Raw genomic sequence first — 72089 nt, 5'->3', positions numbered from 1 at the left:
CAACCCCACTTCTCCTTATGGCTAACTCTTTTAGGGTGCTAAGCCCCTTTTGGGATTTAGCCTGCCAACTAAGGATATCCCTGAACCTCATGGGGTGCTCCCTGTCTACTGAATAATTTGAGTTCCACTGAGGAACACACTTTTCATATTTGCCATTTCTGGTGTCTATTATAACCCATCATTTTGTCTGTAACCTATTCCCCTACATAAATCTACCTTTTGCCAAACAGAATGACCATTGTGAATTCTTTACATGACTTAATCCCAACTTTTGATGCTTCTAAAGCATATTATCCAGTGCCTAAATAATAACATTTCTTGCTCTATCAGCCACATCATTTTTGTTTGTATCTTCTAATTAAATAATATTTAGGCTGTTATGCTGTTTTCTAAATCATATATTGTGCAACTTGTAAAAATTGTATGAACTGTGTTTTTAAAAATTCTGTCAGATGTATACATATATTGTATTTAATTTATACTTTAACATATTTATCATGTATTGGTCAACCTGCCATGGGGGGGAGGGAGGGGAAAAATTGGAACAGAAGGTTTGGCAATTGTCAATGTTGTAAAACTACTCATGCATATATATGGTAAATAAAAACTATTAAAATACAAAAAAAATTCTGTCAGTCCTGTTGGATATGAGTTTTTTTTAAATGAAGTTTTCACTCTAAATTTTTTAGTATCACCTATGTTCTGAATTCTCCCTTTAATAAAAAGCTGTTAGCTGAATCTTCTCCGTAAATTTAACTGGTGAGTGTATGGGTTCTACAGGTGACAATTTGGCTATCATTTAAAAAAATTATTGATTAAGGATTTTTGGTTGTAATCTGAAATTAAGGATTGAAAACTATATTGTAGTTTTATTTTAGATTAGTTGGCATAACTATATATGAAGGTGTAGTCTACCCTTTTTTCATAGGATGTAGCTGCTCCTTAACTTAGCCTGATCTCTTCCCCCACTTTACTGATTATTGGGGAAGATAGAAAGAATCTCGTTAATGCTCAGCTCTTCTCTGCTCCTGACCTTGCTGGTTAAATGAAATTTCTTTTTTTTTTTTTTAATAATTTTTTATTATATATTTTTTAATAATATTATCCCTTGTATTCGTTTTTCCAAATTATTCCCCCCCTCCCTCTACTCCCTCCCCCCGATGACAGGCAATCCCATACATTTTACATGTGTTACAATATAACCTAGATACAATACATGTGTGTAAATACCATTTTCTTGTTGCACAATAAGCATTAGATTCCGAAGGTACATGTAACCTGGGCAGACAGATATTAGTGCTAACAATTTACATTCACTTCCCAGTGTTCCTTCTCTGGGTGTATCTACCTCTGTCCATCACTGATCAACTGGAAGTGAGTTGGCTTTTCTTTATGTTGAAGATATCCACTTCCATCAGAATACATCCTCATACAGTATCATTGTTGAAGTGTACAGTAATCTTCTGGTTCTGCTCATTTCACTCAGCATCAGTTGATTTAAGTCTCTCCAAGCCTCTCTGTATTCCTCCTGCTGGTCATTTCTTACAGAACAATAATATTCCATAACCTTCATATACCACAATTTACCCAACCATTCTCCAATTGATGGACATCCATTCATCTTCCAGTTTCTAGCCACTACAAAAAGAGCTGCCACAAACATTTTGGCACATACAGGTCCCTTTCTGCTCTTTAGTATTTCTTTGGGATATAAGCCCAGTAGCACTGCTGGGTCAAAGGGTATGCACAGTTTGATAACTTTTTGGGCATAGTTCCAAATTGCTCTCCAGAATGGCTGGATTATTTCACAACTCCACCAACAATGCATCAGTGTTCCAGTTTTCCCACATCCCCTCCAACATTCATCATTATTTGTTCCTGTCATCTTAGCCAATCTGACAGGTGTGTAGTGGTATCTCAGAGTTGTCTTAATTTGCATTTCTCTGATCAGTAGTGATTTGGAACACTCTTTCATATGAGTGGAAATAGTTTCAATTTCATCATCTGAGAATTGTCTGTTCATATCCCTTGACCATTTATCAATTGGAGAATGGTTTGGTTTCCTATAAATCAGGGTCAGTTCTCTATATATTTTGGAAATGAGACCTTTGTCAGAACCTTTACTTTTAAAAATATTTTCCCAATTTGTTACTTTCCTTCTAATCTTGTTTGCATTAGTATTGTTTGTACAGAAACTTTTTAGTTTGATGTAATCAAAATCTTCTATTTTGTGATCAATAATGATCTCTAGTTCTCCTCTGGTCATAAATTCCTTCCTCCTCCACAAGTCTGAGAGGTAGATTATCCTCTGTTCCTCTAATCTATTTATTATCTCCTCTTTATGCCTAAATCATGGACCCATTTTGATCTTATCTTGGTATATGGTGTTAAGTGTAGATCCATATCTAATTTCTGCCATATTAATTTCCAGTTTTCTCAACAGTTTTTTCCAAATAATGAATTTTTATCCCTAATGTTGGAATCTTTGGGTTTGTCAAAGATTAGATTGCTATAGATGTACCCTTTTTTGTCCTTTGTATCTAATCTGTTCCACTGATCTATCGGTCTATTTCTTAGCCAATACCAAATGGTTTTGGTGACTGCTGCTATATAATATAGCTTTAGATCAGGTATACTTAGACCACCTTCCTCTGAGTTTTTTTTCATTAGTTCCCTTGCAATTCTCGACCTTTTATTCTTCCATATGAATTTTGTTGTTATTTTTTCTAGGTCATTGAAATAGTTTCTTGGGAGTCTGATTGGTATAGCACTAAATAAATAGATTAGTTTGGGGAGTATTGTCATCTTTATTATATTCGCTCGGCCTATCCAAGAGCACTGAATGTCTTTCCAATTATTTAAATCTGACTTTATTTTTGTGGCAAGTGTTTTGTAATTTTTCTCATATAATTCCTGACTTTTCTTTGGTAGATGGATTCCCAAATACTTTATACTCTCAACATTTATTTGGAATGGAATTTCTCTTTGTATCTCTTGCTGTTGCATTTTGTTAGTGATATATAAAAATGCTGAGGATTTATGTGGATTTATTTTGTATCCTGCCACTTTGCTGAAATTTTGAATTATTTCTAGTAGCTTTTTAGCAGAATCTTTGGGGTTCTCTAAGTATACCATCATGTCATCTGCAAAAAGTGATAGTTTGATTTCCTCATTTCCTACTCTAATTCCTTGAATCTCTTTCTCGGCTCTTATTGCCGAGGCTAGCGTTTCTAGTACTATATTGAATAGTAATGGTGATAGTGGGCAACCTTGTTTCACTCCTGATCTTACTGGGAAAGATTGTAGTTTATTTCTATTGCATATTATGCTTACTGACGGTCTTAAATATATGCTCCTGATTATTCTAAGGAATAGTCCATTTATTCCTATACTCTCAAGAGTTTTTAGTAGGAATGGATGTTGGATTTTGTCAAATGCTTTTTCTGCAAAATGAAATTTCTTTAACTTTAAATTGCTTCTATTGTTTAATATTTGGTTTTATTCTTCAAGACTGTGGTTGTTTTAAGAGCAAAATCATTTCTGTAGTGCTGAAGACCTACTTAGATGAGATTCTGTAAGTTTTACTACTTAGTAATGCAAAGAATTCCTAAAAGAGGTTTGTTAGGTTTCTGGTTAACAGCAAATTTTCTGAAAATGGTTATTTCAAAACCTGTTACTTCTAACATGGTTAACATTATTTTCAGCAAATCATTTAATATTTATTTGGTGTATAGCTCTGACAGAATCTCTGTTTTAAGTTTTTTTGTTTTTGTTTTTGTCTGTGCCTCTGCACAGTGCTGGGGAAATGAAATCTCTTGTCTTCAAGCTCATCTGCTTGTGAAAACAAAGCATAGCATGGCAATGCCTACTACTATGTCAGTAGGTTATGCAGAATGATTCATAAGTCTTCTTTTTAGATTTGAAGACTCTGATATGGGACGTGGCTATTTGAGAGAAAATTTCTTGGGACTGTGACTGATATTCTTTTGAGTTTAAATTTGGGGATGATTGTCTGATGATCATTAAATTAGTAATTCACTATTCAAGAGAAATACCTTAAATTACTTAGAGGGATACCAAGCTGAACTTAGAGGTGGATGCAAGAGTTGGGAAAACAATCTTAGTCACTGTTAAAAGTTGGATCCTTCTGACTCAGTTTCCCAGTTTTGTTCCTTTGAACAGGAATGTTTCCTACCTGATTATTTCTGAGTCTGGTATGAGGTGGAATTTTTACTGCATGATTGGTTGTCAACAGAAGTTTGTTTGGTTGTCAACCTGAAGACCTATAGCTAAGTTACTTTGTACTGTAATCTTGTCTTCCCCCCCCCCCCCCCCCCCCCCCCGCTCCCACCTCCTTATAGTAAATCTCTATATTTAGATCAAATGGTCAGCTTAAAAAGCAAAAATCCTTAGGCCAGTTCTAATCCCAAAGGTAAGCCAGTGGAAATTTTCATAGGTCAGGCTACAAAGAATGTCCTTTAGTCTCTTGTGAACAATCTAGGAAAACCTTTTAGGCATTATTAGCCATGCCCAAAGTCTGACATTTTATGCCCAACTAGCTCCTGAAAGTGCTGGTGAACCCCGCCATTAAACTCCCTCTTCTAAAACCTATTCAGAGGAGAGATGCTTGTCTAGAAAAGATTGGTAGAGAGATTTTACATCACTGCTTTATAGGGGTTTGAGCTAATTTTTATATTTCAAAAGTTCTGATTTTTAACAGAGGGTCATTTTCAGACTCCCATTAATGAAGGATTGGATGCTTCCATTAGTCTAGTGGGACCCTCTTTTCTGAAAATTGCTTTTGGGTCAAATATAACTTCAGCTCCCCAAAGCAATCTCCTTCATGGTTACACACTTTTCTTGGCACATCACTTTCAATTAACGTCCCCTTTTGACAAAAGGATTTTCAGTGGAGGCCTCTGGAAACTGGGATATCTAGAGAAGTGCATTCTATTAGTTCTTCTCCTTTTAATTGTTATTTCTGGGTTTTCTTTATCAACTGAATGCAAGATAGTTGCAGATAATGTCTCTCCTAAAAGAGATCATGCCTCATTTTAGCCTGTCTAGCTCTTTACAGAATGAGTAGCCTTCAAATCATAAGTTCCAAGGCAATTAAAATGATTATCTCCATTCTCTCTGGCATCCTTAATATTCAAGGAATGTGGAGAAAATTGATCATACTCTCTCCAAGTGAGAGTATTTTCCACATTTCTTAAGCCTTTTTTTTTTTTGCTTCTTTAATCATATATCCCTACTCCACCCTATGGGCTCCTGTCTGTGAGGAAGATAACTGGTTAAACTAAGATTAAGCCTGATTTCATGCACTATCTATATCCTTAAAGTATATTCTCTCTACCCAAAGTCTAAATCCTTTTGAACTTTGGCACATGCACTCTTGGCCATCCAATCAACCTCTCTACTATTTGCAATGCTACTGTCCCGAACCTCTGTTTATTAGGTATGTTTTCCTGTAGACTTTAGTCAATTTACCTTCAAATGACAAGTGCTAGACAGCTGTTTTGGCCAGTTTCAGGGATCTGATTCAGAACCCACTTTGATTATCTCTTGATCCACTTCTCCAAATCAGCTCCATGTCCATTCTCAGCAGGAAGTAGTTTCATAAGATGAGATCATTGCTTCATACCCCAAGGCTCCATTTGTTTGGAAGAAAACTGGTTGTTGGGGTGAATAAATCTCAGCAAAATACTACCCGGTGTCTGAGTGGACTCCCCAGTAAGGTGTAAACTGACTTTTTGCTAATCTCTGCTATTGTGCCCTGATAACCAACTTTGTACTCCTGTGATGTTACCATGCTTTGGCTTCAATTCATCTCTGCAACACTTCAATTCCATAAACCACTGTATTTCACTTTGCTACCTAACAAATGTCCCAGGATTTAGCCCCTAAAATTTCAGCATTGGTGAGTAGACCAACCTTTTGTTTAGGGATGCCCAATCTACTTTTCAAAAGATTTCTTTAATAAACTAAAAGAGTGGGGAATTGTTGAGGTTCTGAATGTTGGTTAGCAGAAACTGAATAACTGATAAAAATAATTCCCTAGAGCAGGTAGGAAGAAGGCTCTGATGATTGAGATCAGTTTAGTTCTGTGGTCCCATCCTCTGGAAGTAATCCAGTCAGATATCTGAGTTATGTCAAGTCTCTGAGGCTAAATTTTCCCTATAAAATAGATTATGGGCTATGGTTTTGCTACTGCCTTCCTTTTGTTGTGCCACAGTTCCCTTTTAATGTCCTGACTCAGTTTCCCTAATTGTCCTATTCAGTTACTCTGCCTCAGGTTATAACCATTCCCTCTTAATGTTAGGATAAAGATCTTATATCTTAGAGCTTAGGCTATAGCATTCCCTCTTAATGTTTGATGGGATAAAGGTCTTCATCCATTTTAGACATCATTAGAATATCAGGAGCCTCTCCAGTACCTCCCTCCATTATTCCTGTATCCATTATATCATCCCCATCCAGGTACCTCCCACATTATGATTGTTCTTGTTACCCTATAAAAGAATCTTGTTATTGGACATTCAGGGCTGGATTCTTTGAGATGATAGTCTCTTTCAGCCCTGGGACCAAACCATTGGTCCCAGTAAATCTCTCCATTTAATAATTCTGTATTGAATACTCTCTAATCTCTATCTTGCTCAGTTTCTCTGGCATTATGCTTTGGGTCAGTCCATCACTGGCACTTTGCCTCATGGTATTTTCCCCCTTATCCCCAGGCCACGTGGTATCTCCCCTAATCCTACTATACTTTTCAACCTCACCTCTTTTTTATGGCTAACTAACTCTTTTTAGGTGCTAAGTCCTTTTCAAAATTTATCCTGTCAGCTAAGGATGTACCCCAACCTCATGAGGTACTTCCTTCTTACTAGATAATTTGAGTTTCTCTAAGGAAATTGTCTTTTATATATTTTCTCACCTCTATTTTATATTTACCATTTCTGATGTCTATTGTATCCCATCATTTTCCTAAATAAATCAACCTTTTACTAAAGAGAATGGCCATTGTGAGTGCTTTACATGACTAACCCCAACTTTTGGTGATTCTCCTAAAGTACATCATTTGGTTCTTAAATAACAATATCTTTTGCTGTATCAGCCACATCACTAACTGTCTGAGAAGGGAATGATGTGGTAATCACCTAGCTACCTGGCCAGGGAAATTATGATCTTAAGGGATGATATGGTGCAGATTCCAAGTTGTCTTGTTTTCGGAATACTGCCTCTCCACCTTTAGATTACTTTGTCCCAGTTTATATTTATGGCCAGGATATTGGCTCCAAAATGCTAGTTGTATTGACTTCATTTACATTTCATGGCCCGGATGCTGATAGTTGTTTTATCTTAGCTGATATTTGAATGTCTGGCTATCATGAGTAAGTAACAATAGCAAGTTGAGATGCCTAACCTTACCCTTGACTCCAACTAACCTCTAAGACATAAAATTGGCAATCAGTGACATCTTGGAGCTAACGAAAAACAATTGTAAAATTCCTAACCTAAAAGCCCCTTACCCCAAGTAACTGGTTTTTCTCTCCTTTTTCCTAATTTTTTGCTAACTTCCTTTTGGAACTTAGTTCACTGTCAAAAGATAGTGTAATAATAGTGAATTTTGCCCCCTTAACTTATTTGACTATTTGAACCTGTGAATTTTTTCATAATGCCTGTGACACTGGTCTGGGAACTCCAACATTTTGGGAGTACCACCACACCCCCAAAACACCATCAATGCAATAGCAATATTATTTATTCTTGAATAATATCTACTACTTTACAAAATGCAGTCAGTGATAGTATAGTGTAACAAGTTATTTACATTAAGGATATTTTATCTACTAGAATGCACACTTATTAAGTAGGTTCTTAAATAATGCATTGTGACTACTGAGAAAGGAAGCAGCAGGCAAGGGAACATAACAGAATGTGTAACTGCTGTTTTAAAGTTTATATCTCACATACTCAATTAAGCCTTTGCTACTCACGTCCTCAAAAAGCACTCAATAGAAATTCATAGTCATTCATTCTAGAGATGGCAGGCCTGCTATTGATGTTATTGTTGGCTCAGATACCAAATGTTGGGGTTGGACATGTGAAGAATTCCTAATGGCCATTGTCTTTGGCAAAAGGTAGGTATATTTAAAAATAAAGATTACAAACAAAATGAAGAGATGCAATAGACACCAGGAATAGTAAATATGAAACAGAGTTGGGAGAGCACATAGCAAGGAAAGGAATTTTAATAATTAATGATGGAAAAGACAAGTTCCCTAGTGGAACTTAATTAACCAGGAGAAAAAGAATACCCCACGAGGTTGGGGCACGCACTTAGCTTGCAAGCTAAATCCTAAAAGAGAAGTAGTACACTGAAAGAGCTAGATAGCTATAAGAAAGAGAAAGATACCATGAAGCATAGTGGGGGAATGAGAGGAGACATATCATGTGGCATGGGGAAAAGGGGAAAGGAAAAGGGAAAAGGGAAAAGTGCAGTTCAAGGCATTAAGGCATGGTGCTGTTGTGGGCTATAACTCCAAGAAGGATTCAGCAAAGATGGGGTGAGACATGGACAGATTTATAGGGAAATTTGACCTCAGGGATTTGACATGGATTTCCTGCTTGGACACAGTAAGCTGGGGCCATAAACTATTCTTCTTCAGTGCCATTCCTGCTTGCCTCAGGGAACAATTCTATCAATATTTCATTTTTTCTCTGTGAGCCACATCCAGTTAAGGCAGTTTCTCTCCTTGGGAATGATCATTCTTTTTTTGGATAGTGGGGAAGTTCCCAGCACAGTTGACTCCATTGGAGTTCATCTGCAATGGGATTTACCAGAACTCAGCATTGAAGATCCTGCCTTTTTTCCCCCCCTGAGGCAATTGGGGTCAAATGACTTGCCCAGAGTCACACAGCCAGGAAGTGTTAAGTGTCTAAGACCAGATTTGAACTCAGGTCCTCCTGAATTCAGGGCTGGTGCTCTATCCACTGCACCACCCAGCTACTCCAAGATCCTGATTTTTTAGGAGCACTTTTTGAGATTAACAGTGATTTTATTACAAAAAAATTTTTCAGCAGTTTCTTTTGTAACTACTTTGGATTCTGTTTTAACAGTTGAGTAATTGTCAATTCAACATAAAAACACATTTGTTATCATGAGAAGATGGTCATCATAACTGCATTTAGTCGTTTGAATAGAATCAACTTGTATAATAACAAAATGAAAAGATCTACTTTGTAAGTGGCTTTATTGGGTTTCTTACCATTGGTGTTTCTGATAGATCAGAGATCATAAGATTGCCGAGCTATTAAAGAAAAAGTTTGAGCTTACCAACAATTCTTTTATTGTTGCTGTTTCTACTCCTCCCCTTCTTTGCTCACCTATTGTACTAAACAGAGAAAGAAAGATCCATTTAGGCAAAAACTAACTCTGTAGAAGAGTAAGGTCTTCTTTCCTGGCTAAACTGAGGGGCAGTAAGGTAGTACAGATGACAGTGTACCTGCCCTGAGGTCATTAAACTCTGTTTGCCTCAGTTTCTCATCTCTAAAATGGCCGGGAGGAGGAAATGGCAAATTACTCCAGTATCTTTGCGGAAAAAAAAAAAAAAACAAAAACCCAAACCCAAATGGAGTCAGGAATAGTTGAACATGACAGAGCAACAATAATAGGAAATTGTGGAAGAAAAAAGATCAAGTAAGTGATTCTTTTGTCTGATGGGGCAAAAAAAGTTATAGAATTTGCAGAGATATTCTTCTAGTTCTAACTTCCCTGAAGATGCTGAGAATAAATTTTATTACCTTAATGAGGCAATAAGAATAAGTTTGTTAACTTAGCATAAGTAAGTATTTCATCGTATGTCCATCTTGTAATTGAATGATTTTGAGTTTGCTTTTTGATAAATTTTTTCCAATAATAGATAAATATTTGTGTGATATGATATAAATAATATGTATTCTTAAACAACTGAAAAACATATGCAGATGTTGTGATAAGACATGATAAGTAATTTGATCAATAAAGTGTTTAGTAAACTACCAATCAAATTAAAGTTATCCCTTCCACTTGCATCTTTCCCCATTGTGGTTTAAATACATTATGGGTTGGGATAAAATTAAATAGGAATTTTTCAAGTGTTTTGTGGAAGCTGCAAATGACACTTGGAGATTAATAGACCCTATAGGAAAAGTTTAAAAACTCAGAAATGCATAAAATATTTGAATAGCATTGTACAATATTGTTGGGGTACCAGTTGTGTATTGTGTTTTCCTCTATGAATGAATCAGGCTCAAATAGTCTCCAACCCAAGCAAGGGCATTTATTTGTACATTTATTGGGTAACATACCCAGTGGGCTCTCCTTAAGGGAGGGACAGAACAACCAGGAGAGGGAGTTGATGGATTGGTTGATGAAAAAAAAAAAAAAAAGGCATCAACCCAAGATAAAGAAAACAAAGAAGAACTCAGTGTATGTAGGATTTCCTATGTTCCTCCTCTAAGGCTGGGAGGGGAGGGAGATGGGGAGGACCAAAATGCTAATTATATTATAATGAACCTAGGGTCACTAATATAATATAATAAGTCTAGGCTTACTGGCTATGTGCAGGGGTCATTTCAAGGAAAGTCCCCTCGGTGGTTTTGTGACCATCCTGTTCCATTCTGTATCTCTTATTTTGTTTCCTGCAGGGCCCTTTGTTTTTTTCATCAATTCTCTGCTCAAGGATTAGGGACTCATTCATATGAAAGCTGGAATGAAGATCTCAGCTTCTGTAGCTGCTTTTGGTTGACAAGAGTCATAGAGATGTCCCTGCCTCATTAGGTCCCTCCCTCTGGAGGATTAAAATAGGATGTATGCAAAATCTAAGAGATGCATGGAAGTTTCTGTGGGGGTGCAGCCATCCTGGGCTAACACCTGGAGCTTAATAGATTCCAGTCTGGAGGATACAATCCTAGTGAGCAGATTCAAGATGCATGGGTCAGATATTAAAAGCAATAAGACCATGAGGAGGGGGGTGCCAGGAGTAGCAAGTCCAGCTATAATTGATACATGTGAAATCCCGTAGGGTTGCTGGCAGCATGGGTACCTTTTCTTGATCATATCTGGAGTCAGACTCAGATTATCAGTTAACCATCAGATTTAAATAGCAAATTCCAATAATCTGAGCTTCAGGTGCATTAAGTCTCAAGGATCACATATCCTAGATAATAAGTATTGACTGTAATCTTACATTGATAATAGTAAGAGATTCATCACATAAAATGCTAATTTTGACATAATGCTAAGTAAATGGTTTTAAGTCCAACATTACAAAAAATATTTTTCTTTAAAATGCTTAATAACCCAAACCCAAAGACTTGGGTTGTGTAAAAAAAAAAACTATAAATGGAACAGAGAACAGATTTTATGAAACATTGTCTATAATAAAATATATTCAATTACTAACTATGAACAAAGGGCTTTACCTCAATTTTCTGTTGAATTATCCAATTACTAATAACACTCTTAGATGTATGGTTTATAATTCCATGTTTAAAACATAGAGTTTGCCCTTCTTAAGGCTCTTGAAATTAGTCTTTGTCATTTAACATATAATTTTCATCATCTTATATATCATATTTTCTATTAAATTTGAGGGTTTTTTGCAACAAAATCCTAAAATTATGGCAATTTGTTGAATGTTCATTTTTTTCCATTTAGTATAATTAGGTTATTTTTTTCTGGATATGATGATTTTTGACTACAGCCCTAGTTCTTTTGATTTTTAATATATGGTATTCCAAGACCTATGATCTTTTATTTTAGCCTCTTATGTGATTCTAATTGTGGCTCCAGGATATTTGAATTGTTTTATGGTTATTATTGCTTGTAAAGTCTTCTCCTTGATCTGAGGGTTTCAAAATTTATCATCTTCTAGGTTTACCTTGTAGGATCTCTTTCAGATAGTGATTAGAGGATTTTTTTTTTTCTATTTCTACTTTCCCCTTAATTCTAATACATTAGGACAATATTCCTTAAATATTTCTTGTATTATATCTAGGTTATTTTAAAATTGTAGCTTCAGGTAGTCCAATTATTCTTATGTCTTGTCTTCTTTATCTGTTCTCCAGATTTCTTATTTTTCTTATGAGATGTCTCACAGTCTTTTTTTTTTTCATTTTTTATATTTTACTTTATTATTTCTTGCTCTCTTATAACTTTGCTGGTTTCTTCTTGACCATCTAGTTTTTAAGGAGTCATTTTCTTCCTTAAGATTCTGCATCTCCTTTTCTAGTCATTTGACTTTTTTGTTTTTCTTGGAGTATTCTTATCCATTCATCCATTCATTTATTTATTTTCTCAATCTCTCACTTGATTTTTAAAGTCTTTTTTGAGTCCTTTTATGAATTCTTTTGGGACAGGTGACCATTTGACATTACTATTTGGGGTAAAAGAAGCTTTTTTTTTTTTTTTTTTTTTTCTTCAGTATCCTCTGAAGATGAACTCTGGTCTTCCTTATTGTATTAGTAATTTTCTATAGTTGGATTCTTTTTTCTAAATTAAAATATTTTCCAAAATTTTCCAAAATACAAATTAAGGCTACTCTGGGATACTACTACACACTTCTCAGATTGGCTAAGATCACAGGAAAAGATAATGACTAATGTTGTAGGAGATGTGGGAAAACTGGCACAGTGATACATTGTTGGTGGAGTTGTGAATGGATCCGGCCATTCTGGAGAGCAATTTGGAACTTTGCTCAAGAAAGTTATCAAACTGTGCATAAACTTTGACCCAGCAGTGTTACTACTGGGCTTATTTCCCAAAGAGATCTTAAAGGAGGGAAAGGGACCCACATGTACAAAAATGTTTGTAGTAACTCTATTTGTGTTGCCAAAGAATTGAAAAATGAGTGGATACCCATAGATTGAGGAATGGCTGAATAGGTTATGGTATATGAATGTTATGAAATATTATTGTTCTATAAGAAACGATCAATAGGATGATTTCACAGAAGCTTGGAGAGACTTACATGAACTAATGCTAAATGAAATGAGCAGAACCAGGAGATCATTGTACATAGCAACAACAAGATTATATGATGATCAATTCTTTTCTTTTTTTTGCTTAGGCAATTGGGGTTAAGTGACTTGCCCAGGGTCACACAGCCAGGAAGTGTTAATGTCTGAGACCAGATTTGAACTCAGGTCCTCCTGAGCTGGTGCTCTATTCACTGCACCACCTAGCTGCCCCTATGATGATCAATTCTGATGGACGTGGCTCTTTCCAACAATGAGATGATTGAGTTCAGTTTCAATGACCTTGTGATGAAGAGAGCCATCTACATCCAGAGAGAGGACTGTGGGAATTGAGTGTGGATCACAACATAGCATTCTCACTGTTTTTGTGAGGGTCACTTGCATTTTGTTTATTTATTAATTTTCTTTCCTTTTTGATCTGATTTTTCTTGTCCAGCAAGATAATTGAATAAATATGTTTACTTATATTGGATTTGACATATATTTTAACATGTTTAACATAAATTGGAATGCTTGCCATCTAACAGAAGGGATGGGGGGAAGGAAGGGGAAATTTGGAACACAAGGCTATGTAAGGGTCAATGTTGAAAAATTATCTGTGCATATGTTTCCAAAATACAAATTATACTTACCCTCCTTTTTGTTTTATTTATTTATATAAATTTCTATTTTCCCCAGTTACATGCGAAAACAACATTTTAATTTGGGTACACATACATTCTTTTTTTCTTTTTTTTTCTTTTTTCCATAGTTGTCTCTGGATGTGGATTATGTTTTCCATCTAAAGTTTGCTGGGATTGCCTTGAATCACTGAACAGCTGAGAAGAGCCAAATCTGTCATAGTTGGTCATCTCAACTTGCTGTTTCTGTATACAATGTTTTCCTGCTTCTGATTGTTTCACTCAGTATTGGTTCATATATATATCTTTCAAGGCCTTTCTAAAATCAACCTGTTGTAATTTTTTTTAATAAAGCAATGATATTCCATTATTTTCATAAATCATAACTTATTCAGTCATTCTCCGATTGATGGGCATCTACTCATCTTCCAATTCTTTGCCATGACAAAAAGAACAGCTACCAACATTTTTGAACATGTGGGTCTTTTCCCCTTGTATGATTTTTTTTTTGTTCACCGTCTTTTTTGTCTGCTTTTCTTCACGTTTTAGAATCTGGAGAGAGTTAACACAATAATTTACAAATCAAGAGCTATATTTCTCTCATACCCTCCACCAAATTTACTTAATAAAAGAAAAGCAGTTTTTACAATGCTAAATTTAAAAATCACTGAAATCCTAAAGTGATCACATTCAAGGCTATGTTATAAAAATCCTGTCCTAACCAAAGTGTATTACAAGACAAAAAAAGCTTACTTTGTGTTTCTTTAAACACATTGCCCTGATGTCTGGTATTTTGGAGGGTGGGGGACAGAGACACTTCTCAAGATTTAAACATAATCTACAAACTTCAGCTTTGGGATCTAACTAAAAGTAAATTCATCTAACTTTGGAATAACAAAAAATCTCTTAGTTTCCCTCAGGAATCCTAGTTATCTTTGGGCAGCTAGAATCTAGATCTTTATCAGTATAAAGCTGCAAGTTAACACCCTACCAAAGGGAAAATTTTTTTACTAACTCCACTAACCCCTTCCTTGTTGTTGCTGCTTTTTTAGTTCTTGGAGACCAAGTTTTTCCAATTCTGCAAAAGGCAACTTAGTGGTGAGTCTTGTGGTATATTAGAGGACTGTCCCATTATGCCATAAACCTGAAGTACTCTACTTATAGTCTCTTTGAGAAAGACAATGCTCAGGAGCTCTTCACAAAGAACATCCTCCATCTGGAGGGAATCTGCTAGGCACAGAGGCCCACAAGTACTTGGGAGACACTGGCTAAAGGGAGGGAGTCCCTGAATAGGCCATCAAGGTGAGTGTTAGGGATACCAAGTGTGCGTTCTCGTGTTGCCTTTGAAAGAATTCAAGATTCTCTTTCTGTTATTGTTTGCTTGCATTTTTGTTTTCCTTCTTTCTTCCTAGATCCAATTTTCCTTATGCAGCAAGATAACTGTATAAATATGTATACATATATTGGATTTAACATATACTTTAGCATATTTACTATGCATTGGACTACCTGCCATCTAGGGGAGGGGGTAGGGGAAGGAGAGGAAAAGTTGGAAAAATTACTCTTGCATATGTTTTGTAAATAAAAAGCTATAATAATTAAAGAAAAAAGAAAGACAGAATTCAGGATCAAACACTCTCCAACCCACTCAAGGGCATTTATTTGGGCATTTATTGGGTAACACATCCAGTGGGCTTTCCTTAAGGGACGGACCAGAATAACCAGGACAAAGAGTGGTTCTTTTATGGGGCAAGAGTGCCTAGGATTGAGTGATAAGAAATAGATGACATGCTACAATTGAGGAAGACAGAGCAGGACTCAATATGCATAGGATTTCCCATATTCCTCCTCTAAGGGGGGGAGGGATGCTCATTATATTATAATGTGCCTGGGGTCACTAAATATATATTATAATAAGTCCAGGGCCATTTAAAGGTAAATAACACTTACCTGTCTATACACATTTTGGGGAAAGTCCCTTCTGTGGCTTTATGGCCAACACCCTGTTCCATGCTAGATTCCCAATGGAGGGCCTATCTATAACTTCTTTCCTGCAGGGCCCCATGATTGCCTCATCACCACCAACACATTTTATCTTTTAATACTATAATACTTCAGACTTCTCTGTTTAGAAGGGAGGGCTGAAATTTTTTGCAGATTTTCCAGATTGGTCCCTGCATTCCTAATCCTCACAGTGGAAAGGATAGCTCTGTGGAATTTGGAACATCCCAATCTAGAACCATAAAAGGTCCACTGGAAGCCCCAGCCCCAGTCTTTTCTTGGGGGTCCAACAAGAATTGGCTCCTCAGTTCCCTACATTTGAGACTCTGCAGTCTCCAAGGATTCAATGGCATCACTTATTAACATATGGCTGTCTTAGGCAGCCTCCAACTCAGAGAGATAGAGCACTAGGTCTAGAGTCAGGAAGACCTGAGCTAAAATTCTTTTTTTTTTTTTAAACACTTTTTAAAAAATTAATTTTATAATTATAACTTTTTTTTTGACAGTACATATGCATGGGTAATTTTTTTTTTTTTTTTTTACAAAATTATCCCTTGCCCTTCCTTCTGTTCCGAATTTTCCCTCCTTCCCTCCACTCCCTCCCCTAGATGGCAGGCAGTCCCATACATGTTAAATGTGTTATAGTATATCCTAGAAACAATATATGTGTGAAGAACCAAATTTCTTGTTGCACAGGGAGGATTGGATTCAGAAGGTAAAAATAACCTGGGAAGAAAAACAAAAATGCAAACAGTTCACACTCATTTTCCTTCTCTGGGTGTAGCTGATTCTGTCCATCATTGATCAATTGGAATTGGATTAGATCTTCTTTATGTTGAAGATACCCACTTCCATCAGAATACATCCTCATACAGTATTGTTGTTGAAGTGTATAGTGATCTTCTGGTTCTGCTCATTTCACTCAGCATCAGTTGATGTAAGTCTCTCCAAGCCTCTCTGTATTCCTCCTGTTGGTCATTTCTTACAGAGCAATAATATTCCATAACCTTCATATACCATAATTTACCCAACCATTCTCCAATTGATGGACATCCATTCATTTAGCCACTACAAAAAGGGCTACCACAAACATTTTGGCACATACTTTCCCTTTCCCCTCTTTAGTATTTCTTTGGGATATAAGCCCAGTAGTAGCACTGCTGCATCAAAGGGTATGCACAGTTTGATAGCTTTTTGGGCATAGTTCCATATTGCTCCCCAGAATGGTTGGATTCTTTCACAACTCCACCAACAATGCATCAGTGTCCCAGTTTTCCCTATAGCCCCCCCTGAGTTAAAATTCAACCTCTGACACTAGCTGTGTGACCTTGGGCACTGTAAGTGTAAAGTAAAGATTTTAACTGTAAAGTGAGGATAATAATATTTCCTATGCTGCATTGTTATCAAATGAATTAAAACTTGCCAACAGCATTTAGCACAGTGCCTGGCATAAAGTAGTATTATATAAAAGCAGAAGGGAAACTTAGGTCATGAGGGGTATTTTGACCTTCTAAAACTAAGGTCAAAACTAAGAACAAATGTTCTTGGTGGGGATAGATAAAATTTGGTTGCATGCCTAATGAATACTTCCATTCACTAGTTTTCATGAGAAATGGTACAATGACTAAGCACTTGCACTATGTTATCAATTATACTTTGGAAAAATCCTTTTACACAAGTTTCATGTAGCCCACAAAACAGATGCCAAAGATTGTTCATGGTCTTAATTTCTAATTTAATATTTTATTCTCATGCGTAAATCTTCCATTCATTCAGGAAATTAATTGACTACAGTTAGTCTAGGCTTTATCACAAAAATATGCTGATTGCATTATGACAATCTTAAAGATTAGATGGAAATCCTTTGAGTGATTTTCCAAATCCACAAGTAAATCAGTCAATAAATTTTTATTTAGATACTTACTGAGTACTAGGCTATGCTAAGCACTAGGCATATAAATACAAGCAAAATGAAGAAGTGCCTGCCCTCAAGGACCTTACATTCCTCTGGAGAAGACAAAGTGTGAAAGAAAATGGATGTGAGAGTGGGGAAGAGGAAGGTATTTGGGTATGATGGAAAAGTTCTGAGAGGAGTGCAGCACCCTCCAATCAAAGGGAAGGCCTCCAAGGGCCACAGCTGCTTCTGGGGTGTGAGTGCCAGGCAAAAATACCAACATCTGTAAAATTAAGTTGAGAAATCCTTAGAAAAATTCACTGGTTCTAATTCCCTGAGAGGGAAATAATAATCTTGCTCTGTGTCTGTTTGTCTCTCTCTCTTGCTCCTTCTCTCCGTCTCTCTTCCTCCTGCCCCCATCCTCCCTCTGTGTCTCTATCTCTCTCTTTTTGAAAAAAAGGTCAAGGTCTCCTACTGTATCCAGGACCACCTCCAGTCATCCTGATGTATATCTGGCCAGTGCACCCACGTGGCTCTGGAGGAAAGAGCCTCTAGAGGGGAAAAGCCCTCTCTCATTTATACCTAATTCACTTGTGAGTTACACATCAGCTCCCAGATGTCATGGTCCTCTTTGAGAACAAAGGGCAAACAACAACCTTTCTTCTCTTATCTCAGTAAAGTCAAAAAAACACTTGTATTGCTGCTTTACACAATCCAGGACTTTCCTTTTCAGTGATCAAAGGCAATTCCAATAGACTTGGAATGGAAAATGCCATCCACATTCAGAGAATGAACTTATGGAGATTGAATGAAAATTAAAGAATAGCATTTTCACCTTTTTTTGTTTTTTCTTTCTAATGGTTTTTTCCTTTAATTTTGATTTTTCTTTCACATGACTAATATGAAAATATATTTAAAATTATTGTACATGTATAACCAATATCAGATTGCTTGTTTTGGAGAGGGCAAGAGGGAAGGGAGAGAAAAAAAAATTGGAACTTAAAATCTTATAAAAATGAATGTTGAAAACCATCTTTACATGTAATTAGAAAAATAATATACTATTAAAATGAAATTTTAATAAGTCGATGTTGAAAACTACATGTAATTTGAAAAAAATGTTATTAAGTGGGAAAAATTTAAACTTAAAAAGTAGGTGTTATAAAAATCCTCGTTTTACAGATCAGGAAACTGACACGTAAGAGAAATTAAGGGACTTTTCTGGGGTCACACAGTAAGTATCTAAGGCAGGATTTAAACTCAAGACTTCTAGACTCTAAGTTCTGTTCTCTATGTACTGTGTGACCTAGTTGCTTCTAACATATGTATATATGTGTATATGGGAATGTTGCACACACATAATATATATATATATATATATATATATATATATATATATACATATATATATTACACATATAAAGTATATATGTGTATACATATGTATATTATATAAATATATAATTCATATATACTTTAATTGGTCCATTCTTGAGATTCTGATAGCTGACAAAAATGAACACCTTCTATTGATTTCCATTTAAACCAAACTCACTAATTCCGTTTTACCTGTTTTTGGAGAATCAAAAATCTCAATTATGGATCTATGTACAATAAGAAAAGTAGCAAAAATTTATCTAGTGCTTTAAAATTGGTGAAATACTTTAAGAATACTGGTAGAATCTGAGATGAAGAAGTATTGGACCCCCAAAATATATTGGAGTTTCAGTCCACCAAATGTTGGAGGTTGGGTCCACTGGGGTCAGGTCACTCAATTCCACTTATAAAATGAGATAGTTCTTTTTTTCTCAAAAGTATATTGGGATTTCAGGTTGGTATACAAAAAGAATTTGTAGGCTTAGACCACTTATCTCCAAATCAAGAGACAAAGAGATTATTATTGTACCAGTGGTAGGCTAAATTCCAAAAGGGAATTAGCGATTAAGAGAGGAAAAGATTCAAGTTAAGTTCCTTAGTGGAACTCACTATTAACAATAGGGAAGACACCATTTAGGCAAGTTCTTAATGAACTAGTCCTTATGAGTAAGTGGGCTAAATAGTGTTAGTTATAATAAGGAGAAAGACGCTGTCCTTAGAGAACTTGCTGCCCTAAGGTGGACAATTTAATTCCTAATGAACCTGCAGAATAGGGAGATACCTGTAGGTTCTTTTATAAAAGACAATCTCGAGGGTTGACATCATAGGGTGGCCTTCTGATTAGATATAGTAACTATGGCACCTAAATAATTTTACCAATGTAAGGAATTTGACAAGGAATTATAAGATTATCCTGTCAATGCTCTTCCCTGTTTGCTTCAGGGAGTAACTATGGGAATTCAACTCTGGTACCAGTCCAGTGCAACAAAGCCTCATTTAAATTCAACAAAAGGCTTCTTCTGTCAGTTGCCCCTTCCTATGGTCTACCTAGCTATTTTATTCACTCCATTAATGCCATCTCACTTGATCCTCACAAAAACGCTGAAAGGTTCTATTACTATTCCAAATTTATAGATGGGGGAAACTGAAATTCAATGACTTGCCCAGCGTCAGATTATTAATATGCATCTGATTTTGGGTTTTTAACTCAGGCCTACCAGATTCTGGTCTCAGTGCTGTTGACCCACTGTTACCTGCATACTGAGTTAATGCCTTTATACACAGGGCTGAGTTTTAAAATTTTACTTTGCAGGGCATTTTATTTTTACATTTATTGTCGTCTATCTATTGAGCTTCAAGTTGGTGTAAATTGTCTTCAATCCTCTCTGTTACACCCCTATGGACTACTCTAACCTGGTAGCTCCCCTTTGAGCTACTCTTAATGCCCGTCCGTCGACGGCACGGCTAGGCCACACTTACCCATCTTCGGGCACCAACCCGGATCCCATAGAGACAGACCACCATTAGGTAGGGGTGAAGCGAAAGAGAACTTTATTCTGAGATAGCACATATTTATACCCCACTGATGATATGGGGGAAGGGGGAAGTCCTCTAGGAACCTGGCATAATGGGATTGGCCCGAGAAGAAGGAGGGAGGCGTGCTAGGCCTTGAGAGCACTAAGAGGGAGGCGTGGACCTGGAATCAGACACCGCCACATAGGGCTGTGCCCCACCTCCACGTAGGACTCGCCTGTGCCTCAGAACCTCTCATCCCTCAGGTCCTCCCACATGCCTTGAACTGCCTTCCTTGCTTCTAGAGGCTTTTTCACCCTTCACTTTCTCTTTTTTTTCAGCTGCAAAGTTTGATTAATTTAGAATGATTCTTGCAAAGCACAGTTGTATTTCTTTTTATATTGATTCAACATTTCAATTTCCTCCTAATACTGTTAATTTCTTAATTTGGTTTCAAATCATGTTTCAAAGCATGTTTTCAGATCTAATCTCCTGGTTTCCATCAAATTTCTCTCATTTGCAAATTAACTCCATTTCCTTCTATATCTCCCATCTGTTGCCCAATTTGGCTACCAAGTGGTCAGAGGTGAAGCTTCTAGATTTACTTGGCCTTTTCCTTTTTTTGCTGTGTAAATCATTTCTCATTTGGTTTCTAATTTAAGTACTTGCAAATGTAGAACTATTTTAATTCCTCTTGGATAACTTTGTTTCTAATTCACTAGACAACTGAACTCTGCCAAATTATTCAGAGAGGTCTTCTGTGGTCAGGTCAATTCAATTCTGCTTATAAAATGAGATAGTTCTTCTTTGTCTCAAAAACATTTTACTGGTCTTTCTTTTTCCTTTGAGGTAATTCTTCTTCTTTTTTTTTTTTTTTTTTGTTTTTAAATAAATAAACAAATAAATAACAGAATGAATGAATAACTAAATAAATAAATTTCATGTTCCAACTTGGAGAAAACAGAAATGTGAAGAAGAAAATTGTACAAGATAAAATTCTTAAGCAGTAAATAAAGCTGTATGTGTAAAAGGGATTGTAAAGTGCAGCTCAATCTTTGGAGATTCTTAATACTCAGCCTACTAATGCCTGATTGATAAAGTTGGGGAATTGACTTCTGGATCTGTGTGATGATGCATAATGAAAAGACCCTTTTCTTTTTTTTTTTTTTTTAATATTTAGATTTTAAGACATCATTAAGCCAACAATTATTTATTAGGCTTCTATCACATGAAAATAGAATGAACGATAGCTTCTTCTCTTTGTGGAAAGACCCTTTTCAACTGCTCTATGAACAGTCTAAGTTTTAGCTCTTGATCCAGCATTGAGTGTGATGAAAAGGGCATGGACTGGGCAAGTTGAGTTTGATAGTCCCACTCTCTGGGGAGATTGTGAGAAGCTCCATTTTGCTGTGCCTAGCCAGAAATCCAAGTTGTGTCAAAGCCCTGAGGTTAAAATTCCCTATAAATCTATCCATGGCTCATGCAATCTTTGCTGAACCTTTTTTGGGTCAGTCTGCCATAGCGTACTGCTTCATGATGTTTTTTCTTTCATTCCTCCTCCATGACACATAGTGCTTTTCCTCTCATTCCCCCACCACACTTCATGGTATCTTTCTCCTTCTTATAGCTAACTAATTATTTTAGTCTACTAAACTCCTCTATGGATTTAGCCTATCGGTTAAAGATCCCTTGTGGAATCCTTTTTCTCCTGGTTAATTGTGAGTTCCATTAGGAAACTCATTTTTTTCCATCATTAATTGTTAAAACTCCATCCCTTGCTAACTATATGCTTTCCTGCCTCTATTTCATCTTTACCCTTCCTGGTGTCTATTATACTTCTTCATTTTGTCTGTAACCTCTTCTCCTAAATAAACTCACCTTTTTCCAAAGAGAACGGCCATTGCTAATTCTTCACATGACTGAACCCAGTATTTGGTGCCTACTGTCTCATCACTAGTGCTGAATCTCAAAGACATCATTTGGAATGAGAACTCGATACTTGAACACATCACCAGGACTACATGTGACCATGAATCCATCGAACTTTTGTCCTTCACCTCTCTCTGTCTGTTCTTTCTTACTCTTAAGTGAAGGAATATGGAGAAAGGATGGACAGACATGCCCTTGTGAGCTTCAAAAGGTCAAAGGAACACCAGGAGCTAGAATCAGTGCTGAAGAACGTTGCCCTTTGGGATTCAGCCCAGCAATCAGTCAATGCAGAAACTCCTGTGTCCTGATGCAATGAAGGAGTAACTTATCCAGATGCCATACTATGTTCAGAAAACTTGGGTGAGTGAACTGCTTTAAATTTGAACTCACTTTTCCCAGGTAGCAAGGTTGTTTAAAGGAAAGTGTGACCCGATTTGATGGGAAGATATTTTGTACTTTTTTTTTTTTTTGCTATAGTTTTTTAGGAAATACCTTTTTGTAAAAGTTAACTGAGATTAATTGGTACCTAAATGGCCCAGAGGATAGAGTGCTAGGCTTGAAGTTTAAATGTGAGTTTAAACACTTATTAGATATGTGCAAATCACTAAACCACTCTTCTTCATATGTAAAATGGAGATAAAAATAGCACTCATTTCCCTAGGATGTTGTGATAATTGAATGAAATAATTGTAAAACATTTAGCACATAATAGGCATTATATAAATATTAGCTATCATTATTAATTTAGATTATCTAATCTAATCCATCCATAGATGATTTGCTCTATTATTTAATCTAATCTATATAATCTAATGTGAACTAATTGTGATTGCCAAACCTAATCATTTCACTAATTTAAATTATCTAATTTTAGAGAGAAGGAAAGACATATAGAACTAGTCCATAACTCTAAAGATCTTTCTTTCTAATCCCTGTCATTTTGGAATTACTGTAAAAGAATTCCTAGAAAATGCACAAAATTCCACAAGGAGGTAAAACCATAGTTACAATGGTCAGGGTAAAATTCAGTTAATATTTTGTTTCCTCAACAGGACAATGATCATTTAACTTTTGGCAAACCTTTGAAAACTCATTTTTTTGAAATCATATCATCACTCTTTGACAGCCATTAATATAGGAGCTTTTAACCTGGGTTCCATGACTTTTTTTTTTTTTTTTCTTTTTCTGAGGCTGGGGTTAAGTGACTTGCCCAGGGTCACACAGCTAGGAAGTGTTAAGTGTCTGAGACCAGATTTGAACTCGGGTCCTCCTGAATTCGGGGCTGGTGCTCTATCCACTGCGCCATCTAGCTGCCCCATCCATGACTTTTAAAAATATATTTTGGTAATTTTTTGATAAGTTTAGTTTCACTTGTAATCCTACATATTTCATTTTATGTGTTTGAAAAGACTTTTGGAGTCTGTCAGAGAGGGGTCTATGACCCCCAAAATGTTATGTATCTCTACTTTAAATATTCCCTTTTCCAAATGATCAAAGGTTGTTGAGGACCCCTGAGATTACTATGTCTGCTTTCTATGAGTTAACTTATCAGGCTGGTCATAGAGTTAAGTCTATCAAAAGCAGCAGGCAGTGACCCTAAGATTTGCTCACTCTCAGATTTCTTTGCTGGTGTTCATGGCTGATCTTGCTGAGCTGTGTCCCCTCGAAGTGGACCAAGGCAGCCTTACGGTCAACTTTCCCTGCAAAACATCCTGCTTCTGTGTCTTACTAGATCCTGGGAAATATTGTCCATTCTTTAGAGACCTTCCCTTTGTGGTTTTCCTGCATAAATTTCCCCTGCTTCCCCAGGACTGTGGGCTCCTTTGTACTTTGTACTAGGGTGCCTCCACACTAATATCTGATTTTCCTTCCAATATGGCTTTTCTGCTTTCAACTCAGTTTGGACTCCCCTGCATTTTGAGGGCTAGGCTTCTAGGAGTTGATAAAGTAAACTCAAGAAATGATTCCATTTCCATTGAACAAATTATTCTAATTCAGTAGTTTTCATTTAATGTTTCACAATCCCCTTGTGAGATTATGATGTTCATCCAAGAGGTTTGTGCTAAAAAAAAAAAAAAAAAAAAAAAAGCAGTAAACAATCGCCCAATTGTGTTAAAAATATATTTTTCTATCTGTGTCTACAAGCATTTGCATGTTAGAAGCATTCAAGACTGCCATATCAATATTTAGAGTGATTCTGGTGTTTGTGTTGAGATGCCTCAAACTTTGATTTGCTTCTGATTAAGTACAACATGTTCTGGCAATTTCTTATCCTGTCATTGAATTGTTGCAAACTGCCATACAAAATTCTGACATTCCAGGGCTAAACAATTCTCAACACATTCTCAACAGGCCATACCCTCATTTATGTCCCATACTCTGCCAAATCAGCTCCTATGTTCTCTCCTCTTGCCCTGTAATCATACCTCATCAGATGTATAATCATATAACAAAAAATGTTCCAAAGTCAGCATCCTTAAAGGACCCATGTGTACAAAAATGTTTATAGCAGCTCTTTTTGGGATGGCAAAGAATGAGAAATCGAAGGAACATCCATCATGCCAGTGTAGAAGAGAAGAAAATCAGACCTAATGCTTTCATCTAGAGGTTGACTTATAGATAAATATTATTCAAAACAAAGCAAAGTAATTATACTTTAAGCACATTTATCACTTAATTCAGCAGTCATCATTTGCCAGTAGAAAAGTAAATATTTTATATTTTAATGAGCTATTCATTTTTATCAATTGGCTAGGTAGGTTAAAAAAAAACCCAACAACAACAACAACAAAAAAACCCCAACCCCCCAAAAACCTCTATCTCTCTCCAAGAAAGCTTGCAGAACTCTATCATATTTCAGCACATATTTGTGTGAGCAAGCATTCTCATTTCATTTTTGTTTTAAATCAAAATAAAGAAACAAAATTGATGAGGAAACAGATTTAAAATTGTCTGGTTTTGAGATAAATGTATATTTCTTTTTTTCAAATAAAAAATTCCTACATTGAAATTAAGTTTATATTTGATTGTTATGCTATATTAAATATTTTCCAAGTTGTAACTTATTTCACTTAAAATGTTATTTATAATTTGACACAATTTGCAAAATAAGGAAATTTGATTTGAGATCTTACATGTGAAATAGTAGACAGATGGGGTCAATCAATAATTCAATAAACATTTATTAAGAGCCTGCTATGTACCAAACTAAGTACTGGGGATACAAAAAGTGTCAAAAGACAATCTTTGTTCCCAAGGAGCTTAAAATCTAACAGAGAGACAACACACAAACAAATACATACAAAACAAGCTACGTTATACAGGAAAATAGGAAACAACAGATATAAAACCCTAGAATTAAGAGGGATTGGGAAAGGTTTCCTGGAAAAGATGGAATTTTGTTGGAACTTATAGGAAATAATCTTGTTAGATTACTTCTTTGAATTCTTAGATTGTCCAACTAAAATATTCATAATTATTTTATAATCAGTGACATAATTCTATGTGTCAAATATTTATAATTATAAGTAGAACAAAATATTATATTTTTACAATAAGTATATAATGTAAAATTTAATTTGAAGGTTTTTGGACAAGTTATCATGATAGTCATTGTAAGGATTTAATAAATAAGTATAAAAAGTTATGATTAATATATTAAATTATTTTAGAGATGGACAACACATTTTTTTTTAATTATTAAAAGGAATTCACAGAAAAACAAAATTGGGGAACTACTATTACAATCATTACCCTAATCAGGTCCATGTGAATCAGGCAAAGGCTTTTTGCCCTTCTCTAGTCATCATTCTAACTAATTCAGGGAGGCATCCTTTCCTGGGTTGGGAAGAGAAAGCATTAGAAAATTGTTTCCAAATTTTTATCTAAAGAAAGACTGAGGAGACTCCTCTTTCAGATTAACCAAAAACTTCAGACTAGCACACTTTTATTTTTTGTTTTTTATCTATTGCTCTATTAAGTACAATGTAACTCCCCTGATTATTTAACTATGTATGTTTTTACTATCTGATATTATGACTGATACCTCTGCTTTAATTGCTTTTATATATGATAAATTCTACTATAACTTCTCATTTTAACTATTTGAATTTTTTTGTTTCAAGTATGTCTTTCGTATGTAGCATATTGTTGGATTCTGCTTTCTAATCTACCTTGATATTCTTATGTTTTATGAATTCACTCTATTCACAAACAATATTTTTGCATATTTCTATCCATCATCTAGCTCATATCCCTCCATCCTTTCTATAAGACAGCATGAAAGGCCTGACTAAGTGCTCTATTCAAGTCTAAATAAACTCAAATCCTATCTCTAGTATTCATCTGATCTTCCAAGTCAGGAAAGCAAATGAGCTTAGCTTGATAATATGATTTGTTTTTGATAAAACCATGTTAGGTTTTCAATAAACAGTCTTTTAATAATTTATTCTGAATTCCCAAGAATCCAAAGTAAAGCCCTAAATTAGTCAAAAAAGGGGGAGAAAAAAGGGCTAAAATGTGAAAATTCTATTTTTTTCTTCCTGTTTTAGAAAATCAGGTCATTTGCCCCTTTACAATCCTTCAATACCTTCCTACTTCAGTTTTCTTCACTCTGCCTTTGCTGAAAAAGTGGTCCTTCTCTTTGCCAAATCCAAACCCTGTGAATGTTTCTTTAATCCCAATCCATTCCATTTTCTCCAGCAGATTATTCCCACCATTATTTCCCTTCTCATTAATCTTCAATCTCTTCCTGTTTCTTTCCCTGTTGCCTACAAACGTCATCCCCATGTTTTCCCCATCCTTAAAATTGCTTTGACATTTAATTAGAGAAAAAATAGAAGATAAACAAAGTAAATGAAGTCCTGATTTGTATTAGAGCATAGACCCCATCCTTTTCCTCTTTTAACCATTAGTCTTTTAGAAATATTAAGAAAATATTTCAAAAGTATCCTAGTTACTATGCCCAAAGGGATATACAACTGTGCACACCCTTTGATCCAGCAATACTGTTAAAAGTTCTATAACCCAAAGAAACCAAAAAAAGGGAAAAGGACCTATTTGTACAAGGGTATTTATAGCATCTCTTTTTGTGGTGAGTAAAACTCTCCCTTGCTCTGACCATCCCCCACTAGTTATTGCCTGATTATTTCTTTTCTAGGTGGTGTAGTATATAGAGAGGGAACTGTAGTTTTTGCTTTTCTTTGTAGCACTTAGCACAAGGTAGAGAGTATGTTGCTATTTGGTGTGTTCTATTCTTTGTGACCCCATTTGAGGTTTTCTTGGATACTGGAATGGTTTGCCATTTCTTTCTCCAGCTCATTTGACAGATGAGGAAACCGAGGCAAGCAGGATTAAGTGACTTTCCAGGATCAGGCTAGTACCTAATAAAGGCTTGTTGACCATTTGACTATTTTACTGAATGTCAGTAATTCTTAAAATATCTCCCAGTTTTTTTAATCCATTAAAAATGCATTAGGTCTATTTCACTTCTCATCTGGTTTTCAAATCTCTGTTAGCCATTTGTGTTTGGTTCCTTCTAAAGGTTTCTCTCCTTTGCAAAGAAACAAGAAACAAAATTGTAGTTGAGAAATTCCTGTCTTTTTCCTGCTCTTTCTTTGACCCTCCTTTATTTCCTAATATAGATCAATACTCATATAATATTAATAACACACATTATCCCCACCCACAGACATAATATATACATAATCCCCCACATATAAATTCACAAACATATGTCTTCATCCTACCTCCCAATTCACCTTCTTTCTATAGTCATTAAACATCCTTTGTGAGCCTCAGGTCATTTTGGTTGTGGTGGAGTTTTTCCCCAGCACTCCTGCCTGACAGTATTCTTATGGACCAAGCCATATTTTTGGATTCATTGTCTCTTACCTCTCCTTGCTTCCATTTTCTGGCAATGTTCTTAATAAATTTAACTTAGTGGTGAGTTCCTTTTGAAAATACTTGGTTCTCTTTGGAGACTCTCAAGAGAGATAAATTTGAGATTCACCCCACACACAAAGGGTATACTTTGGAGATTTCTTGACTCTCTGATTCATTATCTTGCCTTCTTAGTGGGAATATCACCATCTGGCACAAACTCAAGGTTAGACAACAGTTTCCCTTAAAAGCACAGGGGTTCATAAGGCTAAATCTACTCCCTCAACACCCCTATTTTTGTAATCTTTGATTTCCTTTAATACTTAGCTCATGTTACCTTTTGCAAGACTCCTTTCATTGCCTTTCTTTCTGCAAGACATTAGTCTTGCCCTCTAAAGTTACCTTGTTTTGAAAGGAAAATGCTTCATTTGGGCTTTTGCCGTTATTAATGAGACAAATCTCAAGACAAAGAGAAGTAAAAGAATTTTATTATAATTATGTCAAGGTAGCAACACATAGATATGGATGGGCTGGTCACTGAAGATCAGCAATGACTTCAAGGTGAGAACAGCTTTTATAGGTAACTTTAAGACAATTTAGATGTCTGCCTCAGCAAAAATCTGGACCTACTAAGATACCAAGAACTTAACAATTTTTAGGAAGAAGTACATACCAAAGAGCAAGTAATACAAAAAGCTGCAGACTTGATGTCTTCTTTCCCACCAAACACTGATTAATAAGCAAGACTGAGAAAATGGATAACTGAGTCAACATAGCTTTCAACATTTGTATTATACATATACCCATGTAACAAGGAATGCTACTAAATCCAGAAAGATTTAAAACTTACCTCTTTTAATCAAGGGGCCCTCTAGCTCTGGACTCAATATGTTGATTGTGTTCAATCCCAAGGGGAACCTGACCAACTTAGAAACCTCAGGGGAAGTCATTCAAAACTTAGGTTTTTGGCTTATATCTAGGATTTCCTAAAAAAGAGTCGAAAAGTACTTACTTTACATTGTTGATGAGGAATAGGACAGTTATTTGTCTTCCTTTAAAAGTGTGCTTTGACAATGACAAAATGTAATATAATAAGAGTCATCAATTATATTATATGTTAAGTCATTGTCTAAGCCTTAAGAGATTGCTGAATGGTCATTTCACTTTCACTTCAGCTCTGTACTATCTGAACAACTTCATGTCTTCTGTAATTTAGGGCCGATTTTAGATTTTTATCTCCCTGTTGACTAATAGAAAAATGATGTGTCACAACCTTGGTTATACTTTCTGTGGTTTTCTGACATTGTGTAATGTGTAACAGAGAAAACTATGCTTATGGTGAAATATTAAAGGAAAACAGTAAGACTCATTCATATTCATTTCATTAATTGCTTAATCCAGCATTCATGCCAATTTCTGGCACTGCAGCATGAAGAGATAATTTTCCTCCCTCTGGAGCCTGGCTTGCTGTCAGGGGCATGGTTTGGTGTTGGAGTTCAATAATTCCATCACTACAATTGGTTCTCTTTTTCAAGTCAGCTGTAGGAAGCATCATTTACAGTATAACCAGAAAACTGGGACACTGATGCATTGTTGGTGGAGTTGTGAAAGAATCCAACCATTCTGTAGAGCAATCTAGAATTATGCTCAAAAAGCTATCAAACTGTGCATACCCTTTGATCTAGCAGTGTTACTACTGGGATTATATCCCAAAGAGATCTTAAAGAAGGGAAAGGGACCTGTATGTGCCAAAATGTTTGTGGCAGCACTTTTTGTAGTGGCTAGAAACTGGAAAATGAATGGATGTCCATCAGTTGGAGAATGGTTGGGTAAATTGTGGTATATGAAGGTTATGGAATATTATTGTTCTATAAGAAATGATCAGCAGGAGGAATACAGAGAGGTTTGGGGAGATTTACATCAACTGATGCTGAGTGAAATGAGCAGAACCAGGAGATCACTATACACTTCAACAACAATACTGTACGAGGATGTATTCTGATGGAAGTGAATTCAACAAAAAAAAGATCTAATTCAGATCCAATTGATCAATGATGGACAGAATCAGCTATACCCAGAGAAGGAACACTGGGAAATGAGTGTAAACTGTTTGCATTTTTGTTTTTCTTCCCAGGTTATTTTTACCTTCTGAATCCAATTCTTCCTGTGCAACAACAACAAAAAAAAATTCAGTTCTGCATACATATATTGTATCTAGGATATACTATAACATATTTAACATGTAAAAGACTGCCTGACATCTAGGGGAGGGGGTGGAGGGAAGGAGGAGAAAATTCAGAACAGAAGGGAGTGCAAGGGATAATGTTGTAAAAAATTACCCATGCATATGTACTGTCAAAAAAAAAGTTATAAGTATAAAATTAATAAAAAAAAATGAAGCAAAAAAAAGAAAAGAAAATTAAAAAGATTTAATAATAAGAAAAAAAAAAAGACTGCCTCTGAGTCTTAGAAACATCATCTACCTCAAGATCACAATTTTGTTGTCTCTGCTCAGAGAAAAAAAAATAAAGCAGGAAAGATAACAGAGTCAGCTTGAGGTCTGGGCTTAAGATATCTTAGCTGGTACATGCTGTGGCTATTCTGTACCATTGTCACTGGGGCTAGGCTGAGAAAGGGAACAAGAAATCCTCTACCCTCACAAATAGGAAGTTCCAGAGAAAGTGTTTCATGACACAGATTCAGAAAAAGAAAGGAAGAAGTCAGAAAGGATGTATATTGTTCCCCCATTTAAAATCTGCTTCAGAGGGGATTCTGGGAAGAGGTGGAGTAACTCAAAAAATCCCATGCTCTCCAGACTAAAGTGTGACTCAGGGAAAGTTTTGGGGCAAAACATGGACTTCCTGGGACAACAGGAGATCTGAAGAAAGATAACCGGATAGAGACTTAGCCCTGTGAAGTGTAAATACCTCCAGGCTAGCTGTGGGAAGGTAACCTCAGCCACAGCCACAGGAATTTTTGCCTCCCACACAAGGTGAGGAGTCAGCCATCTGAGATGAGGAGGATTGAAAGGATCTCTGTTGAAAAGGAACCCTAAGTCTCCCTATGCTGCTGAGAAAGGGCTTTGGGTGAGAAGGAATCAGCTCACACCTGGTGAGCACAGAAGCAGAGGGGCAGACGTAGCCTTGGCTGTGGACAATGTAGAGACAATTCTTAGTTTGGTGTTCCAAGGCCCAAGGGGAGAACTAGAGGAGGACCTGAGGCCAGAGGTGCCATTGCCCCATACCTGAGGACTAAAAGTGATCACACCAACAATCTATTACAAATAATTATTAAAAAAAAAAAATTTAGAGGAGGAAGAACCCAACCATAGAAAGTTACTATGGGAATAGGGAAAATAGGAATTCGTTTTCAGAGGAAGATAATGAAGTTACTTCTACCTCAAAGAGTAATGTCAGATGGTCATACCAAAAAGAATTCATAAAAGAACTCCAAAAATGCATTAAAAATCAAATAAGAGAGTTGAAAAAAAACCCCTAAAAATAAATAATTAGTAAGAAAAATAAAAGAAAAACAAGATTATGAAAAGAAAGTTAACTAGAAAAAGAAATCCAAAACCTTTCCCCATTCAATAGTATTTTATTTTTCCAAATACATGTTAAGATAGTTTTCAACATTTATTTTTGTTAGATTTAGTGTTTTTTTCCTCTTTCCCTTACTTCTTCCCTCCCCAAGATAGTAAACAATTTGATATAGGTTAAATATGTATAATACTTTTGAACATATTTCCACCTTTGTCATGTTGTACAAGAAAAATCAGATCAAAAGGGAAAAAAATCATGAGAAACAAACAAATAAACAAAGGTAAAAATACTATGCTTCAATCCACATTCAGTCTTCATAACTCTCTCTCTGTGGGTGGATGGCATTTTCTATCCCAAGTCTATTGGAACTTATGGGGAGCCAGCTGTATCTTTTGGAAGACCAAAGCAAGATGAGGGCACTTGGAGGATCTCAAGGGACTTGGCAAGGTCAGTTCTACAGCCAATAACTCATATCTGATCTCCTTTGGATTATTCGCTGGGGATAAAAAGGTTAAAATGACCAATATATTTTATTTAATAAACAGAGTATCCTTTAAAAGAAAATAAATAACAGGATAAACCTTGATTAAGAGAACAAGGAAATGCCACAGCCTTTTCTGAAATCAGCCTGCTCATCATTTTTTATAGAATAATAATATTCCATTACATTCGTTTAATATAACTTATTCAGCTATTCCTTGATTGATGGACATTCACTCAAGAACTTATAAATATTTTTGCACATTTGAGTGCTTTCTTCTCTTTTATTAAGAGATCCCAAATCTTAAAGGATAAAATGACTCCCTGAAAACTAGAATTGGTCAAGAAGCCAGAAAAATTATGAGACCAAGAAATAATAAGCAAAATTTAAACAACGAAAAAATATAAGTGACTGTGGGACATTTCATAAGAAAAACAAGAGATCAGGAGAATGGATTATGAAAAGAAAACAAAAATAATTGGACTACCTGAAGCCACAATAAAAAAAGAATCTTTAAGCAATAATACAAGAGATAATAAAATAAAATTGTCCTGAAATATTGGAACAAGAGGGAAAAGTAGAAATAGAAAAAAAAAACCACCAATTGCCACCTGAAAGTGAATCTATGAGCAAAATGTATAGGCACTTCATAACCAAATTTTGAAATCCCCAGATCAAGAAGAAAATATTATGAGCAACAAGAAAAAAAAAATCAAATATGGCAGAGCCACAATTAAAATCAATACAGCAGTGGCTGTATTAATAGACTGGAAAACTATATATTGAAGAGCAAAAGAACTAGACTTCCTGCCAAAAATATCAAACCTAGAAAAGCTAATCATAATCTAGAATACAAAAGAAAAAAGATATCTAATGAATTGACAGATTTTCAGGATTTTGTTACAAAAAGACCTGAACTTAATAGAAAATTTGACATATGAGACACAATGAGAAATATAGGGTAAACATCAAACACTAATTTCAAGTGACACAATAAGTACAATCTCTTTATGTTTTGTATATAGAAATGTAAACTGTATTTCTAAGACTATCATTAGTAACTGGGTATTGCAAAAGAAAGACTGGAGTAGAGTTGAGTATGATGTGATTCTAAAAAGCAAGACTATGTAGGAAAAAGCAAAAAGAGTAATTATATGAATTAGTTGTATATTCACAAATATAGCTGCAAAAGTCTTCTAAATTTATAGAGAAATAAAGGGGGAATAGAATAAGGAGGAATATAGAAGGGTGTGTAGATTGATGGGAATGAAATAAAGAGGGAAGAAAAGGCAGGGAGGAGAAGATAAAGGAGGGATTCTTGGTTAAGTAATAGTAAGGCAAGGTTGCAGCTAGAAGTAAAGCAGAGGAGTCAGAAGCCATAGGGAGTATACATAATAATAATGATTGAGTAGACTTTATTAGAAAAAAAGCAGAACAGTAATCACTGGTCTCAGGCAAAGTTAAGCTAGAAAAGATTTAATCAAGACAAAAATAGGGAAATTGCTATATGCCAACCCTAGTAATCAATTTTGGTTTAGACTTTAAAATAATTAGAAAGTATAAAGTTGGAATATTGCCATAGTAGGAAATGATGAGTAGGTGGATTTGGAAAAATATGGAAAGACTTAGACTTATTAAGGATGATATTATTTACCTTGAGAGAAACAGAGGACATATATGAATGGACATGAATATATGTGCGCATGATTATAGACATCTATGTGTATGTGTCTGTTGGTTGCTGTCCTTCATTCTTGAAGAGGATCAAATGACATCACTATGTCGGTCAAGTTAATGGGTCTGACTGTGGCTGATCCAACCAAAACAAGTTTGGAATGCTTTGCCTCAGATTTGGGAGGCTCTCAAGGGAAACTTGGAGAGGAGGCACATTAGACTGCCTGCCTACCAAGCTGAAGATTTACAGTCATTGGGATGTTGTAGATCCATCTCAGGTTCCAAGACTACAGATTGCACAATCATCTGGAAACAGAAAATCATGCACCAAAATGTTCATGACAGTCCTTTTTGTAGTGGCTAGAAACTGGAAAATGAATGGATGCTGATCAATTGGAAAGTGGTTGGGTAAATTGTGGTATATGAATGTTATGGGATATTACTGTTATGCAAGAAATGACTAGTAGTGTTAATACAGAGAGACTTGGAGAGATTTATAGGAACTGATGCTGAGTGAAAAGAGCAGAACCAGGAGATCATTTTACACTTTGACAACAATACTATATGAAGATCAATTCTGATGGATATGGCTCTCTTCAACAATGGGATGAACCAAATCAGTTCCATTTGTTCAATAATAAAGAGAACCAGCTACACAGAGAGAGAGAGAGAGTTATGGGAAATGAGTATGGACCACAACATAGCATATACATTCTTTCTGGTATTGTTTGCTTGCATTTTTTGTTTTCTTTCTCAGGTTATTTTTACCTTCTTTCTAAATCCGATTTTCTTGTGCAGCAAGAGAACTGTATAAATATGTATATGTATTTATATGTTATATTTAGCATATACTTTAACATATTTAACATGTATGGGACTACATTCCGTCTAGGGGAGGAGGTAGGGCGAAAGAGGGGAAAAGTTGAAACAAGGTTTTGCAATTGTCAATGCTGAACAATTATCCATGCATATATCTGATAAATAAAAAGCTATTAAAAAAAATAAAAGAAAATCATGCACCCACATTCCCTCCACTTTAGTTTTGGCTTGAAGAATTTACCATCAGTTAGGGAGCTGACTTTGATATCATATTTATCCTCCCTGAAGGCATTTTACATCATGGCAGGAAACATCATGCTAAAAAGCATGGGAACAAACACAAAACCTGGTTTTATTCCATTGTGACTGGGAAAGCTTGAGAGAGCTGTCCCTTGTCCAGAACTCAGGGACATGTGTCGCCAGGAAATTGATGACTTTTTGGGCAATCAAATTTTGACATATTTTTCCATAAAAATCTTACAACTTGACAGTATCAAAAGCCTTAGGCAGATCTACAAATATTGTACACAGATCTCTATTCTGCTTCTGGTGTTTTCCCTGGAGTTAGCAGCAAATACCATATCTGCTGTTCCTCAGTCCCTTCTGAAGGCACGCTGGCTCTCAGATAGATGACTTTCCAGATGTAGGATTAGCTTATTAAGGAGGGCTCTGGCAAGAATCTTGCCAACAAGGGCTAAGGGAGAGACCCTCCTGTGATAGTCACAGGACAATCTGTTCCTTTTACCCTGTGACAATCTATTCCCTTTACCATTATAGAGATGGACAACGAAGACATCTTACCTGTTGTGTATGTGTGTTGTATGTTTATATGTGTATATTCAAGCTTAATTGTGGCCTTCTTGGGGTAAATAGGGAGGAAGGAGAAAAAAGGAATAATGTAAAAGAGAATAACAGAAAACCTACAGGGAAGAAAAGATAAACAGCTCTAAATACAATGTGTGGTATTTATTATATAGACTTTCTTAAAATGGAAATTTATTATATCCTCTCTCTCTGTGTTTCTCAGTGAGACAATTGGGGTTAAGAAACTTGCCGAGGATCACATAGCTAGTAGGTGTTAAGTGTCTGAGGCTGGGATTAAGGTCAGGTCTTCCTGACTGCAGGGTTGTTTTTCTATCTGATGTAATAAGGACTCTGTGGTCCCCTGATTTTTGTGGGGAAGGGCCTGGATTAGAAAACCCTGAATCTCCTGACAATCCCTTTCTACCCTTTCACTTGGCCTGGGAAACTTCTAAAATAATACCCACAGCCTTTCAATTGGCTGCAGAAAATTCCCAAAATAATCCCTACCTTTCAATTCATTTGGAGATCCTGGCCTTGGGAATAATCACCTATTATTGATCTAGAAATTACCCCCTCAATTCATCTGGAGGTCATCCCTAGCCCAGGGCCATAGAAAGCTAAATAAAATTGAACCCTGTATCCTAAATCTTTGCTGTCTTCCTAATTAGAATCCTAGCTCACTGAGAGAGAACTGCTCAGGGTCAATAAACCCATTTTTGCCAAAACTTCACTTGGAGATTGGGACTGTGAATTCTTTCTCAAAATCTGTCACACTGGCCTGGGGACCCTCGAAGGATGTTAAGGAGTCTCACCCCTCAATATATCCCGGGTGTCATTTAGCTGTCCCTCGAATCCTCTCTTATATTCTGCTGTGCACATGGCATTCCCCTCCCCCTCCCTCCATTTCTGTTTCTGTTTCTATTTTGTATTTAAGTTTTAAAAAATGAATTTTTAACAAAGTGAGTAGCTCTTCCTGGCTTAGTGACAAATTGGAAGATTGCTTGGTCACTGCAAAACATTAAATTCTTAAGCACTGAGTTAGCACATGGAGCTCACCAGAAATCATTCAGGGTCCTATGCAGGGCTTTTAAAATTTTTTTCCACTTGTGACTCCTTTTCTCCTGAGAATTCCCAGGTATATAGATATGTAAAATAAACATATAAATCAAACATTTATTGATAATAAATCATAACTTTGTGACTTACATATTCAGTTACAAATCACCATGTAGGGTTGAAATTCACAATTTTAAGAAGCTGGGGATTAGATAGCCTCTCCTGTGTCTGGTATAATTAATAATTAATGCTCTTTCACTGTTTCATTGGTTGATTGATTGACTGACTGAAGGTACTTGAGTAGTTGGGGGACAGGAAGGAATATTTCTTCCTTGTATCCTTTAAAAGGCTGTTTTCCATGGAGTCTTTTCCCCCAGTTTCCCATGGAGCCTTGTCTCTCACTTCCCTTGGTGGTATCTAGAATTTTAGGGTTTGGATGGGTACACCCACTTTGTCCCCACTTGTCTTTCCATAGATGGTGCAGTGGATAGAGTGCTGGACCTGGAGTCAGGAAGATTCCACTAACTCATTCAAGTAATTTAAGCACTGTCTGCTTTGGTGTCCCTTTATGTAAAATAGTGATAATAGCATCTAATCCCCAGCATTGTTATGAGGATCAAATTAGATAATATTTATAAAATATTTTGAAAACTTAAAAGCGCTATGTAAATGCTAGCTACTATTGTGGTTCTGAAAACCCAGGGCTAACTACAGATCCTGGGCCATTGGCAGTCCTCCTGACTTCTGTCCTGCTGTTAGATTACAATGACACTTCAAGAGAGAATCAGGCTGATGATTCTACCTTACTGAAATGCAATTCATACATAAATCAAGATGTTACTCCATAATGTCATCAGTCCCCTTTGAAAGAAAAGATGACCAACATTTGTACTAATGGCAATACTTACCATTATTTAATCATCACTTCAGCTCCTCATAAAAGACCTCTGAAAGGGAGGAGGAACAGTCACTCACCCGAGCTGAGACCCTCCTTGAGGGAGATTTGTGTCCCATTCATCATCTGTTTCTAGATGCCTTTCTGCTCTTTCCTCCCTCCCCCATTACTCCCCACCCTAATCAGTTCCCCATCCTCATTTTTAGTCTTGGTAGAATTACCCTGCAAATCCAAGTGGACAGTAAAGTCATCATGCTTACTACTGTGGCTCAGATTGATTCCTAGAAATCCCCAATGAACTAGGGAGTCTCTGGGGACTTTCCAATCTAACCATTCCCCTGTAGTCAGATAGTGTCCAACCCAGAGGATCAATGGCCGAATTTGACCAGGCCTTGATGTGATCCCCCCCTCTTCCCCTCCTGATTCTGGTTTTTATCTTTATGACCTCTGCACTAACCCCACCCCAATCTCAGTTCAGTCTGCAGCTCTTCTTGCATGGCACTGCTTGACAGAAATAAAAGCCCACATATAACCTAATTCCGTTTGCCTTTCTTAGATCAAATTCTGAGCTAGACACTGTACTAAGCATTGGAGATATAAAGAAAGGCAAAATCTGTCCCTGCTGTCAAAGAGCTTCTTGGGGGTCTATTGGGAGAGACAACAGTCTATAAATAGGTATATATGATGAGAATTAGGTAAGGGGTACCTAGATGAAATTAGGGTTAATTGAGGTCTAGTGGCAGGTTTGGGGTTTGAGTCAAATAGAGCTCCCCTTCAATCCCTTTGGATTCAGCGCAAGGATACAGAGTTAAATGAGGTCTAGTAGTGGCACAAGAGTCCCCTGTAAAGGAATTTTAGACCCCAAAACCTAGATTAATAAAAGAGATTTAGTTTGGGGTTTGGAAGTAAGGTTAAAGGTAGAAAGACACCAGGGCCAGGGCTGGCACCGGGCAGACAGGAACTCTTGGCATAGCCAGAGTATGCTATGTTTGGGGCTCCTGCAAAGAGTGGACTCCAGGGTTCCCCTCTTTATAATGGGGGCTTTTGGTAATCTTGAAGGTGGGTGGAGTCCCAGGTTGGCTCCTGGTTGGTTTCAGCCAGGGTTAGAATTTGAATAGAATTCAAAGGGTTTTTAGATAAGGAGGAAGCTGTTTGTGGGGGTTGGGGAAACCTGAGCAGATGGCGGCTGGGACAGCCCAAGTTAGCTCAGATCTGATGGGGGCTGGGAGTTAGAAAGGAATCTTAACCCACATCACATAAAATGAAAACTTGGAGGAGAAGGCTTTAACAACTGAGGAAACTGGGAAATGAGAAATAAAAGTCAAGTTAGGAAAATGGTGAAAACTATTTCATGGCTACAGCTCTCTTAAATATAGGCAATGACCAGACTGGAGCAGCATGGGGGTGGCAGTTAAAAAACTCACAGTGTTTACTGCAATCCTTTGGGGCCAGAATTTTATCTTGCAGTGCCAATGAATTTTATCTTTCTGACTTATTTTGGGAAATGAAGACATTAAGAATTTTAAAACATTTCATTTCAGCTGATTTAACATGTCAATATATTACCCTGCTATCCAAATCCTGAAATGACAAACAAACAAAGCTTTGACAAAAATTAGCAGAACTTGCCAAGAAAAAGGTGGATAAAATTAAGCTTTGTCATCCCAGAGGTAAAGGAAATTTCTCTGCCCACTAATATCTGTGTAACTTCCATCTTAAGGGGAGTTCTCTTCATCTGCATTTTCCTGATATCTCTAGATGTCAGAGAATGGCAGCAAGTATCTGGGTGAATTTCCCAGGAATTTAACATAAAAACAGTCACCAAATGACAATAAATGTGAAATGCTTTGTTCACCTTAGGGCACTATACCAATGCTAGCTAATTTTAGGGTTTGGAGGAGCCTACCCATTCTTCCACCCTTTGCCTTTCCATAGATGATGTAGTGCTGAATCCGGAGTCAGGAAGATTTGAGTTTAAATTCAGCTTCAGACACCAGTCTTTAGATTCCCAAGTACATTAAATGTACCTGGGAAATGGCAGGTTGGAAGTCTCAGTGGAGAGAGTTGAGATGTCAGTCCTTACCAGCAGGGGAAGAATGTTGCATATGGGGTGAATAAGACCCCAATAAAAAGACCTAAACAAAGACCAGGTGTTTGGTAGCTATGTAGATCATAAGGAAGGGTGTTAAAAGGAGAAGACCTGAATTAACTGTAAGCTGTTTGGAAGCCAAGCTACTCCTTGAGGCAAGCAGAGAGGAGCACTGATGGGATTATTCTGGCCTTAAATGGGCCCTTTGTTTTTTAGAAGGCCTTTTGTTCCTTGCACTGACAAAGTCATCAAGACCCCACAGTTTAATGTAACCATCAGAAAGCCAAATTATGGCGGTAAACATCCAAGATTATACTTCACATATAAAAGACAATTCCCCCCAAATGCCTATTAGGACCTAACTCCTTTTTAGGATTAGCCTACCAGTCAATGGCATAATCCCCTGCCAAAACTCCTTTAGGATAGCCTGATTTATGGAGTCAAGGATTCATTAAAACTTGCCATACCTTAGTGGCATCTTCTTTAACAGCATCTTCTTCCTTAATGGCATTTCCTCCTGGTTAATTGTGAATTCCACTAGAGAATGAAGCTCTAGACTTTTCTCTTGTTAATTGTTAAAAAAAACCCAAAACTATGTGTATATATATATATAAATATATATAAAATACACACACATACACACACACACACACACACACACACACACACACACACACACACACATATATATGTTACACTGGTCTGTAACTCCAATATACTTTTGGGATCTAAAACCCCATCATTTGGTGGGAAATCTCATCATTTGGGATTCTCATTGGAAATTTTTAAAGCTAATATTTATTTATTTTTCATTGTAGTAAAAAGTAAAGTTGAGTTAAGATTTCAGAAGCTACTGAAAAGATTTCAATTCCATTTTAATAAAAATTATTTATGAGTGGATAATCCTTTCAAGTCCACTCAAAGTTGGAAGGAGATCATAATCTTAATGGAAGAATGGTGAATGTGAACCAAATAAATTATGGATTATTGTCAAAAATATTCATGATGGGAGCTCTGGACCAGCTTATGGACTGTACCAGCTTATTCTCAAGAATTGCTAAAGATGAACCCATCCTGTTTCTTTATTGTGAGAAATAGATGACCATTTGGTTTCTAGAGTTATGAAAATTAAATCAGAGAAATGAAATAAATTAGAAAACTGAAGTCCACAAGGATATCAAAGAATAATCAAGGGTGGAGGTCACTTCTCCCAAAAGAATATAAGCTCCTTGGGGACAGGGACTGATGTTTATATTCAGGGGTGGTGACCTGAGATTTGAAAAGAATCTTTTGTTCTTTGCCCTTAGTCCTTCTCTGTTAGCTTCCTCACCTTCTGGAATGGAAGCTCTTTTGGAGCAGGGACTGGCTATGTAATGAGGAAGTGAAGATTCATGTCATGTAACTTCTATAACATCCAATTAATGAGGAATCAGAGGAGGGACTTGTGCTTCAGGATAGTAAATACAATGCTGCCTTTGGTGTTTCAAAGGTGTGTCAACTCTCCTATGGAATCATTTTTGCAAGAAAGCAAAATCTTTCCTACAATTATCAGTGAGTCAGTGGAGTTCTTGGTAAGATATTTTGTTTCACTGACAAGTCAACAAATTATTCTCAAGAGTCAAGAGAATGAAAGTCAAACAACACCTGGGTTAAAGCATCAGACTTCTGTTCAAATTAGAAGGAACTGGGCCAACAAAACTAAGAAGACTGCTAAAGTCTACCCCATGATATGTACAAGAGGGTGTTTGTGGGGAGCCAATTGTGAAATTTTCACTGTGAGAATTTATACTTTAGAAATGAATGTTACAAATAGTGTTTTGTTATTTTAAAGTTATGCAGAAAATTTAGATAAAATTTAATATATGTTGGGGGTTTTTTCCATAGAGCCAATTGAATTTTTAAAAAAATGTTTTATTTTTATTTTTTTATTAAAGCTTTTAATTTTCTTTTTTTTCTTTTCCTTTTTCTTTCTTTCTTTTTTTTCCCCTGAGGCAATTGGGGTTAAGTGACTTGCCCAGGGTCACACAGCAAGGAAGTATTAAAAGTCTGAGACCAGATTTGAACTTAGGTCCTCCCGACTTCAGGGCTGGTGCTAAGCTTTTTAATTTTCAAAAGCTATACATGGGTAATTGTTCAACATTAACCTTTGCAAAACTTGTGTTCCAATTTTTCTCCCATTTCCCCCCATCCCTTCCCTTAGCAAGTAATCCATATGTTAAACATGGTAAAAATATATGTTAAATCTAATATATGCATACATATTTATAAATTATCTTGCTACATAAGAAAAATCAAATCAAAAAAGGAAAAAAATGAGAAAGAAAACAAAATGCAGGCAAACAACAACAAAAAGAGTGAAGATGCTATATTGTGGTCCACATTCAGTTCCCACAGTCCTCTCTCTGGGTGTAGATAACTAACTCTCTTCATCACAAGATCATTGGAACTGGACTGATGTAGAAAGCCACAGACAGTGGGGAAACTCTGGGTGAGGTATAAGATCCTTCAGCTCAGAGGGAACCTGCTGACAACATCTAGTTCAGCTCTCATCTCCCTTTTGAGGCATCTCAGCCTTCCTGAGAAGTCAGGGGGCATGACAACCTGTATTCTACTTGAAGCAGAGATACTTGAAGCAAAGAGGCATCTACATAATAATAACAAGGTGCTTATAGTTATCACATGCGAAATGTGCTATACTGATGTTATTGTACTAAAGTATTTAAGGCTAAGAGAACTTGAAATAAACAGACGCCATGCTTGACCATCCACACGAGTTCCTGCCTCTTCACTCTTCTCCCAAGATCAAGGACGTGGTCTGGCACCGAGATCCTCCAGAGAGCTAGTCTGGATGATACAGTCTGAATAATCTTATTGTTAAAAAAGAGTCATGTCCATCAGAATTGATCATTAAATAATCTTATTGCCATGTACAATGATCTCTTGGTTCTGTTCATTTCATTTAGCATCGGTTCATGTAAGTCTCTCCAGGACTATCTGAAATCATCCTGCTGATCATTTCTTATAGAAAAATAATATTCCATAACATTTGTAATCATAATTTATTCAGCCATTTTCCAACCAATGAGCATCCACTGAGTTTCCAGTTTCTGGCCACTACAAAGAGGGCTGCCACAAACATTTTTGCACATGTGGGTCCCTCTCCCTCTTTTAAGATCTCATTGGGATACAGGCCCAGCAGAGACACTGCTGGATCAAAAGGTATGCACAGTTTGATTGCCTTCTGAGCATAGTTCCAAATTGCTCTCCAGGATGGTTGGATCATTTCACAACTCCACCAACAATATATTAATGTCCCAGTTTTCCCACATCCCCCCCAACATTTATCATTATTTTTTCCTGTCATCTTAGCCAACTGAGAGATGTGTAGTGGTACCTCACAGTTGTCTTAATTGACATTTCTCTGATCAATAGTGATTTAGAACACCTTTTCATAGGACTAGAAATGGTTTTAATTTCTTCATCTGAACATTGTCTATTCATAACCTTTGACCATTTATCAATTGGAGAATGGCTTGAATTGTTATAAATTTGGGTCAATTCTCTATATATTTTAGAAATGAGGCCTTTATCAGAACCTTTAAATATAAAAATGTTTTCTCAGTTTATTGTTTCCCTTCTAATCTTATCTGCATTAATTTTGTTTGTACAAAAACTTTTTAACTTAATATAATCAAAATTATCTATACTTTGTTCAATAATGATTTTCAGTTCTCCTTTGGTCACAAATTCCTCCCTTTTCCACAGATCTGAGAGGTAAACTATGTATGTCCTTCTAATATGCTTATAATATCACTCTTTATGTTTAAATCATGAACCCAATTTTGATCTTATCTTGGTATAGGGTATTAGATGTGGGTCAATGCCTAGTTTCTGCCGTACTAGTTTCCAATTCTCCTAACAGTTTTTGCCAAATAGTGAATTTTTATCCCCAAAGTTGGGATTTGGGGGTTTTATCAAACACTAGATTATTAGTCATTGACTATTTTGTCCTGTGAACCTTACATATTCCACTGATAGACTACTCTATTTCTTAGCAAGTACCAAATGGTTTTGATCACTGGTACTTTGTAATATAGTTTTAGATCTGACATCTAGGCTACTTTTATTTGCATTTTTTCATTAATTCCCTTGAAATTCTTGACCTTTTGTTCTTCCAGATAAATTTTGTTATTATTTTTTCTAGATCTGTAAAATAATTTCTTGGAAATTTGATTAGTATGGCACTGAATAAGTAAATTAATTTAGCTAGTATTGTCATTTTTATTATATTAGCTCAGCCTATGCATGAATGTTTGATATTTTTCCAGTTGATTAGATCTGAATTTATTTGTGTAGAAAGTGTTTTGTCGTTTTGTTCATATAGTTCCTGACTTTGCCTTGGAAGTTAGACTCCCAAATATTTTATATTATCAACAGTTATTTTAAATGGAATTTTTCTTTCTACCTCTTGCTGTTGGACTTTGTTGGTAATATATGACAATGATGATGATTTATGTGGATTTATCTTGTAACCTGCAATTTTGACAAATTTGTGAATTGTTTCTAGTAGTTTTTTAGTTGATTCTCCAGGGTTCTCTAAATATACCATCATATCATCTGCAAAGAGTGATAATTTGATTTCCTCATTACCTACTCTTAATTCCTTTAATCTCTTTTTCTTCTCTTATTGTCAAAGCTAACATTTCTAATTCAATGTTGAATAATAATGGTGATGGTGGGCAATCTTGTTTCACCCTTGATCTTATTGAGAATGATTCTAGTTTGTCCCCATTACATATGATGCTTGCTGATGATTTTAAATAGATGCTACTGATCATTTTAAGGAAAACTCCATTTATTCCCATACTCCAATGTTTTTAATAGGTATGGATACTGGATTTTATCAAATTTTTTTTTTGCATCTATTGAGATAGTCATATGATTTTTGTTAGTTTGGTTATTGATATAGTCAATTATGTAAATAGTTTTCCTAATGTTGAACCAGCCCTGCATTCCTGATATAAATCCTGCTTGGCCATAGTGTATTATCCTAGAGATGACTTTCTGTAATCTCTTTGCTAATATTTTATTTGAGATTTTTTTTTTTGCATCAATATTCATTGGGGAAATTGGTCTATAATTTTCTTTCTCTGTTTTCACCCTACCTGGTTTAGATATCAGCACCATTCCTGTGTCATAAAAGGAAATTGACAGGAGTCCCTTTTTTCCCTATTTTTTCAAATAGTTTGCATAGTATTGAAAATAATTGTTCTTTAAATGTTTGGTAGAATTCACATATAAATCCATGTGGCCCTAGAGATTTTTTCTTAGGGAATTGATTAATAGCTTGTTCTATTTCTTTTTCTAAAATGGAACTATTTAAGTAATTTATTTCCTCTTCTGTTAAGCTGGGCAGCCAATTGAATATTTACCAATAAACTATCACAGAGCTTATGTTTGAAGATGCTTAAGACAGAAATTTTATTTGGTTTTTCTGTTTGCATGTAGAAGCCTCGAGGGAGTCTCCTCACTGGACTTTGTTGGAGAAGAGATTAAGAATACATATACTTGTAGAATGATTGCTAAGAATGTTTCTCTCTGTCTCCTTTCCCCATCCTTCTCTCCCCAAACCATCCTCCTAGCCTCCTTTTCTGTTTCAGATTCAATTAAATGTGTTTACTGATCTTATCTTATTTGCCTATGTTTCTGTTAGCATGGTTACAATCAAATAGCCGCACCTAAATTAATTTAAACAGTGATTCTTAACCTAGGGTTAAGGAATATTTAAATCTATATTTTATGTATGCATTTAAAAGCAATATTTTTAGAAGGGATATATCAGTTTCACCAGATTGTCAAAGAGTGCTGGAACACACTCAAAATAATTAAAAATCTTCATCGTAGAGGGCCCTAGCTTCTCACTGAAGTGGGGGCTCAGGCTACATAGGGTATGCTTACTAATAATAGCTTTACCTTTCTAGGAAAAATAATTCAACCCAATAGCTAATCTATTCCCAATGTTCAAAAAAGTTCATCCCTTTCTTGATGGTGATCAATCAAATCACAGAATGAGCCTTCTAATTGCTCTAAAATCCCACCTACCAGGCTATGAATTCATTTAAAAGACTATAGGACCTTAATCTAAAAGATTCTCAACTCCCCTGGAGAACAAAGGAATGTTGATGAGAAGCTGTTTTTTTAGTTTGATACAGTTTTTTGAAAGATCAGGTTAAAAGTAGCTTCAGTATCAGAATTTTATACAGTTTCTCATTTTCTATTGGAAACCTCTCATAAGGATGTGGCTTTGACTCATGCCCCAATTGTGACATGAGATTTTGCAATAACTTTTTATAAACACTTTTGTAATAATAAGCCAACAAGCCACAGGTGTTCAATAGTCTTGGATAAACATTTCTCCTCCTGTTCCCCCCACCCCCTACCTCTTAATTAGCATTTAAATATTTGATGGATAAAAAAAAATGTTACTTACTGGTATTCTTTTGTTTCTGGTATAGATTTCTGTATTTCAAGTGTGAGCCCCTCAGACAATGGGAGAAAAAGTCAAGGGTTGGAGTGGGGCCTTTTGTGTTAGGATCTGTATAATCCTGTGTTTTGCACTTTGTGCTTTGCACCCCTTTACTGACCACATCTTGTCTGTTAGGAGTTGCTCTTTCTCATGAGATCATAATAAATCTTTTTTTTTTTTTTTCTTTTTACCTTGGGAGTTCCTGATTTTAATTTGGGTTGGGGTCATAGCTGCACCACATACTATGATCTTCAACTGCCTGGCAAGATGAATAATACATACCTTGTCCTATAGGTAATAGGAGTTATTTCATTAATCTATATTTAAATTTGAGAGAGACTTCATGACCTAATACACAGAAGAGTAGCCTTGAAGTCAGTAACACCCACATTTAAATCTATCCTCAGATACTTACTAGCTGTGTGAATCTGGGCAAGTCATTACTCTGTTTGCTTCAGTTTTCTTATCTGTAAAATAGAGACAACAATAATACCTACCTCAGAGCAAATGAGTTAATTGTTATGCTCTTAGTAGAGTGTCTAACACATAGTAGGCTCCATGTATTATTGTTTTTGTTATTATTATTAATTAACCCCTTCTTCAATCTCAAGGGGATCCCTAAGTTATAGATGGATTGTGATCTGTGTTAATGGAGGGGGTTCCCATACCAGGAGTTCTCCACAAATCATTTGTACATGGTTAGCTTTTGACCTGTTTTTCTTGGTTTTCTTTCTATCACTTCTGTCCTTTTACCTAAATTCCCCCAAGAGCATGACCTAAAACATCTCCTATAGCAACCCAGACACATGCTAAATGTGGTCAAATTGACTGACATGATTTAAAAAAAAAAAGGATGACCATGGAAATATGAAACTGCCTAACCTAGGAAGGGGTATAAGAAAATTCAGAGTCGCTGCTATTATTCTATTTTTGTAGAAAGCATCAGCATAGAAATAGCAAAGGTGAGAGACCTACTGGAATTTCCAAATGCAAATCTCCAGGCACAAACTACCTTCTCAGCATCACGCTCCCACGTAGGAGGTCCATTAGCATCACTAGCTTGAGGCAGTAATGGAATTTGGGTTTATTGATTTCCTCTCTTCACCCTACTCACTCCAGCTCTCTTCCTTCTCTGTGGTGGCTCATGCAGCTAAGCTTTCTCAATCATCCCATCCCCAAAATGGGCCAGTGGCAAATGAAACTCATCAGCCCTGAATCATTGGACCATCACCAGCACTTCCCACTGTTCTGTTCTCACTGAACTCTAAGTACAATTCAGAGAAAAGGGATAATGAGCAGAATTCTCATGCCAACCTAACCAGCCATTTACAGCATCAACACAGCAGTGGTATAAGGGAGTTTCTTTTTTCCCTCCATCCATATGAAATGCATTTTGCTTTTTAACAGATGGGCATTTAATGGGCCTGGGTACAACATTTGATCATTAAAACTAGGGGAGAAAAGAGACTCTCAGCCAAGTAGAAAAGCTTGGGATGGGGGGAGGGGTAATATATGTAGAAACAGAGCTCTTATCATGTATATATTTTGTCACTTGTCCTGACTTGTACAGATCCACATGTGAGTTGGCTCCAGGGACACTTTCCTTTATTATGATCAACACTTAGTATTTGCCTGACATTCTCTATTAACCCAGCTCCTTATAGCATTCAGGTAAAGATGAAATTTGAGGGGGCTCCTATAGGAGAGAGGGTATCATAAAGGCAGAAAAATTGTGTAGGGTTAATGAGAGTTAGTAACGACTTCAGCCCAGATAAGTCATGAGCTCTCTTATCTGCAATGTGCCTGCCAGTGAATACTCTTCTGGAAAGGGGAGCAAAGTCTACAGTTTATCATCGAGTTCTCAGAGATATTACGTGGCCTATACTGAGATCCAGAAAGGTCAGCCTGGATCGTTTAACCCACTATTAAATTCCAAACCAGGAGGCTGCTTCATGAATATATGCTTGGCTTGGCTTGTTCAATTTAATTTAACTAGCATTTCATGAGCATCTGTTATGGGAGGTACTGTGATAAGAGCTAGAGATAACAGAGATAAGATGTATGTAAAATGATGTGGTCATTGCCAATTCCTGAAGAGAACAAAGAAAATCCTCACTTGATCTTTCCATCCTGCTATGTTCTATTTCTCTTCTGCCCTTTATAGCTGAAGTCCTCTATATTCTTATATTCTCTCCTCTCACTTTCTTAACCCCTTATAGTCAGGCTCCCAATCTAGTCATTCTACTGAAACCAGCCTCTTTAAAGTTACCAGTGATGTATTAGTGGCCAAATCCAATGGCCTTTTCTCAACCTTTATTCTCCTTGACTCTTTGCAGTATTTGACACTTATTGGGTTTTCTGGACACCATTTTGTTCTGGTTCTCCTCCTACCTGGCTACTCCTCCAATGTCTTTATCTGGATCGTTTCCTCTCACTATAGGCATTCCTCATAGTTTTATCCTAGACGCACTTTTCTCCCTTTCATTTAGGGATCTTATCAGTTCTCCTGGATTAATTGCCATCTCTACACTGAGGATTTGTAAATCTAACTCTCCAGCTCCAACCTCACTGCTGGACTTCAGTCTAGAGTCTTGAATTGGATATTCAGTAGATCTCAAAAGCCCAATATGTCCAAAACAAAATTCAGGTAAGTATCTTTTCTCTTAAACCTTTGCCCAACCCCCAACACTATCCTTCCAGTCCTTCAGGGTAACAACTTAAATGCCATCCTCACACTAAAGAAAACCAGTGTAAAGTCATGGAGTATTGTGTGTGAGAAACAAATAGGCTACCATAGCTGGAAGAAAATATGCTAAGCATTTATTAAGCACCTACTATATTTAAAATTTCAACTCTCTCATTTGGGCCTTATAAGAGCCCTAGGAACTGTTATTATTACCCTCATTTTATAATTGAAGAAACTGAGGCAGGTAAGGGTTAAGTGACTTGCCTAGTATCACATAGCTAGGAGGTGTCTGAGACTGGATCTGAACTCAGGTTTTCCTGACTCCAGATTCAGCAATCTAGGCAAAAATAAATCTATTCTTCTCAGAAGAAAGTGAATTGCCTTTTTTGGTTAAGTAAGCTTCCTTTTGTTAACTGTTGAATAAACTCCTGAATGTCTTATTTTGTTCCAAAATGAGCCCTCTACACATAAAGGACATGAGGCTCTTTAATAGAGGGCAATCTGTAGCTTGTTAATGTGGGATGGAAAGCAGGGCAGAGTAGAGGTAAAGCATCATTACAAGAAGCATGAGAGAAAGAATGTGGGTTTTGTTTTCCTGGTTATTCCTAAGACCAGGGGAATTTAACGGTGAGATCGCCCATCTCTCTCTGGTAGACATGATTGAATCTGGTATTCTGCTCAGGTGAGAAGTGTTCCTTCCAGTCTTCTATTTCACCTAAAGGGAGAAAAGGATATAAAATGCTTGGATAAGTAAAGCCTCCCCTTCTCCTTGGGAAAGTCCATTGAGTTTCCCACCCTAGGCAACCCTCCTTACCTTTCCTCATAAACTTTCCCACACTGTGGTCAAATATTTCCGGAGGGACAAGGGTATAGTTGAGCAGATCATTTTGACTCATGAAGGAAAAACTACAGTAATGCAGAATGTTTTGAAGATCTTTGGGTTCCAGATGTTCACCCAGGAAGTTGGCCAGGTTCTGGATAGTCTGGCAAGGTTCCTTGGAAACAGGACACAGGAATGAGGCTGAAGTGCGTTAGAACCCTCACATCCCATCCTCCCCATATTGAGGCAGTTCTGAAATCTCTACTGCTCCTGAGGAAGGAGTGGGGAGAAACCAAGCTGGGGGGACCCTGGGAGTAGGCTTGGCAAACAGAGACCAGGGCTGGAGAGGGAGGAGGAGACGCTTCCTCCCTATTACAACTGGCATCCATGCATCTGTTTATGAGTTTGTGTATACGTGTATACTCGTCTGAGAGAGAGTGTGATTATGTTTGTGAAATGAGTCTTCTGTGACAATGTGTGTGCTTTGGTGATTGTGTGGGTATGTGAGCCTTTGTGAATATGTGTGGATGTGGGTACAGTTGTAGGTGTTTGTGAGTGTGTCGTGTGTGTATAATGCATGTGCAATGTGTAAGACCTATGATTTGTGTATATAATATCTGTGTTTGGGGCACCGTGTATATGTGATTGTGTGTGTTCTTGTCAGGATGCCAGTGTGTGTTTGTGGCTCCAGGATCCTGTTAGTTTTATTCTCCAACCTCCCAGCACCACTTATTTGTTTCTTTGGGAATTCTGAGTATCTGGGAAGATCCCAGGGGACTGGAAGCTAGCACAGAAGGCTCTTGTCTGGGGGGAAAAGCTGAAGGTCCAAGTTGGGGACTCTGTGCACTCCACATCTCCAATTATGGTATCACCAAAGCCAGGAGTAGCCTTGGCCATGGAAGAGGACCCCCAAGAAGGCTATGTGAAGGGGCTGCAGGATCCCCCACTGAAGACTGAGCTCAGGGACATTTGGAAAAATATTGTCTACCTGGGACAGCTCCTCGTAAGTGAGCAGAAAGAAATTCAGTTCTTGCTGAACAGATAACCAGCCCTTTATATGGTCAAACCAGGAACCATAGTGCACTAAGGGAGAGAAGGCAGAGAGAGGGTCAAGAGAATGCTCCCAAGCCAAGGCCAATAGCCCCTCCGGGCTGACCAGGAAAGCTGCCCAGCTCACACCCAGGGGCATCTATCTGTTTTCAATCCAAAGGAAGAACACGTTATTTGATCTTTCTGAAATCAGCAGCAGAGACTTCAGGCCTTAGAAAACTTTCCAGAGGCTTGCCACTATCAGAATTTGCCTGAGTTGTTGATAAGATGGAAGGAGTAGTATGGAAAACCACTCTGACTCTGAAGTGAGGAGGGCCTGGTCTGCCATTCACCACCAGTGTGACTTTTTTTTAAAATCCCTGGTCCTCAATTCATCTGTAAAATGAAGGGTAGAGAGAGGAAGAAGCATTTACATGATGCTTACTGTGTGCCACAAGCTATGGCAACTGTTTATAAAAATTATTACATTTGATCCTTACAATAATCTGAAAGGCGACTGCTGTCACCATCCTCAATTTACAGATGAAGAATCCTTGGAGAGTAGAGGGTGACTTGTTCAAGGTCATATAGCCACTAACCTTGTCTAAAGAAGACTTCTCTTTGAAGTCTTTTAGTGATGGAGAATTTGTTTCCTCTGAGAGAGTGAAGTCTTCAACACCAGAATGAGTCCCTTCTACTTTTAGACAGCTCTCATTAGTGGGATTAGATAATACACCAGACATTAGAAATATTTTTTGCACAACTTCATATGTATAAAGGTTATCATTTCATATGCATAATGGTTATCATATTTCTTGTTTTTTCAATAAATGGGAAGGGGAATGAAGAGAGGGAAAGAAGTTGGAACTGAAAATTAAAATTAGAGATGAACCAGACATAAGAAATGGGATTGCTCTCAAAATGGAGATCACACCCTGGGTCCCCAGATAATAAATAACCTTTGCCCTCCAGGAACTGGTCAAAGAAATCTTCAAAGGAATCAAATTCTGGCATAAACTTTGCCAAATTGTGGAAGTGATAGTAGGAGACCAGGACATCCTTTGGATTCCGTGCCACATATACCACCTAAGGAAAAACCAAATGAAGAATGGGTGAGAGTAATCCTGCACTGCTGGGTCAAGTTCTAAGATCTGTTGCCTAACCAAGTTCCTTAGGGATGCTCCTCTATCCCCACTTACTTTTCTCCCTTCTGTATCCTACTTTCTTTTCTTTTCTTTTTTCTTTTTTTAAATAATAATAGCTTTTTATTTTCAAAATATAGGCAAAGATAGTTTTCAACATTTAACCTTGCAAAATTGTGTTCCAAATTTTCCTCCTGCCATACCCTCCAACCCTCGCTTAGATAGCAAGCAATCCCATATATGTTAAAGATGTTCAATTCTTCTATACATATATCCACATTTATCATGCTGCACAAAAAAAAAAAAATCAGATCAAAAAGAAAAAATGAGAAAGAAAAGAAAAAGCAAACAACAAAAAAGGTAAACAAAAAACTGTTGTAATCCACATTCAGTTCCCAAAATCTCACTCTGGGCACAGATGGCTCTCTCCATCATAAGCCTATTGAAATTGACTTGAATTGTCATTATTGAAAAGAACAATGTCCATCAGAGTCCTCTATCCTACTTTCTATGCTCATATGGAATCACAGAATTCAAGATGAATTCACTCAAACTGAGTGAACCTTCTAGACCACCTGTTCAAAGGATAAAAGGATAAAAAAAGGTTAGAAGACATCTTAAGAATAAGAGTTCAACTTGTTTACTTCATAGAAACTGAATTCTAGAGAAGGGAATGATAGTGCTCTAACTAGTTTAGGTCAGTTGAGACTTTGTCTCAGGGCATTGAACTATACAGGGTGCTGACATAATAGTACTATTTTGGCATGCAGAAACAAGTGAGTCTAGTAAGAATAATTTTTCCCCTCTGCCCCCATTAATATTTTTAATGGATGACACTGGAATGGCAAAAAAAAATTAACAAACAAAACAAAAAGTCTACAACCTTCTGAAATTCCATTTCCAGTGCCTAGTTTCAGTATTTGAGGTAACATTGGTAGGAAATCTCCCAGCTGCTATAATTATTGCTTTTGTCTTGCCTACAGCTGCCAATGGCCTTGGAGCAGGGCCCTGTTATAGTAGAGAGTTCAAGGGGCCAGAGCTGCTGGAGGGAAAGAACAAAGTGATTTTTTTCCCAACAAAAAGAATTTGCATTGTAGATGGGACAGAGAGGGAGGTGCCCACCTAGAAAGAGGCAGGCAGGTCAAACCCTAACAGTTATTCCTGACAGTTATTAATATCTACCTCCCTTTTCCATTAACCCTAAGGAGCCAAGCTAAGGAGTCATTTTCCCATTTCTTGCCCCTCCTGGTGGCTTTAGCCTGGTAGATTTTAAAGTCTCCCCCCCACCCCAGACTTAGATATTTAAAAAAGTCTATCCAATATCAAAGCTGTTGAAGGACCCTAGCATAGCAGAGTGGTAAGGTTTATTAGCTCTTAAATCAGGTGATTTAAGCCATTCGAAATGGCTATTTTCTCTTCTACTCCACTCTACCTCCCAAATGGCTCTGAGAAGTCAGTCTGTGACAGAAGGGCCACATCCCTGGTTTGCTCTTAGCTGATATGGAAGCATTTGGATGTTAGTGCTGTTACCATTGACAGCATGACCCCCTTCAGGACTGGAAAAAGCCTAAACTATTCTTCCCTTCAATGCCTGAGGATTTGGAAATTGTTCACCAAGTGGACCTTTTCATCATCTTCTGCAGTGAAAAGGGAGCTCTGGAATTTTTCCATCTGTTTCTCTGAAATTATGATGGGTTCCTTGAGCACTATCCCAATCACACTCTCATGCAAGCATAGTGTGGTCAGGGACCTCGGGTAAGTTTAGTGGTGGAGGTTCATGGTAGGAGGCATTTGGGACTGAAGCTGTTGAACTGTGCTTTTGTTCCTTTGAAGAAGTAAATATAGCATGTGTTGCTTTTTCTGGATGTGGATGGCAGTTTTGGTCCAAAGTCTATTGGGATTGCTTTGAATCACTGAGCTACTGAAAAGAGCCAAGTTTTTAATAGTTGATCATTGCACATTCTTGCTGCTATTGTGTCCAATGTATTTCTGGTTCTGTTTGTTTCCCTCAGCATCAGTTCATGTAAATCTTTCCAGGCCTTTCTAAAATCAGCTTGTTTATAATTTTTTATAGAACCATAATATTCCATTATCTTCATACACCAGAATGTATTCAGCCATTCCCCAACTGATGGGCAGCCTGAATAATTCTTTATAAAATAGGAAACTACTGGATGTTCTCTGTGCAATTCCTTCCAAAAGTGACAGTACCAAGATGATCTGGCTGCACCAGCAGCTTCCTCAGCAGCAGCCTGAGGGAATTCTGGCTTCTCCTTTCATGGGACTGTATCCTGGGATCTCTTTCTCCATCTCATGAAAATTCATGTTTATGTTCTGAATTCTGAAGTATTTCCACCCCTCTGCCTCACAACTACATTTGGACTCCTTCTTGATGTTTACCTTATGGCAAACATACCTAGATGGATATGCCTTATGAGGGTGTCCCAGGTGACATTTTGGGAAGTTGCTTATCCAAGACCAGGTTGATAATAAGCAATGGAGCTTATACTGGAACTTCTGATACTAAACCCAGAGATTTTTTTCCCTCAAACTTTTCATTTTGAAGTAAGGGAAATTGGGACTAGGACAAATTTTTTCCAAGTCTGGAAAGGAGGAACCAGGAAAGCTTACTGAAGACAGTGGAATTTGAGCTTTCTTCTTACTCTCTTACCATCTGGATCCCAATCTCATCAGTCCAGAGAAACTGCTCTCTCCAAAGTTGCTGATCTCTTAGTTGCCAAATCCAATGGTCTTTTTATGATCCTCTTTGTCCTTGACCTCTCTGTCAATCACGCTCTCCTTCATGATGCTCTTCTTTTTAGATTTTTGGGCCACCTTTCTCTCTCCTACATATCCTTTGCTGTATCTTCCTTCAGGTAATGTTCTCTTCTTTTTACCTTTTTCTGCTTTTCTTGAGTTCTATGTTTGGAGGTCAAATTTTTTGTTTATCTCTGGCCTTTTCATCAGAAATAAATGAAATTCACCTGTTTCATTGAATGTCCATCTTCTTCCCTGAAAGAAAATGCTCAGTTTAGCCAGGTAGTTTATTCTTGGCTGCATTCCAAATTCCTTTGCCTTTGGGACTATCATATTTCAGACCCTTTGATATTTTAAGGTGGAAGCTTCTAGGTCATGGATAATTCTTATTGTGGCTCCTCGGTATTTGAATTGGTTTTTTTTTTTTTTTTCTGGCTGCTTACAATATTTTTTTCTTGATCTGATAGTTATGAAATTTAGCCATGATATTCCATGGAGTTTTAATTTTGGGTCTCTTTCAGGAGGTGTTTGGTGAATTCTTTCAATGGCTATTTTACCTTTTTATTCTATGACATCAGGGTAGTTCTCTAGTGTCTAGGCTCTTTTTTTCATCAGAGTTTTCAGGAAGTCCAATAATCCTTAGATTGTCTCTCCTAGATCTATTTTTCCAGGTGAGTTGTTTTCCCAAGTAGGTATTTTACACTTTTTTCTATTTTTTTAGTTTGCTTTACTGATTGATCAGTTTTGATTTTTGGTGAATTATTTTCTTGATTTACTTTTTTTTTTAAATTTCTTTTTGTATTTGTCCAATTTAATTTTTAAATGAGTTGTTTTCTTCTATGGATTTTTTTTCGTTTCACAAATTCTGTTTTTCAGGTAATTGTTTTCTTTTCCATTTTATCAAATCTATTTTTTAATGAATTATATGATTTTTCCATTTCACTAAGTCTATTTTGTGGTGAATTTTCTTCAGATAATTTCTGTGTTGCCTTTTCCCTCTTGCAAAGTTTTCATTTCCTTTCCCCATTTTTCTTCTAGCTCTCTTTCAAGATCTTTTAAAATTTCTTCTAGGAGAGCCTTGTGTGATGGGGGCAATTTATATTACACCTTTGGTGCTTCATTTAGATGCATTCTGCTTTTGTATCCTTAGGGTTTGAAATCTGTTCTTCTCTTTCACCATTAAAAACTCTCTATAGTCAGAGTTCTTTTTGCTTTCTTACTCACTTTTAAAAAAAAGTTGAGATCTGCGTTTAGGGCAAGGGAGGTTGTCCAAGCTTCTTTACAAACAGCAGCGGCTGTACTGAGTCCCTGCTGACTCACTCCCAGGGTTGGATGGGTGTGGCCAGGTCCTGTGAGCCTCTGGTGCTTTGGTATACACTCTTTACCTTTTGTGTTTCTTTTGGATGTTTTATAACTTCTCTGCTGATCTACTGGCTTGCCACCAGAGAAGAGTAGCCAACACTGTGATAGAGTCCTCACCATAGATTCTCTGGTGTGTGGAGCCTGCACAGCCCTGGGAAATGAGCTACTTTCACTTGGTGTCTGTGCTTGGACTGCTTGCACTTGGCCCACCTCCCTCCATGCCCAATTGAAACAGACGTTTTCTGGTGATCTTTGAAATTATTTTCTGCTGGCAATTTGTTACACTCCCAATATTTGTGGATTCTGCCTGCTCATACCTAACTCAGAGGCTGGATTTGGTATATAGTGTGAGGGTCATGGGAGAAGATCAGAAAGAAACGTATGTCCTCTACACCATCTTGGCTCTGCCCCCTCCTCCCCAGGTAATGTTCTTTAAGAAGTCTTGGGTTCTTTTCTCTTCTACCTTCATACTAATTCACTTGAGGATCTTATCAGCTGGAAGAATTTAGTTACCATCTCTATACTGATGATTCTCAAACCTACTCTTCCTCCCCCAATCTCTCTGCTCTCCAATCTTTCATCTTTAATTGCTTTTCATACACCTTAAATTTCATGTACCTTAAGGTGTACACACCTTAAACACAGTATGTCCACTATAGAATTCATTTATCTTTTCTCCTAATCCTCCCCCACTCTCCAACATCATTTTTCCATCCCTTGGGTTCATAATCTAGCAGTCATCCTGGATTTCTACTATCTCTAACCCCCCACATAGAAGCTGTTATCAAGATCTATTTGTTTCACCTTTGCAATATATTTCCCAAACTTCCCTTCTTTCCCTTGACATCCTCACCTTGGTGCATGTTCTCATCTATCCACTATATTGTCCTTGAGATTCTGTTCTGAAGCACTGTTTTTTCAAAGGACCCTAAATCTAGGCCTGGATCAGGCTTGAGAGGCCATCTAGTTCAATTGCTTCATTTTACAGATTAAGAAACTGAGGCTCAGGTTAAATGACTTGTCCAAATAAGGGTCATAAGTGTCAGAACCCAGGAGAAAGAATTTGAATCCAGGTGTTCTTGTCTTTTTTTCATAGGACTAGGTAAACCAACATCCATCCATCCCTCCATCTATCCATCCTTCCTTTCCTCCTTTTCCTCCCCCTTCTCTGTACACATAGGGAATCATACCCTGACCTGTGCATACTCTGCCCAAAGGAATATAAATTTTGATCACTGAAACTTTGGAAAGATATCTTGGGGTTTACAGGCCAGATTTCTCTTTTTTTCTCTTCCCTTCTTATTTATTCTATCATAAAAAAAAAAAAAAAATCTTTTAACCCAAATCACTCTGGTTCTCACTGACTGGCCAATAATAGGACCTACCCTGAGGCTCCTTTGACTATTGTTTGGGTTTTGATAACTTGGAGTGAATATAAATCATAACTGTTTCTGTTTGGGCCAGAAACCTTGAGGGTCTTTCCTTCCCAGATCAATTTTTTTGGACTAGATAAAAGAGGCCATTTGGGGCTTCATTTCTTACCTAACCTTAATCACTGAATGAATGTTGCCTCAGACAAATGGAGATCTATTAAACACCTTGCCTTACAAAGACCCTGCATCTGGAGTCATCTCCAGTTATCCTGATCTATATATTGTCACTGGTCCCAGATGGTTCCAGAGGAGAGAGTAATGTTATTTTGAATGAAGGACAGACAATAACAGCTGAACCAAGAATTCATACCCTGATTACCTGATTGTGACAAAGTGGGCTTAATAAGCGATCAGCCTCTTAAGCCTCATGCAGTGTTCCTCCATTTTGAAAGTATTTTGCTCCCTATGACTCCTGAAGCCAAGCAAAATGATTCACACAAAGGACTAGAACAGTAAATAGGAGACTGGGTATCAATTTTTTTTTGTTTTTTTGGCAAGGAAAATATTGTATTTCTGAAAGATATACTATTAGTCATTTACTTCCTTCTGCTGACTGCTGGTTTTGGTCCTGAAAATCACCTGGAGTTTTTCTTCAGTCAACTGAAGAATCAGTTTCAGAATAGAAAGGGATCATAGGGGTCACTGAGTACCAACTTTTCATTTTGCAGGTGGAGTAAAAGGGGGACAGAAAAGCTAATTGTCCAAGCTTATGCAGTGTCAAAGATGACATTTGAATCTAGGTCTTCCAATTTACAATATATGTATTATATGTGTGTGTGTGTGTATATATATATATATATATATATATATATACATATATATATATATAATTTTATGTGTATATATGAGTATTATATATATTTAATTCTAAACTTTTATATGACTATATACATGAACACATATGTATTATATGAATATAACATATATAATATATAATTCGTATGAATATAACATATATCAATACATACATGAACATATATGTATTATAAGTATGTATTTTCTACATGTACATATATGAATATTATATATATATTTATTCTGAATTTAATAAATATCAAATAAATGGGAATTTCCTCATACACAGCATAACAGAAAAAAGTGGATTATATATAAAACTTCAGTTCTCTGTTTTATAGGCCATGTTTTTCTTTCTAAGTTTATGATACACCGAAGAAGTCACTTTCAAAGCTGTCCAACTTTTTCCTGCTTCCTTTTAGTTTTCTTTCTGGTTTTTTTCTCTGCTTTTTAAAAAAAGATACCTCAGTGGATCTCTTTTCTTTCTTTTGCTTTTCTTTTTCCTGTTTTTTCTCTATTTTCTCTCACCCTTCTACCTGTTTATTTTGCTGTGGTTTTTCTCTCCCCCTTCCCCCCCCAGGGGAAAAAAGACAAAGAAAGCCTCTGAGATCAACTCACTTACTCGAGTTTTGGTATTCTTCAAGTTATGGATCAGTAATCTGGCATGGAAGTGAGTGGTGAGGAGGCGTACTTTGGATGCCTTCATGTCAGTCAAATACTTCAATAAATGCATTTGCTCAATCCAAGGGACACGATGCCAGGTAGGTAGGCTTTGGGTGGACTGGGGGTTCTCTTTGTTGAAGATGAGGCTCAGGATTTGCTGCATCCAGGTTGTACCTAGAAGAAAAAGAAAGAGTAATGGTTTTGAAAGCCAAGGGTATGGATTGGGGAGGCATATGAAAATAAGAATCCCAGTTCCCCCCATTTTTCATTTCTTAAGACTTAATAACTACTGTCTCCACAGCTTGTCCCCCAAGCTCAATTTTCTACTTCTACTTGATAGGACAGGATCTATCAAGAAACAAATTCTTCACTTTATTCCTGGAGGGAATTAAATTGGGGTCCTCTCTACTTAAAATATCCTTTCTCAATCATAAAATCAGTCAAACAGAATTGTCAATAATATACTTGTGGGAAGAAATATATTGATTCCTGGAGATGAGTAATCTAGGAGGAAAGGGATAGAGATATGATTTATCCTTTATTTGGAATGTTAATCTAAAACTGGATAGTTAAGTATCTTGATTTTTCTTTTTTGGGTTCTTATGTAACCTGAAATTTTCTTGGAGCAGAGACAGTTGAAGGCCATGAGATAACATTGTCATTTAGACATCTCATTCTCTAAATCAGAAATAACTTGGAATTAGATTAATCTTAAATTAAGTAATCTAATAAGATTAATCTTCATTTAAAATTGTTTCTGGCAGACTGGTGCCTTAACATAGAGTACAGTATTGGCTTTTTCCCTTTAACAGTAGGAAGAAGGATGATGGATAATTATAACCAGTATCATTTTGATCATTTGCCCAGAGAAGCAGGGAAGAGTAAAACCACTTGAAAGAAAAGTTTGACAAGATAGCTAACAAGCGGTCCCAAAGGCATTTAAGAATGAGAAGGGAAGAACTACAAATAAAACAAAAATGGAGATTTGCAAAAATTCACTATTTTTTGGTTATTTTCAAAACTGTCTGACTCTTTGTGACCTCATTTGGGGTCTTTTTTTGCAAAGATACTGAAGACATTTGCTGTTTCCTTCTTCCATTCAATTTATAGATGAGGAAACTGAGGCAAACAGGCTTAAGTGATTTGCCCAGGGTCACACAGCTAGTAAGTGTCTGAGGCTGGATTTGAACTCAGGGAAAGGAGTCTTCCTGATTTCAGTTCTGACATTCTATCCCCTATACTACCAAAGATAATGAAGCACCCCATATGACATCAGAGTTCCAGATATAACTACAAGAAAGGTAAAAATGACATTAAAAGGAAGAAATACAAGAAAAACAGTTGGATTGGACCAAATGTATATGGAGAGTTATGCTAGAGGGGCCACAATTGTGAGGGCACTGAGAGATTGATATACAAGGTGTCTCAAAGAAGGAGGAATATCAAAGACATGAGAAACGTCTCAGATCTTATTAATAGTGAAGGGGAAAAAATAAACATTTATATAATACCTACCATGTGTCAGGAATTGTGCAAAGTGCTTTATCTCAATTGATCTTTACAATAACCTTATTGTTATTCCCACTTTACAGCTGAGGAAACTAAGGCAAAGAGAGCTTGTGACTTGCCCAGAATTATATAGCTAATCAGTGTCTGAGGCTGGGTTTGAACTGAGATTCTGCTGACTCCAGGCTCAACACTCTATCCACTTAATATCTAAAAAAAAGTGACAGAAAAAGCATCATACAGTAGCCTATGTGTTTGCTCTCCCATTTGTACAATATCTTTATGAGAATCATCCATATATGAATCCAGACTATCCTTGGTGAAAGTTCTAGCAAGAAGCAAGCAGGCTTCTAATTCATATTCAACAATGGACCACACCTTCAGTTTCTCACAATTAACTGAATGAGGGAGAGAATATGAGATGCCATTGTGTTTCTTGTTTGATTAGGAAAAAACCATTTGGTTTAGTAGAACAAAACACTGGCCAGAAGACTTTTTTACAACAAAATTATTCACATATCAAATTCATTCCTAGGAACAAAGACGACAGAAATGACCCTATTCAATTATGCTCTTTTAATAAGCATTAGCTTTTTTACTTTATTTTTCTTGTTTTGTTTGGTTTGGTTCTTTGGTCTGTGTTTTCTTCACAACATGTCAAATATGCAAATATGTTTTGCATGACTGCACATGTATAACCTATATCAAATTTCTCATCTTGAGGAGAAGAGGGAGGGAGAGAATTCTCTGGGAATGAGTAATAACTAAAAATCTTGGCCTTTGGTGAACTATTCCTAAAGTCTCTGGTCAACTTCCCACAGTTTGGCAATCTGGAGGGAAGTGGCTTGGAATCCAACTTAACTCTGACTCATCAAGATGGAAAAAAATATCCCAGCTAACTGAAACACTTGTTAACTTGCTGTGGAATGACTTTTGGTTATCATATAAGAATTTAGACCCAGAAGACCTAGTATGAATAATCTCCTGCCAAATTCCAGATAGAAAATTCAGAGGGCTAGAAAACAAACAGTGGGCATTGACCAGGTATATGATTGAAGCATTTTGGATGGGAGGGTCACCAAAAAGGAAAAACAAAGGCATGGAAGGGAGGTGAGAAGGTTAGCCAAAGCCAAGAAGAGTTTCTTCATTTTTTCTGGGGGCAAGTTCTGCCAGCTGCACCTATTACCTGATTTTGGGAAAGTGACCAAGAGGACATCTGTGTCTTGGAACTGGAAGTTGACAGCAGCATGCAGGGTCTCTTGGGTTTGCAAGTTTCCTGGAAAGGAGAGGCCTTCAAAGACTTCAACAACTTTCAATCTGTCCATGATAGTATCTCTTCTGCAGGGAAAGGGGAACCCAACATAAATGTTAGGGAAATTATCTGAAAGGATTCACCACTTGGGGAAGATCTTTAAAACTGGCAATCCTAGTTCTCTAAATTCCTAAGAAGAAAATGAGAGTCCAGAGATTGGGTGTGGGAGATTATTTTATGCAGCTAAATGTATTCCTCAGCCTGCCTAGCATAGTTTCACTTTCTATTTGCTCCTAAAACTTATTTAACTTTTTCTTCAAGAATTAACTATAAAACCTTACATAACCCTTGATCTGGCAATTCTGCTAGTGAGTCAGAGATCAAAGGAAAAGGAAAAGCACTCATATGCACAAAAATGTTTATAACATCTTTTGTTTGTGATACCAGAGAATTAAAAACCAAGGAGAAACCAATCAAATGAGGAATGGATAAACAACTTGTGGTAAGGATTGTAATGGAATACTGTTGTAAGAATTGATAAAGAACATGGTATCAGAAAATCCTGGGAAGATTTATATGAACTGATGTTATTAAGATAATCTTGTTAAGCATATTGTACACAGTAACAGCAATACTGTAAACAATAATTGACTGTCAAAGACTTGGCTTTTCTTATCAATACAATGATCCGTGACAATATATTACAAAAATGATATACCCAAGCTGGATTTATACCAAGAATGCAGGGCTAAATTAATATTAGGAAAACTATAAGTATAACTGAACATCTCTATGGAAAATGACAAAAATTAGATGATTAACTCCAAAAATGTTGAAAAAGCTTGTATTTAATTTTTAAGAAATTAAAAACCATTGGAATAAATGAAGCTTTTTTTTCCCCCCCTGAGGAACTTGGGGTTAAGTGACTTGCCCAGGGTCACACAGCTAGAAAATGTTAACTGTCTGAGACCAGATTTGAACTCAGGTCCTTTACTTCAGGGCTGGTGCTCTATCTACTGTGCCACCTAGATGCCCCAAATGAAGCTTTTCTTAAAATGATAAAATATAACTATATAAAATCAGAATAAATACTGTATAGAATAAAGATAAAGTAGTAGCCTTTTCAATAAGATCAAGGTTGAAACGAGGATGCCCATTATCACCATTATTATTTAATAATGTACTAGAGAGGCAGCTAGATGGCTCAGGATGGGGGAATAATAATGTACTAGAAAATGCTAACTATAGCAATGACAAGAAATTGAAGGAATAAGCATAGGTAACAAGGAAACAAAATTATCACTTTTTATGGCTATATGATGCTTTACTTGGAGAATCTTGGAGAGTTAACTAAAAAACTAGTTGAAGAATTAACAACTTTAATAAAGTTCCAGAATATAAAATAAAACAATACAAATCATCAGTATTCATATACACACACCTTCATGTATACACACATCATACATATTATATACATAATAATATGTCTGTCTACCTATGCCAACAAAACCCAAAAGAAGCAAAAGAAGGAGAAATTCCATTAAAAATAACTGCAGACAATGCTTTGGAGTCTGTGTGCCAAGACACAGGACCACATGAATACAATTACAAGACATTCTTCATACAAGTAAAGACATCAAATTAACTAAAGAAATTTTTATTGTTCATAGGAAGTATTTTATCCTTTTAAAATGACAATACCACTTAAGTTAACTTACTTATTCAGTTCCATACCAAACTACAAAAGAATTACTTTATAGAGATAGAAAAAAATGATAATAAAATTCATTTGGAGAAACAAAAGATCATAGATATCAAGAAAATCAGTGAAAAAAAAAGTGACAGACTTCTCAATCTATACTACATAGCCATAATCATCAAAACAATTTGGTACTGGATAAGAATTAGAGAGGTTCATCAGTGAAATAAATACCATATACAGAAACAAATGAACACAGTTACCTAGTATTTGATAAACCCAAAGATCCTCGCTATTGAGGCAAGAACTTAATATTTTGCAATAATTGTTGTGAAATCTGGAAAGAAATCAGGAAGAAAGTACATATGTACCAACATTCAGTTCTCTATAAATCATTCAGAAAAACAATTTGGAACTACAAAGAACTATAAAATTGTGCAAACATTTTGGTCCAGCAATATAGCTACTGGGGTCGATACTATAAGGAGATAAGAGAAAAAGGAAAAACACACACATATATATAAAATATTTATGCCAGTTCTTTTTATGGCAGTAAAGAATTGGAAACTGAGGATATACCTTTCAATAAGGGAATGGCTGAACAAGTAATAACAACAACAATAACAACTAACTATTTACAGCTCTTATCATATGCCCAGCATTGTGCTAAGTGTTTCATAATTACTCAGAGTATATGAATATAATGTAATAAGATTGGGCTATAAGAAAGGATAGAGGGTATGGTTTCAGAAAATCCTAGGAGGATTTATATGAACTGAAAGTGAGCAGAGCCAAAACAATGTATACAATAATAGCAATATTGTAAAGATAATCAATTGTGAAATACATTAACTCAGATCAATAAAATGATTTACCACAATTTTTCCAAAGGATTCATGATGAGTAATTCTATTCACCTCTAGAGAGAGAACTGATGGACTCAAGAGTGAAGATTGAAGCATATATTTTTCATTTTTAAATTTTTCTTGTATTTTTTTTGAACATGGCAAATGTGAAAATATTTTGCATCCTATGTATACATCCTATGTATAATGTGTATAACTTTTTTGCCTTTGTAATAGGTCGAGAAGGTAGAAAATTTGGAATGGAAAAATCAGAATAAAAAGAATTAAAAAAAAAGACAAATTCAAATCTCCAAACACTTAATAGTTGTGTGACCTTATGTACATCACTTCAACCAACCAGACTTGACCAGACCTTCCCATCTATATAATCAAAATAATAATAATTTCTACTCTACAGGGTAATTGTGAAACTCAAATGAAATAATGAATATAATGTGTTTTACAAATAAACTATAAAGCATATAAATGAATTATTAACTACTTATGGATTGATTATTATGATTATTAGAAGAGTAAGGAATTCTTATTTCCACATAAATAACTATATATGTATGGCAGATTTCTTTTCTACCATTAGACACAAACATAGACATTTACATATATATATATAACATATATTCATATAACATATACACATGTATATGTATATATATATGTACATATATAATATGTAAAATTATTCTATAAATACATCTATGTATCTATAAATACATTCTCTGGATGCAGTAGCATGTTTCTTCATATATTTTTTATTTTTAATTTGTGCATTTGTAATAGTCAAAATTACTTAGTTGCTCAAAGTCGTTTCTGAAACAATATTGCTGTTACTATATACAATGTTCTCTTGGTTCTGCTCACTTTGTTCTTCATTATTTCATGTAAGACTTTTTATGCCTTTATAAGATCAATGAGCTCATCATTTCTTATAGTATTCTAACACAACCATACACCATAACTTTTTCAATTATTCCCAATTGATAAGGATCCCTGAAATATCCATATCTTCTACCACAAAAAGAGCTGCTATAAACATCCCATTCTCATTCAAATTTATAATTACTATTTGTATTTCCATCTTATTTTTACTATTTTCTTTTTCAGCCTCTCTTTTTGCCCTATCCCTGTTACGTTATCTTTCTTCTCATCTTCCCACCCTCCACTTCACCCATTCTTCCAAGGGTCCCTTCTCTTACTCCCCACCTCCCAGTTTCAATCTATACCCCCCTCCAAAAATCCCTCCCCTCTCTGTCCCTGAGTTTTCTCATCTCTCTACAAGTTCAGAAGACTTCTACACCTTTCAAGATATACAATTTATTTCTTATTCAACCCAGGTTACCAAATCCCTACCCCACCTGCTTCCTCTGTATTAGCTCTTCCTTTTATGAATCATTTTTATAATATAATTACTCCCTTTTACCTTTTCCTATCCAATTTGTTTTTTTAGAATCACTCCAGCATATACAACTTAGCCCCAACTTTTCTTTCAAAGTACCTTGGTAATGATGACAATTTTTAGAATACTAATAACATTTTCATATGTATAACAAATAAGCAGTTTGAGCTTAATGAATGATAGATTTAGTCTTTAATGTTTTTCTTATATTTCTTTTGAATCTTTTATATGGACTTTGCTCTTGAGTTCTGATCTTTTTGTTACAAATATCTGAAAAGTCTTTCAGTATGTCAAATATCCATAACTCTTTTGTTCTTTGTCTTTTTCTTTCCTTTAAAGCCCCAACTTACCTCAGCCTTGGCACCTCTGGCTCCCTTCTTCAGTTAGCCTTCTCCCTGAATTTAATCCCATAGCTGCTTCCCTTTCCTCTACTCTTTCACCAGTCCTCTCCATGCAGGATGGAATCAAATCCTCAGCCCACTTCTATTCCTCCCACCCTTATCTTTTCTACCTTCTTTGCTGGATGAAGAAGTTTGGAAAGCTGTAGTCCTGCTTGGAGACTGGGGAATGTCTGATGGCTTTTCCCAGAGCCAGCTAGAACTCAATCTTTCCTCCTAAGCATCAGAGGTGAGGGGGAAGAGGGGAAGAAACAGGGAGGGAATCTTGTGCTCACTTGGCCAATGCAGATAGAAAGGACTTTCCTCCACTTCCAACAGCCCCTGCCTGAATTCTGCGTCTTAAGACAAGAAACCCAAAGTTGCTTCTTATAGAAGCTGGCCTTGGGTTGATCTGGTGCAAAGATATGTTTCATAGAAAGTGTTCAAAGTTGCTGGAGGAATTCCCCGCCTCCTTCAGTTTTTGCCAGATTAAGCAATTGGGCAGGGATGGCAGAGGCGGTCTGAAATCCTACACTCCTTTTCTGAAAGATTGAAAAACATGAAAACTGAAGGATCTTTAACATCAAGAAGTGAACTATGACCAGAAACTCATTCATAGGAAATGAAAGCCCTTAAGGGCTGCCCCAAATTGGGTCACCAATTTTTATAATTGTAAGGCATGTACTAGTGGGCCACCCAGGAGATAAAGCATGAAACATGGAAGGAACATAGCAGCAAAGAAAAGGGAAACCAGAAGATGGAAAATCAAAAGAAATCAAAATTTATATCTTTTTAAAAATGCAATTCTTGATTTTTCCATTTATTAATATTTTATTTTTTTCTATCTAGTTGCAAAACAATTTTTAACATTTGTTGTTTTTTAAAAAAAACATTGAGTTCCAGATTCTCTCCCATTTCAAAGTTCAAATCTTAATGCCAACTGATCAATGACAGAACTCTGAGCCAGTCAGTCACCTATGTATGCCTTGTATCCTCAGGTGGGAGTGGAATCTAAGTATTCTCACTTTCACTCTAATTTTTTTTTTTTTAAATTTTGAACTTAAACACAAAAAGGAGTATTTCCATATTCACAGCAAAACAAAAAGAGAATTCTACGGTAAAACCATAAATCTCTGTGTCAACTTTTTAAAAATTATATTTTGTTTTCCCCCAGTTACATGTTAAGAATATTTTTATAATTCATTAAAAAAATTTTTTTTTTAATTTCTTTTAAAGGCAATTGGTGTTAAGTGACTTGCCCAGTCACAGAGTTAGGAAGTGTTAAGTGTCTGAGGCTGAATTTGAACTCAGGTCCTCCTTACTTCAGGGCTGCATTCTATCCACTGTACCATCTAGCTGCCCCCTAGAATTCATTTTTAAAAATTAAAGCTTTTTATTTACAAAGCATATGCATGAGTACTTTTTTCAACACTGAGACAAAAAGACACACAGAGAGATGGAGGAAGGGGGAGAGGCAGGGAGAGAAAAACACATAGAGAGGGACTGAGAGATACAGAGAGAAAGCAGAAAGGAGAGACAGAGATAAAGAAACAGAGAAAGAGACAAAAAGATAGGGAGGGAAACCTTTTTAATAAATAAATATAGTCAAGTAAAATGAATCTATCCAATGGCCACACCTAAGAATATCTATTTCTTTTTACATCTTTTGTCTCATCTTTCAGGAAGAAGGTAATATGCTTCATTATTGGTCCGATGGAGACTTGAATATTCATTGCTCTGCTCAGACTTCTAAAATTTTTCAAAGTTGTTTTTCCTTTAAATTTCTGTTCTTGTAAAAATTGTTCTCCTGTCCTTGCTCTGGACTACTCTGCATCAGTTTATACTTTCTAGGTTTCTCTAAAATGATTTCTTTCATCATTTCTTATAGCACAATGAGAGTCCTTTACATTCATATCTTCCAATTTGTTCAGCCATTCCCAAATTGTCTAAGAGGTGATCTAGGGCAGAAAAAGAATTTATTTAAAAAAATAATAATAATATTTTATTTTTCCCAGTTATATATAAAGACAATTTCATTTAAAAATGTTTTGTATTCCAAATTTTCTTCCTTCCTCTCATTACCTCCCTAGCCTTCCTGAGATGGTAAGCAATCTGATATAGAATATACATTGGCAATCACGCAAAAGATAATTCCATATTAGTTCGGTTGTTGACAAAGCTACAAACTAAAAGAAAAAATTCAAAAAAGGAAATGAAAAATTGCATGCTTTAATCTGCATTCACTTTCCATCAGCTTTTTTTTTTTTAGACTCTGAACTTAAGAAATGGAACAAATATTTTCATAAGATAGAATAGAAAAAAAAAAAGGTGATTGCACATGAAACTCCAAATCTATTGTGTACAACTTGTCACTTCTTTTAAATGTATAATAAATTTATCATATAACTTTCTTTTTTTTTTCTTTCCCCTAGCCCTAGAAACAGCTACCATTAGACAGAAATGTGTGTGAATTCTTTCTTTCTTCCTTTCTCTCTCTCTTTCTTTTGCTTTTCTTTTCTTTGTTCTTTCCCTTCCCTTCTTTATGTCTATATAGGGTACTCTACCTTTACCTGTGGGTACTCTGACTAAAAGAAAATATATTTTAGTCACTGAAACCTCACAAGATATCTTGGGGGTTATGGGCTAGATTTCTTTCTTAAGGACTGTTCCATAAACTCAAAACACTGATTCTCATTAACTGGTTGAAGAGAACCAAAATGACATCACTATGTTAGAAACAAGGTATTATGTCTGAATGTGGCTGATTAGAGCAATATGAGCTCTGAATGTTCTGCCACAGGTTGGACACAAATAGTCTGAACAGTTGGGGTAGACTTTTTAACTTTGTGTTATATCGTATTTCTTCTGAGCTAATTCAATTCTGCTTGGCTCACAGAACACAGCACTTTCTCTGATGTGGGCACATCAAGCTGGGGGGTCCTTTGTCAGTGTGTCCCATGTCACAGAATCAATTACAAATTCTTCAGAGAAACCTTGAGAGTTTCCTTGTGTTGCTTCTTTTGTCCATCTTGTTTTGTGTGAGTTCTCCAAAAATTGTCTTTTTGGAAGACGTACATTTGACATTCTAACAATGTGGCCAATCCAAAAGAGTTCCACTCTCTGCAGTAGAGCTTGAATGCTTATAATTTAATTCGAGAAAGGACCTCAGTGTTTGTTATTTTATACTGCCAGGTACCACTCTGATGGTAAATTCTTCAATTTGAAAAGGCTAAAAGCCAAAACTAAAGTGCAGGGAGAATTGGTACATGAATTTCTGTTTGCAGATGATTGTGCATTCAATGAAACCCCTGAAGGTGAGATGCAACAAAGTATAGATCAGTTCTCTGCTGCTTGTGCCTGAAATGGACTGACACGAGACAGACAGGTTGGACCAGATTATTCAATTTAAAGCATCACTTATTAGCCTGCCAGCAAATGACCCTACTAGATAGGCTAGTAGAGATCAGCCCTGAACCTTTAGCGAGGTAGACTTTTAAGCGTGTTGCCACATCCTGGTACAGCTGTACAAATTGATTGACTCCAAGTGAATGTAAATAGCAATGCTCCTATTTTGGCCAGAAATACTGGGGAACTCCCCCTCCAGGTTGATTTTTTTCTGAGTAGATAAAAAAGACCATTCTTTGCTTCATTTCTTACCTAGCCTTAATCACTGATGAGTGTTGCCTCAGTTAAATTTGTTAAAGAGCTTAAGTTAAAAAGATCAACATCTCCCACTGCATCTAGGGCTATCTCCAGTTATCCTGATTTCTACCTGGCCATTGGTGAGTCTAGAGGAGAAAGTTGTATCGAGCTGTCGTCTCCAGAAGCTGCCGGATCGCTCTCTGGGAAGAGATCTGCTGTGTCTACTCAAATGTTTTGGACAGATTCTTCTTCCTGTAGTGAACCGTTGTGTCCAGGCAGTTACTGTTAACTCTTGTCCTTAGAAGTGACTTCCCTTCCTGCAGAGAGCCCCGTCAGGGCTGATGTAATGCAGAGACTTCTCCTCTTCCTGGAGTGCTGTCCTCTTTTATCCTCCCAGAGAATGGGCGTGAGATAATGCAAGGGCTTTTGGGAAGAACCACTTCAGCCAATGAGCTTGCTCCTTCTATCAAGTCAGCCTGAGTTCTCACCTTGTAATTGTCCAGACAACCTGAATTCTCACCTTGTCACTGTCCAGACAACCAGAGTTCTCACCTAGTAATCCTAACATCTCCCCCTTTCTTTTGATTTAGAACATAGGATAGTCATGACCTTGAAACATAAATCCATCAATATGGGAGGCATTACAGATAATTACATAAATTACATAAGCACATAGTAACATAGTAACATAACACATGCTAGAAGTATATAACATAATCAAATAATCATAAATTGAAAATTTATAAATGTCCATAAGTCCATTGTCCATTAGTCTCATCTTATGTGAGGAAGTCCAATGATTCCTGCTGGTTTTAAAGTTCTTTAACAGTCTTTTTATTAGCCATGCTCTTTCGGTGTAAGATGTTTCTTAGATCTTCTCCTTTATTTTGAGGTGTTTCTCTTTTTCTGTCTCTCTCTGATGGACAAGGCGAATATGACTCATTGGCACCCATCTGATTCCTTCTCCTGCTGAAGAAATACAAGCAAACCCTCTCTCCCAGGCAGTTAACCTATCTGGTCTCCTTCTATTTACCATTTTTTAAATCTCTTCACATCATCTGGCAATTACATTGGAGTTGTTTGCACTGGACACAGCCCTGTTGGTTTAAAAGGCCTGTATTCTCCCCAAGTGTAATCCATTTTTGCAATCTGATTGCCTTTTGGCTCACTTATCAGATAATCCCTTTCTGCCATGTGATTGCTTTTCTGCTGGTTGATCAAATCAGAGTCCTGACCTTCTAAAGGCTCTTTGGGTGTAACATCAGCTGCCATCATGCTCCAAGTCTTTTTTGCCTGGGGCCCTGGACCTGGGCCCCTCATCCCATTTCCCTGAATTATTCTACACTCTGATGCCCAATGGAGTCCTCTGTTGCATTTTGGACATGGGGTTTTAGGTCTTCTTTCACCCTGTCTTCTCACTATATCTCCATACCTACACTGAGCTCTTAGATGTCCAATTTTTCCACATTGAAAACATCGCCGAGTTTCTCTAGAAGTCCCTTGCCAGAAGGGACCCTGCCTTTCCACATTCATCATTGTCCGGGTGTAAAAAGCATTTGTTCCCACTGTAGCACAGCGTCTTATGATCTCCTCTAAAGGAGCATCTTTGTCTAATCCCCATATAATTCTTTTGCAAATCTCATTGGCATTTTCCTTAGCCAGATGTCTGGTCATTATTTCTGTAGCTGAATTTTCTCCAATAGTTCTTTTGACAGCAGTTTGCAAACGTCCCACAAAATCTGCAAAAGGTTCATTGGGACCTTGCTGTATTTTAGTGAAAGCCTCTCCACGATCTTTCTGTCCAGGAAGGACACCCCAAGCTTTTATTGCAGCCTTAGCAATTTGTTCATATATTGTCATGGTATAATTAATCTGTTCCGAATTCTCTCCATACTGACCTTCACCAGCTAAGTGCTCAAAAGTGAATTGTGTGTTAACTCCTATTTCCAAATTGCATCTGACTTGAATTTTACATAATTCATGAAATTCCGCAAGCCATAATAAATTTTCTCCAGGTTCCAGACATGTCCTTGCTATGGATTTCCAATCATTCGGGGTTAGGACTTCATAAGACAAACCATCTAGTAACATTTTGACATAAGCTGATGTAGCCCCATAAAGGGTACAACCTTTTTTCAAATCCTTAATTTTATTCAAATCTAAAGGTGCATAACTTCTCCTTTTTTTACCTACAGAGTCAATCTCTTCAATCACAAGATATGCATGTATAAAATCACTTATATCCTGTCCTTCTCTCTTAGCTTTAACCAATGCTTTTTCTAATCTTGTCATAGGCTTAGGCTGCTTCACTGGAGGTTCTGTTTGTGTTTCTGTCTCTTCCCCTCCTCCTTCTTGCTCCACCCCTGAAGGGTTAATTGAGGGAGGAGATGGGAGGTGCTCCTGTTGCTGTTGCTCAGAATTGTACTTAACTTCATTGTTATCTGATTCATCCTTTTCACCTAGTTTAGTTGACACTTCCCCACTTTGCTCCTTCATCTCTTCCTTTAGAATAACATTTTTTAAAGCCATTTGGATTAAATTGTAGGTA

At 36.5% G+C, this 72089-nt stretch overlaps 1 protein-coding gene across 3 annotated transcripts; it reads right to left on the bottom strand.

The window, feature by feature from the left end:
* Positions 1 to 48917: 48917 nt before the first annotated feature.
* LOC141554363 (sulfotransferase 1C4-like) lies at positions 48918 to 66344 on the bottom strand. Of its 3 annotated transcripts, none has more exons than XM_074286169.1 (7): positions 66196 to 66344; positions 61499 to 61650; positions 58766 to 58980; positions 51614 to 51740; positions 50614 to 50708; positions 49620 to 49800; positions 48918 to 49520 (listed from the first exon to the last, which is right to left on the bottom strand). In XM_074286169.1, the coding sequence occupies exons 2-7, from the start codon at positions 61635 to 61637 to the stop codon at positions 49411 to 49413; spliced, it is 867 nt and encodes a 288-aa protein (XP_074142270.1). In that variant the 5' UTR covers positions 61638 to 61650; positions 66196 to 66344; the 3' UTR covers positions 48918 to 49410. The 3 variants fall into 3 exon arrangements, with proteins under 3 accessions (XP_074142270.1, XP_074142271.1, XP_074142272.1); XM_074286170.1 differs by having other exon boundaries at positions 65873 to 66313; XM_074286171.1 differs by having other exon boundaries at positions 66034 to 66313.
* Between the last annotated feature and the right edge of the window lie 5745 nt (positions 66345 to 72089).

Source organism: Sminthopsis crassicaudata, chromosome 2, assembly GCF_048593235.1.
Source record: "Sminthopsis crassicaudata isolate SCR6 chromosome 2, ASM4859323v1, whole genome shotgun sequence".
Lineage (NCBI taxonomy): Eukaryota > Metazoa > Chordata > Mammalia > Dasyuromorphia > Dasyuridae > Sminthopsis > Sminthopsis crassicaudata.
Note: the sequence above shows the minus strand (reverse complement) of the source record. Positions and strands in the feature narration are given on the sequence as shown.

What these genes read in the sequence shown, in the direction of transcription:
- LOC141554363 (XM_074286169.1), bottom strand. Translation starts at nt 61,637, where the DNA reads ATGGACAGATTGAAAGTTGTTGAAGTCTTTGAAGGCCTCTCCTTTCCA. An exon ending in CTTACGAGGAGCTGTCCCAG is followed by an intron (nt 49,801 to 50,613) that starts GTAGACAATATT and finishes CCTGTTTCCAAG; the next exon opens with GAACCTTGCCAGACTATCCA. An exon ending in GGGAAAGTTTATGAGGAAAG is followed by an intron (nt 49,521 to 49,619) that starts GTAAGGAGGGTT and finishes TTCTCCCTTTAG; the next exon opens with GTGAAATAGAAGACTGGAAG.